The following is a 72,089-nucleotide window of genomic DNA, read 5'->3' as shown; positions in this document are numbered from 1 at the left end:
TCTTCCTTTTCTAGATCTCCTTGGCATCGATGAGGAACAAAATTCTTTAAGAAGTCATAACTTATATCTTATGTATTCTCACCCCCACTGATTCAGCTGACCTGGCAGTCACCTTTAATTTTCCCTAAAGAAGTTTCAGCTAAGCATTAGCAGTGAAAAGCAGAGCGGTTGAACTCATAGGTTCTCGAGTCCAAATCCCATATTTTACTATCCATGTGACAGTGCACAAGTTATTTAAAGTTTCTTCATTTTTCCATCTGCCCTACCTATAAAATAAGGCTAATAATACCCACCTTAGAATTCTCGTGATGACTAAATGAGACATGGATGTAAGGTGCCTGAAACAATAAATGGCAGCTACTGTTGTTAACAAGATGGCAGCTACTGTTGTTAACAAGGGAGAATTTTATTATTTTTCTTTAAAGTGTTACAAGCACTTTAACAATATTGTTTGCATATCAAATGAATATGTCAGTTACACATAGCTGTTGACCATTCTTTAAAGACGACAAGGTGCACTAATATCTAGTTGGCTAATTTTGCTGTAGAGGCAACTTGGCTTGGTAGAAATATCGAGCTGGATTCAAATACTAGCTCTGTTGTTTACTAATTTTGAGCCTTGAAAAAGTTGTTTAACCTCATCTGTTTCTTTAAAAACAGGAAGAAAAATACCTCATTTTCAAGACTTTTGTGAGAATTAAATGAGATAATGCAAATATAGTTATCTGCAGTAAATAATGACAAGACTACACATATATATTTTACAGTAATATAACTGCTCTCCAATTTTAATGTTCTCTAGCGTTTTCACTGATTCATAACAGCTTTTCTCCAAATTAGTTTGAATTTGTTATGTTTTGTCCTATTGTTTTCATGTAAAGCCAGATGACAAGTGACCATGTTAGAATGGTTTTGGGGAGAGTGTCATCTAAAACAGATTAATGTCAATGCAACTCTTTTAAAAATATCCCAGGGTGGGGATATCTAAAACCTCTTTTAGTCACACCTCAAATGCTTAGAGAGAGAAAGCTTTTACATTTCTCTAAGGCAAGCAATTGGGTTTAGAGTAATTGAAATCGAAGAGGGAAAAAAAGAATATAGATATATGTAAAACAGAGTTATGAAAAGTGTTTTCAAACATGTGGTTAGGAAAATTGGCACATTAAATATCTCTGGCTCGTCTGGTTTCTAAAAAGCCAAGGAAATTAAATTAGGTTGATTTATTTTTCAAAGTGGTCATTTGGATTATGCTGCCAATAATGGGACTTCGGTATCTTTGAAAGCAAAAGACTTGAAATACATAAAGATATTTTTATTGTCTGTCATGCTTATTTCTAAAATACTATAAATCTGATATTGCCTTAAGCTAGGTTCCCTGGACGCAGACACTGAGACGAAGATTCATGTGCAAGTGGTTTATTAAGGAAGTATTTCCAGTGAAAGAACTGGTAAGGGAGAGAGGAAGCAGGACAGAGAAGGAAGAGAAGGCAAGCAAGTCTTTTCCCATGGAGCGTAGCTTGCAGAGAACTCTGGAGGGTTATTTCACCTCCAAGTGGTCCTCACCCCATTTGAAGTAAGGAAGTTGGAGCTTTCTTACAGCTACATTTTTGATCATTGGCCTGGGCCATCCTGAGAAATGAGACGTAACCTTCCAGGCATTTCCTGCTCTCTACAGCAAACCATCAAGAAAATTCACAAGTGTTGTACTTGGAAATAAAAGTGCTAGGACACTGGGGTAAGTAAAATCACGAGGACAAACTGAAACAGGGAAAGGAAACTTTTCATGGAGCAGAGTATGAGAAAAAAATCAGAAATGGTTAGCTTTCCTCTTAATTATTTCAAAGCAATTTTTTTTCTTTCATTATACTCCAGTTTTTCTATTATGAATGTTATGAACATAAAATACAGAAACAGTTGGGATATACATTATCTTCTGTAAGTCGTGTTGCATCGGTCTGATAAATTTAGCAAGAAGTAAGCAAAAAGCTAGTGTATTCACATCAAAAATTTTTTATATTACATACAAAATGTGCATATAGGTAGCTTGATATGATAGAATTGCTATTTAGTTATGGTTGCAAGACAACAAAAGTTTACAAATATAATAGCGATTCTTTATAGTAATTCCCTATACTTTCGAGAATAACCATATGGTTTTTATAAATCTTTTTCTAATTTTTTTGTTTAATTATGTTCATTAAAATGCAATTTATGCCTATTGAAACTAAAAGTAATAAAATTTGGCTTGTACATTGTATGTCTTTTTTATTTTATTCTTTTTGTTATTCATTTTTATATTGTTGGATCATGTTGTCAGCCAATGACAGACTGGAAATTTTAACAAACTTGATCCGGCAGGCAGCACAACTAGTTTGAGAATCATTGAGAATCATCAGGCCGCCCACGATGCCTAGGGAGGGAGGTCAGCCTCAGAGGCAGAAGCAGAGCTGGAAGAAAAGGGGGAGAAAGAGGCACACCTACATTAATAATAATGCTACCGCAATAAACACAGCTCTGCCTGAAACACAGTAACACATGATTCGAGATAGGCTATGAAGTCAGTTTCATAAATTATGAAACCTAAGTTAAGATTGTATTTGTTCTGCCATGATGTGAACAAGTTTTTCCTCAGTGCTGAAACCAAAAACAAAGACTAAAAAGTAGGGGTGCCATCTTGTGGAGAAATCAACCAATACCAGGTCCAGCTGTGCCCTCATTCCTCAGCACCTCCTAAAGTAAGCCCTTCTCCACTCAGGACCTCAGGGTATTATTCAGAACTCCAACACTCTTTCTTCAAAAACAGGACTCAAGAATAACACCCCTGCCTGCCCCATTTTCCTTCCCAGCAGAGCTGCATGTGGTGACATGCCTTTAAGTCGGCCTCTTTAATCATGGGACATAAAGATTCCACCTGCTCATGGCTAGAGGGAGCTCCTCTATGGAGCAGAGCCCTTTTGTCACCCCCACCCAGCTGTTTTTCTCCATCTTTCACCTGTCACAGAAAGCCGATGAAGCAGTAAGAAACCTGGGGGCCAGCCCAGGATTAGCTTCACTGTGTGCAACAAATAGATGGTGTGCAGGGAGGCCTTTTAAGTCAAGTGCTGCCACAAACAGTACTGCTTTGAGGAAATGATGGTTGTGAGGGATTTAGGAAGTCATCTGTCACTTATTTTCAAGCAGTTCCACAAAAAGCAGGCTACACATAAGAATGGAAATCCCATTTTCAATGCCTTTTTTCCAACCATTCTCAGAGACTTTGTTTAATATATAATAAACATTCATATTCAGAAACATGTCCTTATATTGAACATATGTCTCGACCTCTGCCTTCTATATTCAGTGGATGTGAGGAGAAAAATATATAAAAGAGGTAATCTTTTCAGGTTTGAATGATCATTTTACTTACTTTTTCCTGGATTTTTAATTTTTCTAAAATTTTAGTCATAATTTAAGACCATTTACAGAGCACCCTTTAAGAATTTGGGTTGCATATGATAAAAATACAACACAAATACCCTGAGAACAGGGAAAAAAGAAATGGGTTGACTCACACAACTTAAATTCTAGATAGGCTTCAGGCAGAGTGAGATCCAGGTGCTTAAATAATGCCATTTGGTATTCATTTTTCTCTCTACCTCTCAGCTACACTTCCTTTAATATGTACCTTTAGTTCGAAAACAGACTTTTAAAACAGTAAATTAGATCTTATTGTCTCTCTGCTTAGAAGTTCCCAAGAGTTCCTTCCCATGACACAGAGGGTGAAATCCAAACTCCTTCCTAAGACATGTAAATCCATGCAAGTATTTCCCTGGACTCTTCTCCAGACTCCTCACCTTCCCCTTTCACCTCCCAACCACACTTTTTCCTCAGAGTGTTATACCAGCTGTCACCTTGTGCCTGAACACTTCTCTCCACGGCCTAATCCTGTACCACATTCAGGACACTTCTCAGATGTCGCCTCCTTAGAAAGACCTCCAGGATCACCCTTTTTAAAATAGCTCCCCCATTTCTCCCATCACTGCACCCCATTACCTGACTTTATATTTATAGCACTTATCAATAGTTTAATCAATTTGCTTCTTTTGTTTAATTTCTGTCCCACTAGAACATAAACTCCTACATGAGTAGAACTTGGCACATTTTATCTACTGCTAAATTTCAAGTGCTCAGAAAAATACCTGGCACATAGGAGGAAATACAGAAATCTTTAGGGAAAGAGGGAAGGAAAGAAGGAAGGAAGGAAGGAAAGAAGGAAGGAAGGAAGGAAGGAAGGGAAGGAAGGAAGGGAAGGAAGGAAGTAGGCTAGTGGGAAGGAAGAGAGAAAAAAAAGGGGAAGAAGGGGAATGCTACTTTTCCCAAGATACACCTATCTATTCGATCCCTAACTGGAAACTGCCTGTCAATTTTTTTTTAGGTATTGTTCCTTTATTACTATCTTCTTCAGAGCAATATATATATATATAGATATAATATATAAATATATATATATATATATATATATCTATATATATATATATTTAGCATGACAAATACTTTTGGATGATGACAGATGGATGGATGGATGGATGATGGATGGATGGATGGATGGATGGATGGATGGATGGATGCATGGATTTTGGTCTCAATCTGTGATATATCAGAACCATTACCAGAATTCAATCATTTTTGTTTAAGTAAATAAGTACTCAGAAACAACTACAATTCCTTTCATTCTGTTGCTCCAGTAAATAAGTACATTTTATTTGTATCAAGTGAGCTTTCTAATTTCATCTCCCAAGAGTAAAATTGCCCACCTTCTGCACGGTATCTAGTCCTTGGCAGTTCTAGAGAACAGTCCTTACTTCGACCCCCTTCTTCTTGTCATATATGACTCTTTACTCTCCCCCTAACTGGCACCCTCCCACCCCTTATGCACAGCCCCCACCATCTGGCCCTTCCCTTGTCTCAGCTGTCATTTTTCCTCATGAGCACATAATAAATGCCAAGTCTTCATCTCCTCTCATCAGGTTTCATCTGCTTCGGAGGTTGCATCAGCAACATCACAAGTGATCAGAGAGCCCTGCTCACCTTCATTCATCAAAAGCCTATCCACACATCTCAGCTCTGTGAAATGATTTGCAGTCATTTTGGTTTTACAGGAAAACTAACCATTTAGAGTATTTGAGGTGAAATGAAAGAAGAAAGAAAAATGGTTGCAAACTCAGTCCTGAAATCTAATCAGGAGAAGTAAGGAACTCTTGCCAGAGAGGATTTGACTTTGTTCAGTGACTTTCTAGATGGAAGACACTGCTCAAGGTTGACACTCTTTATCCAAGAGATAGTCAATAGTGGCTCAGAACTCAGGGTTGTACTTGAACTGTGGCTTCTGTGCTATCCTCTCAGTGCATGTCAGTCATGCCCCTGCTATATACACACCCACGGGGGGCACACACTCATGAGTACATGTGCACACACACACACACACAGACACACACACACACATTTTGCTCACTTTCTAGCTCTTCTAGCCCTGAGCATAATATCTGGTCCATCATAATAGTAACCAAGGCTTATTATCTATCAGACCCTGTGCTAGCATTTTACAAAAAGGATTCTATTTCACCCTTCCAATCACACTATAAGTACAACTATTATTATCTCCTTTTTAGGGAAGAGAATGCTTTTATGTATTTATCTCTTATTTGTTTCTCTTATTGAGCCAGCATCTATAAAAAAAAAAAAGCCATTATTGATCACACATTTAGACAAGAAAACTATGGAACAAAGAAATTAAATCGCTCAAATAATCAAGGCCACCCATCTGTTAAGTGTTATAGGATGGATTCAGACCAGCACTCTTAAACTCTGCCACCCAGGCTTTCTCTTTCATAAGCTGCCTGCTTCTCAAAAGCAGCCTGTCATAAAAAATACAAACCATACAATTTAATGATTCAAAAATACATTTTAAAGAAAAAAGAAGTAGATGTACACAAATAGCTAGGATGAATTAAGTGCTGCAATTGAGTAGTAATTTAATTGTGAGTTTCTGCAGGCAACTACAGTAAAAATCATTAGTACAGGCCTGGTCCCATGGGTGAGCCAGCATACCACTACATTGAAGGGTAACTTTCTGTATCTGGCAGATTCTGTTTTTAGATACCTAAGAATAAATTCTTAATGCCCTGTCCTGATATATTAGGAGCGATGTATTTACTTTACATATAGGTATCCATGTAATATTGTTGGAACTAATATACACATAGACTATAGGGGTGAATTACAAGAACTCCCCCTTATCACAGAATGCCTCCCTCCTGCAGAGCATGCACAGTGTAGAATAGTGGATAAAGGGTAACAATGGAAGGAAACTACCGGACAAGAATGGATGTTTGCTAAGGCAGTCCGCCTTCTCCTCTCTTTTACTCAATGGCTCCGCGAAGAAGGTATTAACAGTCACCATTTTACAGATGAGAATGCTGAAGGCAAAATAATAATTAGAAGAATATGATTTGAGCCCAGATCTGTCACTCTCGTTTCTTAAGAGTGAAAAGACAGATGTCTTGTCCCAGTTCCACCTTTTGTTGGTTGTGTGACCTGGGGCAAGTCACAAAAGCTCTCTTGACACCTCAGTCATCATCTATCATCCGGTAAAAGGACTCATTGGGTTGGTGGGAAGTGAAAATGAAATATGGTTAGAAAACCTCTTTGAAAAAGGATAGAGCACTTGATAAATTGTAGCCTCGCTACTTCCTCTTTATCTTTCATAGCTTAGCTCAAAGTCACTTCCTCAAGGAAGCCCACCCTAACCTTCTTGACAAGATCGAATCCCCGTAGTATACCTTCCCCTTTACATGCTTTATTAGAGTTAAAATTTTACATTTCTTAGGTGGTCTGCCTGCCTCTTCATTCCATAGCTCTGTGAAGGTATAATCCATCTGTTTTTGTTCAGCATTATTTTAACTCCAATCCTTAGCACCATGTGCAGCACTTAGTAAGTATGGAATAGATACTTGTGGATTAAATGTATCAACATATTAGTATTAACACGAAATCATACATTTAGATAATCATAAAGTATACAAATATAACTTATAAAATTTAGAATTATAAAAAACTTGACACCTTATTTATTACTCACAAGCCACACTTCTAGTCATCCTGACCATCTAGAACTTAGAGGTAAAAAACTATTTCTTCTGTGTGGAAAATGACTGCCATAAAGTCCATGCACTTGACTCCTGAGGAGAGGTGGAGCCACCCTCGAGCTATTATTTTGACAATCGGGTATAAAATAAGGCAGGGGATGACAGTGGCCTGGACACGTGACAACTGGTGAAGTGACAGCAGACAACAACAGAAGGAAGCAAAGTGTAAAAGTGCAGGCCGGCTCTCCAGCACAGCAGTCCAGGGGCATTTAATGTGAGGGTCACTGGCCAACACAGCTCCAGTATCCCCTGGAGACACCCTATCACCACAAAGTGCAATGGCTGATGTTCAAGGAAGGACACTGAATCTTCAATAAAGGGAATAATCTTCAATAAAGACACTCAGTGTATAAACAAAGGGATCTGGTCAGAGGTCCCAGCAATGTTTGTGTCTGCTAAAGTGAAAATGAAAACTGTTTCAGCTGTAAATAAACTTCCCTAAAATAGAAAATATATATGTCACCCTATGGCTGCTCTAGATGAGGTGTTGGTGAGTACCTGCTTTTCATCAAGCATAGGTTAAGACCAATTATTTGTGTTTATACCTCCGCTCTCAGAAGTCTTCACACATCCTACTAAGGACTTATAAGTGAATCCCCAAAACAAACCTCAGAGCATCACAATATTTTCTCATATAAGTGACCTAAGTAAGATATAATTCTGTCCCCATCTCTCCTCACAAACTGAGAAAACATAAAACTTAATGCCAACGTACAATGCAGCAAAGCAGGAGGGGGTGTGCAGGGGACAGGATAGGGGGCAGAGGAGAGGAGCAAGGCCATAAAGATGAAATTATCATCATTTGCAGATTCAAATAGGGAAAATTTTCTAATTGGTACAAGAGCAAGAAAGTCTCAGTGAAAACCAAAGCAGAAGAGAAACCTGCTGTGATGGTTGAAATTCATATATTCATTCATATATTCAGTTTACTACTTGTCTAACCTTAGTCGACTCTTTTAATTACTCTGCATCTCAGGTTCTATGTCTGTTATATGGGGAAATGACAGTACCCACCTCATAGGGTTTTGAGAAGGATTAAACAGCTCATATATGTAAAGACGAGTAGTGGGCAATAGAAAGAGCTTTTGTTATTGTTAATATCATTATTATTGTTATTAAGTACTTATGCTGTGTTGTATGTTAAGCTATCCATGGTAGAGCAGAAAAGAAGACAGATGATGAACAATCAAAAACAATAGTTATAGCTCTAGATAAGAGAGAAAAGAAAATGTTTCCATGGTATAGAAAATGGTGGTAAGGGGGCTAACTTAGCTAGAATTATCAGAAAATGTCTCTCTGAGCAGTTAATATTTAAGATGAGAAGTCAACTGTCAATTATTCTCAGGTTAGAAGGAAACTTGATCCAGGCATAAGAAACAGTAGGTACAAAGACCTGAGAGCAGAAAGGATGGAAGACATGTTCAAGAACTACTAGGAAACGTAATGTGACTGGAGTTGAGTAAGCCAAAGGAAGAATGAAGTCCAGAAAGGTTGGAAAAGTAGGTCAAAGAGAATGGAATGGTGGTCTGAAGCTAAAGCCTTCATCCCAACACCCCAGTTAAGTCACATGCCCTTAGGCGTGTAACTCAGAGGAGGAACAGAGTGCTAGCTCACTCTCTCTCCCTTCTTCCCTCACTCTCCTTCCCCCTTCCTCTCTCTCTCTCTTTACCTGTCTCTTTCAGTTTCCACATTTTGCATATCTATGAATGTGACAGCAAGACCCACAATACAAGACCATATACAGCAGTAAATATCACAGTATTAACTTTCTAAGTTTCTTTAATAAATAATGCACTCCTAAAGGTAAATAGATACTTATGATGATTTTGTGAATGTCATATTAAATTCTAATGAGAAAAGATTAGGGAAAAGAACCAACATTTGTCCAGTTCTTTCTACGCATCGGACACTGTTCCAGACACCAGATATGTTAAATTATTTTATTCTCACAGCAGTTACATGAGGGAACTATCTCCATTTTGCAAGAAAAGATATCGAGCTGAACATCAGAGATGTTAAGTAACTTGCCCAAGGCGACCCAGCTAATAAGGCAGAACTTGAATTTGAACCTAGATCTCTCTGGTTCTACCATTCATTCCAGAAACCACTATTCATCCATGATTAAGCACTTCTCATGAGTTAGATTTCATTTAGTTCATGTCCATTTCCCTTTGACAATCAACATTTTACCTTTCTTGTGACCACAAGCACAGCAGCTAAGGACCAAGACATTGGCAGACAAAGGCTGATGGTAAATTCAATTTTTGTAAATAATAAAAGACATCATGAAGGAGATCCATAGGAGCTTATCCACTGGGGACTCCTTTAAAAATAAGTGTTTTACTATGAAAAGAGAAGTTTAAAGCTCTTGAGGATCTTGCAAATAGAAAACTAATTTGCCTTATCAATTTTGCCTACTGTGCTTGGTCTGCAGGATAATTTGTGAGCCTCTGTATCGGCCTCACTTATATTGTAGTCTTTTATCATATGGATGCAAGATATATTTCTTGCTGTCAAAACTAATCAACACATCTAAAGAAACCAAAGCAACCTTATTTACTTCCTCAAAGATCACAGCAAATGTCATCCTGGTAGTTTTTTTAATATGTAAGTTGATTTGAGGGGCGGGGAGCTGCACATCAAGGCACTTAGATTAAGAACAATATATCTTCATTTCAAATGTCGGTTGATAACCCTTAAATGTTTGCTTTTTAAAAAATGAATTCACGTCTAAAATTGGCAATAATGGGCACTGTATTATTAACGATTTAAATCAAAGTTTAATGCTTTTGACATCACAAAGACATGGATCCCACATTATAATAACCTTTGGCAAATGAATAGTAAACTAAACGTAGGCTTCCGAGACAGCTAATCCTAAAAGGTATGTTACAGATGAGAGTAGTTAAATATAGCGATTATTGATATATGCTCTCATTCTAATACAGGAGAGGGATAGAGGTCGTTTAATTTTAATGTCCCCAGAGGCTGACTTTGCTAGTAACATTTATAAAATATTGAAAGACAAGAAATGGTACAGATGTGAATTCCGCAGTTGGTACTTTTTTTTTTTTTTTCAGTTGCCCTTGAAAGCAGCTGCCATAAATCTTGGATGAAGCAAAATAAGGCTGATGATTTTGAATCTTCAATTCATTCTTTTCTATCCCTCAAAAGGTAAATGATCCTGATGGAATTAGAGCTAAGCAGAATGGCTTTCTTCTGTGATCTGCATAGCCAATGATGCGCGGTACCATCATTAGCAGAGTGGAGCCAGTTCCCTTGTGCTGCGGTGCATGTGCACTCGGCTTGAACGGAGTTGAAGTTGCGAGTCAGACGCTTAAACACTGAGCTCAGAAATCTTCCATTTCCCTTGCCTTCCCCTCCTTCCTTTTCCGTCTCCCTTTTGTGCCGGCTCAGCAGAAAGCCAAAGTGTGTGAACTGAATGTATGAGAATCAAACACAAGCTTTGCCACCAGTTCCTGAGTTGGTATTTGAAAAAAGTCTCAGCGAAAGATTTTTTTTTCATTCTGAATCTAAAAAGAGTACTACAAAAAGTTGTAAGAGAAGCAGGATTTAAGGCAGTCTCGGGCTTCCCTTAGAGAAAACACTGAGGCCTTTCCCACTGAAACATGTAAATTGGATGAATCCTTTTCCTTCCCTATGTTAAAACACAATGTCACTTTCCTGAGTCCCACTCAGTCAAATGGAAGACATTGTATCCTGTCATTAGGTATGGCAATAAATGTTTTTGTGTGGGTTTGCAACTCTACATCAGACCACAAGGCAAACCCAGTTTAAACAACCACAGAGAGAATCATCTGTCTTCATAAATTCAGTTGCAAAGAAAAATTCATCATGTTTACTGTCTTTAAGAAGGAGCGAGTCTTGTAATAAAATGTTCTCTGGTCCAGATTCTTTGTAGTTATAGGATCTTTTTCTTTCTGCCTTTCACAGAACACGGCACGTTCTAAACCACAGGCCGTACCTTCATTAACATAACATAACAAATAAGTTATGTGTCTTGAAATGAAGAACGTGCTTAGAGAGGGTGAGGAAGGGGTGTCCCTTCCCTGGTAAGTGACATCCTTGAAAATCTTCATTTATAAACTATTGCAGAGCTGAGCATTTTGAACCAAAATGCAAGAAAGACAACGGGCTTACATGACGCTACACCACACCCTTTCTTATTTACAACTCTAAAATTGCAGAGAATTATTGTGAGGATGGATTCATTCACTCAACAAACAATTATTGAGCACTGCTATGTGCCAAGCATTGCAAAAATAAGAATATAAAAATAATGAAATGAATCAGGAACAATTTTTTTCTTACTTTGAAACATTCTGCTATTACATACATGCACACTCATACACTTCCACAATATGAAACTGATCACTCTCCTAAGAGAAATGCCCCTGGACTTTTAGGCCCATTGTGGTCTTTTCCTCCCTCCCTCCCTCCCTGGGCCACAGGAAAGTGATAGCAAATGTTGTGAGCCAATCTAAGAGCCAAAGACATTCAAGGGCTGGAAGAAGGTCTCTGAGCTGTAGTGGTCTTTGAGCACTTTTATGGCCCATTTGTCAGAAGGTTTGCGAGGTGTCCCTTAGCTTTATCCTTTAAATTGTGTAATTCCATCAATTCCTGGTAGTGCCCTAGAAAATTTATATTTCTTTCACTTTATTGCCTAGCTTTAAATGATTTTCTAGGAGAGTGTTTTTGAACTCAGCTTCTTTCATTTCTTTTCTTTTCTTTTTTTTGCGGGGTGGGGGGAAGGGGGTTATAGATTTCAAATGGGGAAAAGACTAAATTTTAGAAATTAGTGGGATAGAGTAAAGACTTTGGAGTCTGATTGCCTAGGTTTGAATTCTGTCTCTATCTTTTATGAGCTCTGAGACCTTGGGAAAGTTACTTAACCTGTGATAGCTTACCTTCTTTACCTGTAAATTAGTGTCAATCCGTACCTCAAAGAATTATGATGAGAATTAAATGAGATAAAACTTGTAAAACACTTGGATGAATGCCTAGCATATAGTAAGTACACAATAAACAAAAATTATAATTATAGACTGATAAATTTAAATTTAGTTCCCAATAGGGAAAGAAATAAAACAGATTATTTGAAAACATTTAGAAAAAACATATGAATACTAGGAACAATGAATTTTTTTTTTAAATTGGCAAAGAAATCTCATTTCATTGTATGATAAGGCTAGTAAACTGGAGGGTCTGAACTACCCTGTAAACATCACATTTCTAGAGTTCCTCAAGTGATTTGGTGTGGTCTCTGACAATTAGTGGAACCATAACACTTCAACCAAACCAAAATACTTTTCAGAGTGAAAGGATGCACTATTTAATTAGTGTTAAACAACAAGTATAAACCCGAATTTAACCAAGTAAACCAGGACACTCCTGGGCAAACCAATCCAGGTGGTCATCCCATGTATAACACCTTTTGGATAACAAGGCAATGAGCTTGGGTGGTTAGGTTGACTTGTGTCTAGTTAAACAATCATAACCCAAAGGATATGATTTGTAAAATTCCCTAGAGCTCTGTCTTCCCACTATCTTTTTAGCATTTTTATCAAGGACCTGGATAAAGATATAGACAGCATATTAATCAAGTTTATAGATAGCATAGACTGGGACAGAATAGCTAATATGAGAGCTGTCAGAACACAGGTTTAAAATGATCTTTAAACTGGAACAGTAAAGCAAAGCTAGATCAATAAAATTTTAAAGGAATAAATGCAAAGTCCTACTTTTAGATTCAAAACAATCAATTCCACAAATGGAAAGCAGAAAAGGTTTGCAACCCTTTGTATGAATAAAAAAGAAAAAATGCCTAGGGGATTGGTTGACCACAAGCTTAATACGAACATTTAAAAAGCTGTCAGGTTAGCTAGAGTATGTTTGCCTTGTTTCATATCAGAGAGCTGTAATAGAACCAATAGACTAAAAAAATATACAATGCAAGTCAAGACCATTGTCAAGGTGGCTGTAGAAGGGATTCTTATATTGAGGACTGGATCAGATGGTCCCTAGGGTCTCCTCCAATAGAAAGTTCCTATGAATTTCTACATCTCATTCACATTACATCCTCGCTGTCAGGCATTCAAAATATGCAGATCCACTAACACTGGCTGCATTTTAGGAGTTCATGGAAACCAAGCACTAACATCTTTTCTCTCCGTTTTAAGGATGTACCCTCTTTTCTGGGTGGTTTCTCACTCCCTCCTCTTTGTTCCCAAGGCAAATTGTACTTTTCTCACAGGAAATAGTAAAGCTTCATTCCTAATCTCTTATCTTTCACCAGAATAAGAGCACCCCAAAAGGCAGAGCCTGCTTTCTGCAAGTGCTTAATTTTTAAAGAATAGTTGGATTCTAAATAAATACATACATACATAAACAAACATAAATCTATAATAGTGTGTCCTTTTAGAGGATATTTTTACTATTACTGTTAGAAAAAGCCTTTTTTTCAGAAAAAGAAGAAAAATGTTAGAGGGGACTCAGGCAGCTTTCTGCTTAAAATGTCCCCTGAACCTGATATAATTCAATCTAAGTGTTCGTCTCGGTGGAATCAAAAGTTCAATTCTCTCACAAATTACAAACCAGTGCAACGATTTCCCCTCTATGTAGAGTCTTTTACCAAGTGAAAGAAATGCATGGCAATAGGAAAGCTAATGTTTCTGTTGTATTGCTTTTTAGAATTTAAAGCAATGATGGCCAAACACACACTTCCCTTGGAATATCAGGAAAGGGTCACACATGCACTTCCCCAGTGAGTTAGTTATTGTAGTTGTAAAAACCAAACCCTCTGCAGCCTACAGTAACACTGATTTAAGGCCTAATTCTCTGAGCACAAAATATAAATCTTTCCAGCCAAATGTCCACTGATCTGGAACTCGAATCCACAAGACAATCATCTTCGAAGAATCTTATAGTGCAACTAATGTAATGCAATAAATTTAAAAGACCAGCTTGCTTTTCCTATCTTCTGCCACAGTAGAAAAAAAAAGAACTGCAGAAAGACATGAACTGAGAATATTGTAAAAACAGAGCTGGATCAGTAATATATATATTTTTTAAATCCCACTAATTTGGATATCCGAATTTTATTTTTTCTCCAGTTGTTTTTTGAATGTTGTAAAATTATAGAAGTTGCCAAGACACTCATATCCATGGTCTTATAATGTACAGAACAATATTGATGTCCGATAATATCAATTATCTATCACAGCACAATTTCTTGGGTTTGGTTATCATTAAGCAACTGTTAAACTTTTCATACGTCTCACTGACAAGTGATTGATTTGATTCCAGTTGCTTAATTTTAACTGAGCAACAGTGCAGTTATTTTTCTAGCGAATTTTTGTCTTTTCTTCTTTCTTTCTTTTTTCCTTCCTTCCTTCCTTTCTTTCTTTCTCTCTTTCCTTCTTTCTTTTTTTTTTTTTAATTCTGGCCAAGAAGAAAGGGAAGTGTTTTAATCCTTCACTTAACTTTAGATAAAATGTTCAGTGATTTCAGGCAAACAATAAGTCATAAAGTAGACACAATGATTCAGGCAGTAATCTATGGGCACATAGATCATTTTGCAATGGAACATTAATCATTACACTTAAAGACAGGATGAGAGAGATGACTTTTTTCAATTCTGTCTTTGCAACTCAGCGACATTCACATATTTTTAATCTGGGCCATTTCTGAAAACAGAAGTAACTGTATTTTAATCTAAAAATATTTTCTACCACAGCCTGTGCAGGATGAAAGTAGAACCATAATAGCAGAGCTGATCCCGCATACACAAAAGGTTTTCTTTTTAAATAGTTAAAAAACTGATAAGAATCTTGTTCCTTTCCAAAGAGATTTAATACTAAAAATAAAAATGCCTCATGATAAAACCCAAGGTTGATCATTTGCAAACAATATGATCTTGACCAAGTTACTTATGTCTCTAGCCCTCAATCTATTTATCTCTTAATTGTGAATAAGTGGGTCAACCCCATAGCATGTAAGAGGTACTGATTATAAATGCAAAGTCTCTAGTAATGTGCATGGCCCATGTTAGGCACTCAAAATATAGTCCCGATTATTGTTGTTTCAAAGGTTTTTATCTTAGATGTCCCTTGTGCTTTTGATATGCTTACAGAGGTCTCTGATTCAGCAATGGACACCATATAAAAAGATAGCAGTAGAAGATCAGAAATTCCTTCATATCTGGGTGATGCTAGGTAACAGCCCCTACTTCCACCCACCTCCCCACTAGAGCACCTTTGTCCTCTTCACAGTGGAATCTAAAACCGAATGCCAGTACCTGGTACTTGCTATTATCTGACCAACAGCCACAAGGCTTCTAGTAACCAAAGAGTAACTCCTCCCCCAGAAAGTTTGGAAACCCCTGATCTACACTATGCCAAACACATTATTTGTTGCATATAACAAGATGTTGGGAATTATGCAGCTCTAGTATATCAATAAATGACCAACCTCTTTGCATCATATGGAGAAATCATACAATTGTGTAGATGCAGCTTATTGTAAACATTCTATCAAAGATAATGAGATTCATTTAAATAGTTCTTTTCATGTTGCAAAATTCTTAGTCACTGTCTTCTAATGTCATCTTAGATTCTAATGTTATATTTTTAAAAGTCAGTGAATTCATAAACTGCAGAGATTCACCACCATTCTGGTTAGAATTCCAGCTTTTGGGTCAATCCTCAAATCTTCGGTGGAGCCAGAAAACTCTGTCATTCTTAATTATATGGATCATATTTATATCTCCTAAGTCTGACCTGGAACACGTTCGAGTCATCCAAGACTGAAAACTGGCCAGTCTTTGACTTGTTGAAGCATAGGCCATATCATTTCTTAGTTTCAAAGCATAGACGGGGTGTAAAGCACAGCTATACCCAGGCTTTGGAGAACTCTAGGGCTCCATACACTTAGTGGTTAACCAAGAGAAGGTCCTGCAGATACCGATAATAATTGCCATTGGGAGAAATGAGAACTGATAGGCAGGGCTAAAGAGAGCAAATAAAATCTTGCAGCACTGGGATAAAAGTATGAGTGATTCTATGAAAAAAAAAAAGATTCTATTATGAAGTGACAGGAAACAAAATAATGTATGCAAAATGATTACCACAATGCCTGACACAAAGTACCTGTTCGACAAAAAACAGTGATGATGATAATGACACTATAATCGATAGACTATTAGGTGCCAAGGACTTCCAAGTATAGGGATCATATTTTATTTAATTCTATGTCCCTAGTATCTAGCTCAGTGGCTAAGAGGTAGAAGATGCTTAATTATTACTAATAAAGTGGTTTGACTAGAACCAAACAGAGAATTGCCACTGATAAGGAATGTTTAAAAAGAAGAGGACAGAAGAAAAATCAAAAAGTTCATGGTGAAAATCAGGGTGTGTAAAAAGGAAGTGGAAGAGGCCACTGTTGAGGAATGTTCTAAGTAAACACTGCCACAGGTGACTAAGCATTTTCTTCTTTGACTTCTATAGTCTGCAGTCGCCTCAAGTCAACGTGAAATAAATTACTGTTAAAACAAACAAACGAACAAACAAACATGGACCTCTTTGCTTTTCAAAGTCTAAAACTAAATTTTCTCAAGTGTGATGAGACTTAGTAGCTAAGTAGAAGAAGTTTTAAAGTGGAGAGGGTGGATATTCAGGAATGCCCAACAGAGTTTGTTTGCCTGAGGATGGCAAAGGAAACTGACAAGCAGGGGAAGAAAGGATTCACTACTGTGATTAATTCAGAATAACACTCTCCATTATTAACAATAATGACAACCGCTAATATTTGAGGCAGGGGCTGATTATGTCCCAAGCTATGTACATATCTCAGCAACCCACTGAGGTAGTAGATGTTATTACCCTCTTTTTAATGAGGAAACTGGAGCTTAGATAAGTTAAATAATTGCTCACACAGCTAGGAAGTAAAAGAGTTCTGTTTAGACTTAGGTCTACCTAACTCAAGACTAAATCTTAGTCATTACCATAAACCAGCAGCTTCTTATTATTCTGTAACATAATGTGCTCATAGATCTTACTGCATGTTTTAATTTCTCCATTGTTTCACACACACTGCATTTGACCAACAGATTTAAATCAACTCCAGAAAGCAATCGTTTTACAGTGTCTGCGAATTCCCTAAAATCAAAAGTAAGATGGCATGAGTGTATTGGTATGAACATTTTTATGGGAAGAGGAAGGTTTATTGTGACAGCAATTCTTAAAGGGGTTTGTGCCCCGCAAACATGTTAAGAACCACTGCATTAGACTATGCATTCAAGAACAGAGAAGGCTTAATCTCTATCACTCTGTTATGATAATGCCGCTCTGGAAGTAAGTAAGGTTAAATAAACAATATGTAGGTACAGATGGTGGATCTGAATAAATTTAAGTCTATTACCACTGTCTTTGTATCCCTGAATTTCAAAGTACAGGTGAGGATGAGCAGAGAAAGAGAGAAAGAGAAGAAAAGGTTAAAATATTTTTTCAAAGAAAAATAGATACTATTCAGGAAAGCCAACTTTATTAGCTATTCTTAAATTATTGTGAATATTCTGAGAAAGAGAAAAGAACAGTTCTAAGTGTTCATTTCAAGGTCCATCTCCATTTGCTCAAAGACATGTTTAACCACGAGGCAAAGATAAAAATGGGGAGCTCTCTGGTCCTGCACTGATCACTTGAATCACTTCTCTCGCCACAGAGCCAAAAAGCACCTGGCTCACAGTAACTGGTAGACAGAACTGCAGTTATGTCGCATAGACCTGTGCCGGTTCTCTGCAAATGGCATAGACTGTGAACTGTGACCAGTGATGACGACAATCCTCTTTAACACCTGCTCTCTTCCCCACTGCCCAACTCACTCTCCCCAAAGGTTGCCTAGTATAAGTCATTGTAAACACTTTTATTCTCCCTGGACTTACTGCCACATAGATGATACCTTCCACATCTTTTTTGCGGGTCCTTTTCAACTTTGCATTTCTCTTTGGTGGAAAAGTATTTCTGTGTACAACACACGCACACACACATACACACACACACACACACACACATACATTAGCAATCACACACAAAGAAACGCATATCCACACATGCACATACCCACAGCACAACTGGACACTCTGTGAATAGGGAGGATATTCATCTGTGACTTAAACTGCTGCCCAATCAAGCATCCTACAGGTACCATGCCTCTAACTTTCTCTAACACATTTGCCTCTGTAGAAAAATTATTTCCCTTTAAAGGAATCAGGAGTTTTCTCTGGAGACATGGAGTCCATTATATCTTTTTTTTTTTTTTTTTAGTTAAAAAAAAAGGGTTAGGCATAGCATTTTAGTTTTTATTTTATTTGGGACAAAGAATTTCTTTTCTTATTCCCATTGAAAAAATAAGATAAAGTGATTTTCAACCTTATACCAACCCTTAGGTCCTGAGTTCAACCTTTCTCCAAAAAGAAAAATGTCAGGGCTGAAATACACCCAATTTCACCTAATTTTCTGTGCTTCACTCATCAAGAAGATGGATTGAGATGGCTTGCCTTACAAAATGGGCGCAAGTTACTTGAGAAGATAAGAAATGTAAGCCTGTTGTTTAAGTCACTGCACAATTCTGGGGCAGGTTTTAGGCCCTCTGTGCAATTCTCATTTTATAGCTTACCAAGGCCAATTGTGTAATTATACAGGGCACTCCTTCTATTGGCAAGATTCATTGATCCTTAAGTGTACATTTTCTGGCATCCAATAAACTAGGGTGATGAGTGAGCAGTGTTTTTTGCTCCCAGAACAGTGAAGGGCTAATTAGTTGCATTTGCAGATTAATGACTTTCAACGAGAAAGGGCAAATGCAAAGGGATAAGCCACAGCCACAATGACAGAATGCAAATAAAAGTATTTATAAGGGCAGGAAGAGGGGTGTGGGACAGGAAGGGCCATCGATTGCTTTTACCCTCTGCACTGTGACACATTCCAGTGAAGGAGGGCATTCTGCCAGCCCGACAGCCTTCAACAAAGCTACCGCATAAACAGAATCTGTTGATAGATCCAAGCAATGCCAGGAGGAGAGACAGAGAAAAAAATTCTCTGCAGAAAGAGCAACAGGGATCAAGAAATCTCTCCCTCTTCTCACCCCAGCCAGCCTTTGCCTTCTCAGAGCAGCCTTCAATTTCAACTCACTCTCCTTCTGCCCTGTCTCTCACCCTCACCTATATAAAGGTTGACTTGATCTCTTGCTAGGAAACGTCCTAGCAAGAACACAAAATAACATGTGTAAATTTTCTGTTTATTCTCACTTCCTGAAATAACATTATGCTTCTGAGTTTGTCTCGTTATATCAATCCTATTTTCCAAGTAAGTACAAAGGCACGTACCATCTTATTCCTGTGACTTACTAGATTAGTCAAAGCAAAGGTCTTTCCTCTACTCATAACATAAAAAGGAAGGGTGAGACTGGGGGTTGCTGCAGGATATAGATCATTGGTTCCTAGACTTTAGGATTTCACTGGTTAAAAATATTTTAAATAAAATGTAATGTAGATATTATAGGGAGATAATGTAGAAATTAAAAATTTTTATAGCCCAAATAATTCACTGAAAAAAATTTATTTACCATAACAACCATTGTATAAAAGAAAGTGTGTCTTAAAACCATAAATAAGGAAAGACAATCTCAGAAAATAGGACAGACCTTTAAATTAAACACATTTTGCTTGATGAAAAACATCATCTCATTATTTTTCTCATTTCTTTACATATTGCTAGGACAAGCTTTCTAACCAGAGTATAAAGCCGTTATCATTGAACCCTAGTTAAACTAGGAACCAAGACACTGGTCTCTGAACATAAGTGTCACTTCCATGGGTCAGACTTTCCTGACCCAAACCCCATCTCCAAGCAAGGTTATGACCCTCTTCCAAATTCTCATCACAATCTGCACTTTTCTTGCATTTGCACCTATCAAAACTGTCATAAACTTATTTATGTTTGCTGTCCATTCTACTCTTTTTCCACACTCTGTCTCCAAGCTCTACTACAGTGCTTAGCCATAATAGACACACTGTAGATTTTTTTTAAAAACTAGAAGAAATAAAAATCTTATTCTAGTTTCTGTTCTGCCATTTACCAGCCAGATGACCTTTGGTAAATTGTTTAATCACACATTTCTTGCCTCGTAGAGCTTGTTTTGGAGATCAAATCGAATGATGCATGTGAAAGATCTATGTCAACTGTAAAACACTATGTAGCTCAACTGACCAACAATCAATGAGCAAGAGTCTCCTCTTTCTTCAAGTTATATATCTGCACCTAAATAATTCTGCTAATTGTCTTTTGTGTAAGTCTAATCAGTTAAGTTTCTCCTTTTAATTAAAATGTTACACCAGACTAGACTTCAAATTTCTAGAAGAGATAAAAAGAACACAAGACTACATAGACATAATGTATCCTGGTTTCCATCTACTCTTCCAGCAAATAGCCAAAGCAGCCTCTTTGGTTGTTTCCTGATCGACAAAATGGAGGACAAAGATCAGCCCCAAAGTTCTAGTTCATAGGCATGGTTTCTTTGGGATGATTATAAAGAAAATAAGCACCACTAGCAAAGACCCTACTCCTTGACACTTACAAAACATTCCTGAGCCGTTCTCCCACAGAGGAGGCCCGTAGGGAGCAGCCGTGGTGCCCAGCCGAAATGGCATGATCCTGAAGCCCCACTTCCACAAGGACTAGCAGGGGCGTGTGGCCACGTGGTTTAACCAGCCGGTGCGGAAGATCTGCAGACGCAAGGCCCAGCAAGCCAAAGCAGGCAGCATCACCCCGCGCCCAGCGTCCAGACCCATCCGGCCTATTGTGAGATGCCCCACAGTGAGGTATCATATTCAGGTGCGAGCCGGCAGGGGCTTCAGCCTGGAGGAATTAAGGGTGGCGGGCATCCACAAGAAGGAGGCCCGGACTATTGGGATCTCGGTGGATCCAAGAAGACGGAACAAGTCCACCGAGTCCCTGCAGGCTAACGTGCAGCGCCTGAAGGAGTACCGCTCCAAGCCCGTCCTCTTCCCCAGGAAGCCCTCAGCTACCAAGAAGGGAGACAGCTCTGCTGCAACTTTTCTAAAGCACATGCCTTAAGAAAAGGAAGGTCGGGGGCTGTAATCAGGAAGAAGCCTGTCTAAAGTTTAGTCAAGCTGAGGGGAGGCTAAGGCTACCCTGGTCTTAGTGCTAGATAAGGTACCTCATAAGGCAGACAAGGTCCACTGCCTTTGTGAAATTTACCGTCTTTGAGGGGAGGGGAGTTGGAATTCTTTACTACTCACACCTGAAATATTCATTATAGGATTTGAGTAACTGTTCTTCCATACAGATAAGTAAACTTATATGATCACTCATCTGTACGGTCCAAATTCCAAAATTGTCTAGTGAGCCAAACAGCTCCCTACTTCAGTCAGTCAATGGTCTACCTTTGGGTTATTCATCTCTCTAACAATGCATTTTTTTCTTTTTCATGATTGTCTCAAACTAACAGTTCGATAATAAGACTGGAGACAGGATCTCAGACTTGGGTTCAACCAAATTTTTAATCAATAATGATATTTTATTTTCTTCCCCAAATACAGTTATAAACTATGTAACTGTTTTACAGTAGTGTATTCTGACTTGAGAGTTTTTTCCATTCTGCTGAAATCTCTCTGCACCTATAACTAATCTTCATCCTTTGAAATGTTTGCCCACTAATATTCCATCAAATTTATGAATAGCATACTGTTTTAAGTGTCAGCTTCCTTGGGCATTTTTATTTCTGGCACTCGCAAATCCACTTCTTCCTGCTCTCAGAACTCCTTGAGCCCTCATCTTGTACCAAAGCCCTCTTAGCTGCACTTTAAATGTCCCCACCATCTCCCTTTCATTACATTTAATCACATGGTAAATTTAAAAGAAGAGTCCGGATAAAGAAGGCTCGTTAACTTTAATGGGTCACTTTTTATATTTGGGTGAAAGGCCTTAAACCCTCATAAATTAGGCTAAGATTTATAAACCATAACAAACGTGATGACAAATACTGATTTCCTAGTAAATTCCTTCAACACACTATATCCCCATGCGTGATGAATGGGTTGTGCTACTTTCTGTTATTATTTACACAAATGACTTTGACATTGTCCTGATACGTGGGCAATATACTTAAATTCATGACAGATCTCACAGACTAGGGTAGAGCTATATATTTTCCTTTTTTGACTTCTACTTAAAAAAATCTGACTGTAATACATATATTCATCCATGCACACAGAATTAAAAACATACTTTACATGCTATTAAAAAAAAATAAAAGCAGACTAATTTGAGACAGATTCAGAGTTCCCCCACATAACTGCTCAAATTACTGAGATTGTATGGTTCTGTTTCACAAATTATACCTCTGCAGTAAGACTCCTCTTCAAGAGAACTATAGAAATCAATCAACTCCAGCCATAACGCCCTCAATCCCACTGTTAGACTTCTATAATTTTCTGCTACCAGTGAGTTATTGCTTGACAAGTGTTTAAATATTATACATTGTGAAGTTTAAATAAAGAAATTATTTATACAGGAATATAAAAAAGTATATTATCAATTACATAGTTCCCTGAGCACTTAATCGTGCAGCCAAGTAGAAAACCTTTCAGGAAATCTGTCCTCTCTACCTTTTCACCATAATGAAGGGTGCCTCCAGAAATACTCATTTAATCTCTGCAGCCACATTTCAAGCACCTAATCTCACTTTGCAGTGCACTCTGCCATTTCTTGTCACCCAAACAAAATGCAGGTAAATGATGGAGAAGCTTAGCTTATACCCTTTAAATATTTACTGACTAGTCTACTCTTGGTAATACACGCTGTAGTGTTAGACCCAATTTCATCCTCGAGTGGTTGGCAGACAATTTGGACAGGCTTACTGAGAAGTGGAGGATCTTTTCTTGCTTTGCTTTTGAGGAGAAGCCATTCCCTTATCTTAAGTGAATTAGCTTAAGAACTTTCTTCTCACTAGTCCAGCCTATCAACAAATCAGTCAGGCCTGCTGCTTTGACGGCTCACTTAACCCAGCTTTGTGAGCTAATAGGAGAAAAGTCTGACGAGGCTGCCTCTGTGGAACAAGGGTCCCCTGCGCCCACCAAGGCCTGACAGATGTGAATCCCAGTCACACAGGGTTTCCTCATTTCCCATAGTGAAGTTGTTGCAATTTGCTGGACAGAAAACCAACTTGATCAAATTGTCATTTTCCTTCACAATGGGGGTCTATCTGCATGAAAAAGAGACTTGCTCCTTAACCATGACTCGAGGCTGCCTTTAGAAACAGAACCATTTCCAAGGTCAGGTGGGTCAGAGGCAGAGGGCTCTGACAGCAGTGCTGGCGAAAGCCTAACCCCACTGCTAGTTGTCGGGGTTTTTATTAAAAGTCAGAAATGTCCCCTTGAAATGTAATTCTCATTCTTTAAAAATGAAGTAAATCTATATATACTACCATAAAAAGATATCAAAAATATAAAGTAAAAAGAACATTACATTTATATTTTTTAAATATACATATAAATGTGAGTATGTATGTGTGTATTTTTATATATTTATATATGCATGTGAGTGTGTGTTATTGTGTGTGTATTTGCCTGTACAAAGAAAAACTCTGGACGGACCTACTTTAACTATTATCAGTGGTTACCTTGAGGAAAGAGACTTAGGGAATAAGAGAGAAAACCAGGAAATTTTGCACCATTAGAATTTTTACAAGCATATATTGCCATTATCATTTTTAAGTGTTAATAAAGAAGTAATTTTGCCCTGTTAGCTGAATTTGCTATCACACTAGTGAACTCAAGCATTAGAGTTCAATGTCAGACTGCAAATGGAAAAGCAGAACCTAATCTCCTTCCTGGCTTAAAAACAGAAGATAATCTGACCAAAGTAGCTACAGAACAGATTGTAGACATTAACATGAGTCTCCGCATGGGATTTTTGAGATCTCATTCTGACTCTTTCCCTGAATGTTTTGATATCATTACAAACCCAGCTCTGCATGCTTCATGGCTAATGAATCAAACGCATTTAGAGCTTGATCTTATCCCTCTCTTTCAAAACACCTTTTCTCAAATACACCCCATGCTTTACTTGATATTAGCCTATTTATGATGGCTTTGTGAAAATATTTAAATGGTGTTTCACTGGCATTTTTTTAATGTCTTATGAATAAGAAAAGGAAATTAAATTCCCCAGTCTCAATTCTGCCTCTAACACACAAACCAGACATCAGAAATACCTGCCCATTGCTTTTCTGAAAGCAAAGGAAAGCCCATCATTCCATAATTACTCTCTTGTGCAGATTGGCACAATATCAGAGCTAACACAACAGAGTACATAAAAGACCAGGTTATAACATCTCTGCTGCTGTAAATTGAAATAATAAACTTTGGCAAACACAGAGGACAGCAAATTCAATTTGACAGTCCTCTCAAAGCAGGCTAAGAACAACAGAGGGAAGCTGACTAAATAGGATTAGGACCTATTTTATTTGATTATTACCTCATTGGATGAGGCAACATGTAATGCAATTCCCCCAAATCGTTAATTCTATGTTCACAAAATAATGGTAGAAATCAAATTATCATTATGTTCTACATCCAAAAATCACTGATTTTCAAGCTGGGAGAGAATTTTTAACTTCCTTCAGTTTCAAGAACTCTTTCTTTAAGCAAACACTCAGGCAAAAGTCCAATATGTAAAACAGATAAATGGGAGTTTGCTTTCTTCCATGGGAGGGAGAGGGCCATAGCTGTGCCCACCGCACTAGTTCCCAGGCCCTCTGGCAGAGTCTCCAGGGAATCCCTAGGTCTCTACTGTGAAGTATCATTTAGAAAATAATGGATCTAGGCCATTGCCTTCATTTAAAAAAATGCAGATCTTAACTCTTAAGATTTCCAGCTAAAGATAGTGTTGGGGAAGAAGGAAGAAAGGGAAACCACATTCAGACAAAGATGCCTATTAGGAAATCAATAATAAATTCATCTTTTAAAGGGAGTAAGTGATAATAGTTAAATTTTATTGACCATTTGCTACATCCAGAAATAGTGCTAAGTGCTTTTTGAACAAGCATTAACACATTTGATTTTCACAAATTCTCCATGAGGCAGATCCTGTTATTATCACGATTAAACAGATAAACATGCTTAGGGTCAGAAAAGTTTAATGAACAGTCTAGGGTCACATAGCTAAGAAGTGGCAGAGCTAATTCAAACCCCAGGCAAACTGGCTTGAATGGCAATGTGCTGACAATTGCACTCTTCTAACTGTACTGTCCACCTCCCTTGCCATCACCACTTATTTTTTTGCCCCATTGCTTTACCCATAAAATGGTAGAAAGGTGACATTTTACTGGTTTTACCACACTCTGTGGACATAGCCATGCACATCTCCTGCTGGAATAATGCCCTACTCAATACATCTATATAGATGGACAAGCCTACAGTTCCTGTTCTAATCAATCCAGCCAACAGACTACTTCTATTAGTGATAATCACCTCACACCTGTTAAAATGGCTATCAACAACAAATCAGGATGTGGAGAAAAGAAAATCCTCATGCACTGTTGGTGGGATTGCAAATTGGTGCAGCCACTATGGAAAATAGTTTGGAGTGTCCTCAAAAAATTAAAAATAGAACTACATTATAACCCAGCAATTCCACTTCTGGGTATTTATATGAAAAAAAGAAAAGAAAACACCGATTTGAGAGGATATTTGTACCCCTATGTTCACTACGGCACTATTTACAATAACCAAGATATGGAAGCCACCTGAGTCCTCATCAATAGATGATTGGATAAAGAAGATGTCGGGCATATACACAATGGAATATTACTTAGCCACAAAAAATAAAATCTTACCAATTGCAACAACATGGATGGACCTAGAGGGTATTATGTTAAGTGAAATAAATCAGACAGAGTAATACAAATACCATATTATTTCACTTATATGTGGAATCTAAAAAGCAAAATAAATTAAAAAACAAAACAGAAACAGACTCAATGATACCGAGAACTGGTGATTGCCATATGGGAGGAGGATTGGAAGGCTGAGTGAAAAAGTTGAAGGGATTAAGAAGCACAAATTGGTAGTTACAAAATAGTTATAGGGAAGTAAAGTATAGCATAGGGAATATAGTCAATAACATTGTAATAACTATATATAGTGCCAGATAGATACTAAATGAATTGGGGGAATCACTTTGTAAATTATATAAATTACTAACCACTATGCTGTACACCTGAAACTAATATAAAAATAATATTGAATGTCAACTCTAATTGAAAAATAAAATTTAAAAGAAAAGTTAAACATAGAGTTAAAAAAAGAATAAGTTCCTCAGATTCAAAGATGTGACCAAGTGAGTCAGGCTTATAGACACTCTGAAAGACAAGAATAAAAGCAAAGGTGGGCTTGACACCTTCTTAGAGCAGGGGGGGAAAAAAAAAAAACAGGCCAGATCAAGCTGGGGCATTTCGGGACAAAACCAGACATGGATAAATACAGGATGAGGATGGGAAGAAACAATCAAGGACTAAGTCACAAATAAGAGTCATAGTAGACAAATTGAGTGTGAGTCAGCAATGAAGTACTGTCATCAGGAAAGAAAGGGAAATAATCGTGGAATGCCCTGTGTGACTTGCAAGGACTCCAAAATAAGCCTTCCAATGTTCCATTCCTTGATGTATACTTTAAATGTGTTCTATGTCCAGAACAGGCCATTACATATTTTGAATAGTGGGAGGAAAATAGATAAAGGCAAAAAAGGCATAGCAAAGTTGACTAGAAAGAGAAAAACTTATTTGGAGAAAGATAAAAGATGCAAGGTTATATAATCTCCATGAGATAATACTGAGAAGATTTTTTTTCAGAAATGCAAAGAGAAGAAGAACATTTCAGGCAGAGAGAACAGTATGCGCAAAAGCACAAAAATGGGAAATCATCGAGCATATTTAGGAAATTGCAATTAGTATGCCAAAGCTGGAGATTGGAGAATAAGAGAAGAAAAGAGATAAGCCAGAGACACAGGCTGGGGGTAAATAATGGAGACACTTTTATGTTAGCTAATAAACTGGGTTTATATCTAACTAGTTACAACATCTTGTTACAAAATCAAAATACTTCTATATGATGAGAGTGGACTCACTGGTTACTATCCTCCACTCCATTGTTCCTGCATAGGGACTTTCAGACCTCCTCACAATCCGGCAACTAAAGGGTAATGCCTAGGACCGGGACCTCCAATCTTCTTCCCAGTTCTACACTAGTGTCCATTTTGATTCCATTATGGTTGTTAAAAATGTTCATTATCACCCTGACTAACACTGTGGGACTTTATCCCAAAGGAGAATCACTGAAGAATTTCAAGCAAAGGTGTCACATGATCAGAATGACATAGATTTTTTTTCAGATTCTTGAATGTCAAAGTAACCAAAAAAGAATAAAGCTTCCCTCCATGGGGATATTTAAGACACACAATGTTCTCGGTCTGGTAGGTTGAACAATTTCAGTGCTGCTGGTCCTGTGGATGACTGGTTAAGATGACCAAAGGGTTTTCACTTTATTTATGAAACTATTCCATTGTCAAAAACAGTAGAAACGCTGCCTGGCCAAGTCTTCCAGTCACATCTCTGAGGGAGATGAGGAAAGTGGGAGAGCTGGCTTAGGACTGGTCTCTTTAAGTGACAACCTCTATCTCACAGCTATCTCACAGCTGTTTTTTGTTGAAATTCTTTTCACATTCGTATGGTGGGTAACCCCTGGAAGCAGCCTCTCCCGCCAGAGGTGTCCACACTGTTGCCCTCTCTTCACCAGAGACAGCTGAAGAACTGAAGCATGGTGCCTCACTTAACATTTCAGAAGCCACCAACGGGGAGGAAAGAACTCTAAGGTCACCCGGCAAAATGGGGAACTAACTACAGGGGATCAGAATCCACATTTCAGCTCTTAATCTCACCGCTTAAGCTGTATCTTTCCAAATGTACTCTATTTCACCTATATTCAAACATTTCCAAATGATATTGTAAAAAAATAAAAACAGTTTTTTCTTATTAAAAAAAAAAAAATCGCCTTTCTTGGTCAAAATTATGTGAGTCCTGAATTTTCTCCTTCTCATTTTTTCTCATCTTTCAATTATCTGCTGATCTACTACTGTGCAAGCATTTTTCTCCTCATTTACTGAGGATACCACTTTCTTTTTTTCTCCTAATGCTCACTTAATTAACAGTCAAGCAGCTTTTCATTAAAAATCTCCAAGTTTTAACTTTTTCCTTCTGATTAGAAGTTTAAAGAAAGAGCTACTCAGTTTCATTTTTTTTTTTTCTAAGAGTTTTCTCTGATCAATCATCAGACCATCCATCCTGAACTAGGCCAGTATGAGCAGCAGCAGCCTCTAAACCAGAGGCGGAGAGATCTGTGCTCCCTGAGATGATCACAGGAGTGTTTCAAGAATGGGGTCTGAGCTTGATCACAGTTAACAAATTAGAACCATCTTCAGAAAAACCCCTATTCATTTAATCTTTTTATTGTGCTGTCCACAAGACTGAAAACAAGAAGGTATGTTTTCAAACTTTTATTAGTTCAATAATCATTTATTGAGCATTTACTAGATGCCAGATAGTGAACTAGGTGCTAGAACATTATGGTAAGCATAATATGGTATACTCCACCTAATGGAGTTTATAGTCTATAACAGCAATTCTTAACTTTAGTTACGCATTGGAATCACCTAGGGAGCTTTGACAGTGCACAGACCAATTAAATCAAAATCTCCTGGGGCAAAGCCCATACACACATATTGTTAAAGGTCCCCAAGAGATTCCAAAATGTAGCCAAGGTTGAGAACTAAGCATCAATCAAATAATCATGCAAATAGATGTAAAATTATAACATTAATAAAGAATTAGTCACACTTTGACAAGGCTTCAATGCTATTTGTATATTATATATGCAACCAAGATTTGCCAAGCACCTGCTGCTTGTCAGAAGCTACCAGGGTAACGACATAACTATGGGCCATAACCTGAATAAACATTGCCCATCTGGCCATCCTTCATGGTAACAGTTCAAAACTGAGCACTGAGTTGTGGGGGATTTCTGTTCATTCCCACCTGTTCCAGTGAGTGAACCCACACCACTCACACTAGGCGGGCATGGTAACCACAGGGCACAAGCAAAACTGAGAGAGAGCCTGACCCCCCTTAAACACTAGCAGGATAGCTGAGCTATGCCCCTTGATTGAAATTCAGTGCTTAGGGGACCAACTGGAGTAGAGGGAGGTGATATGATAATCGGAACTGAAAATAGATGTCCTGGAGGAGGAAACAGGAAATTTGATCCCCTAGGTCTGTTTGCAGATTTAAAAAGGAAAATAAATTCTCTAAGGCTCTAAGCAAGATTGTCTTGGATTTGCTAAGGGATATGTGTAGAATCCTTATATAATGAGCTTCTTTAAATAAATAAACAGCATTCTGGCTTTACAAAAGCTTCTTGATACTGAAGAGATTATTAAAAAATAAGAGAGGTGGTGATCCAGCCTCACCATTGCTGCCCAGACAGGCCTCCTAGATTTGAATGTCCTCCTGCTTCTACTTGTTTAAAGCACCGTCCCTCAAGAGGATGCAATTTTTTTCTTGTTTCGTTTTGTGATTTATTTTCACTGTATCAGATGGAACTATACCTATGAAAGTTCTTATTTGTTCATTATAGTCTTCTCTCTATTTTTTAATCTTTAGTCTGACTTTAAGTTGCAAATCTGACTTTATACAGGTCAGTACAGTGGTCATCTAATTGTCATAAAGCAGATAATGCTCAATATTAAGGATCAATGATACATGGATATATACATATCTTTATGATAAATTATTTTTAAAAATCCTTCATCATCCAACTTTTAATAACGGGATGACGATATCATATTTGTTTTTTAAAAACATACTCTCAAATGCTTTAAGCAGTAAATGGGCTGAGAATGTGATATGCTTTCTAAGATCCTAAGAAGAGAGTAGCTAAGACTGTGTTTGATTCCAAAGGGGAAAAAAGCTTCAATTTTAATAAGTACAGAAGATTTAGGTTTAATTGAAACACAGCACGAAATTCATACTGCGAACTTACCAGCTTTATTCTGATGCAGTATCATTTGTCTGTCCTATGAAAAGATTAGACTCTAAGTCTGATTTTTCTGAGGACTGGCACAAAATAGAACCCAGGAGCTTTGCATGATTATATTGCTAGGCAAGACTCACTACTCATACAAATCATCTCTGAATATAAAATTTAATAAATAAATGTTGAGACTGGAGAAAAAGGAAAATAAGATGAATCTATAAGGTTAGTACCCAAAGCTTATGCTACAAGTTTCTACACTAAAGGCAGAACCTTTGCTGCAGAGCTTCCTAGGAATTAGCCAAGTCTATATGGTTATAACTGGCATTTTTTCTCAGGCCATTGAAGCTCTATCTATTCTGCTAAAAAAGCTCAAAGAATTCTCCTGCCATGTCACTTAAAATGTCCCTATCATCACAAGTTCAGTGCTCAGTTATCTTAAGATAGAAACAACCCAACCCAGTGCTATCCATTACAACATGTATTCAGCTAGACTGTGAGCCAATTTATATCTTCCAAAATAGAATTCTATGAATGATATGCAGTGTGGTTAATATTTATCACAAATACAAGCCAATTTCCTATGTTATGATTTTAGGACCATCATAAAAAGTATTTGTTCCTCAAGTCATCTTTTGTAAAGTAATACCTAACCAATGTACATAGAATTTTTAAAACTCAGGTTAGGATTTCACAAAGCACTATATCTCCAAAGTGGAAATAAACTATAATAAAGCAAATCATTTCGATACAACAAAATAGAGCTATTAAAAGTCAAATTTGCAAAAATATTATACATAAAAATTTTCTCAGTCTTTTCTTCCATTTTGTTCTGAGGACATGATTTTCATTATTTAGTCATGCGTGGCCATGTCATCTAAACTTAAATCTAAAGTTTTCCTTCCTTTGTAGGTATCACAACTTCATTCAAAATTTCTAAAATCAATTTTTTTTTCAAAGAACAAGGAGCTCATCAGTCAGTCCAAGCGTCCACAATCCTTAAAAATATGTCATTAAAATGAGATTGGGTAAGTTTAAAATACGGTGCCTGCAAAACCAAACATGCCTTTAGCTTTTCCTATTTCCAGGTGTCTTAATATTTCATTTGCAAGAAAACAAACTAAAACCAAAAACTTTTAGTGGACTTAATTTTCCACTACATGGAAAATTCTGACTCAATGACAATTTCATAAATTCAGACTAAAATTAAAACAAAAAGTATGCATTAAGATAGAGTTTCTTTAGTTAAATTTTATAATAAATAAAAACAAAAAAGAAAGAATTAGACTTTTATGGAAGTTTAGAGTCAAGTATTCCAAGCCTATTTATCTCAAGATATATTTGAAAAGTCTTAACACTAAAAGACTCAGTGAATTCCAGTCCGCATTTTTCAGGCAGGAGTGGTACACATAGCAGAAGTGATAACTCTCATCTCTCAAGATGGCTGAGAATACTCTCTTCCTCCAAGTAAATTCCACTTTACCAAACCCTAGGAGGGTCTTATACAGCAATAGGAACCTACCTTGAGGTGATTTTTCACTAAGACAGCTACTTTAGAAAGATGCTCTAACTCTGACCCTCTGGAAGGGAAGTCATTGAGTAGAGAAGGGGAAGCGTAAAACTTTCCTTTTTAGAATACAGTCAAGGTCTAGATAACTGAATGTCTTAAGATAATAATCAACACATATAACTATGCTGAACACTCTGGACTTTTGATAAATAATAACCAAAAAGGGATGGGGGAATGTGCTTAGAATTTTGCACACAAAAACATAAGAGTGAACGAAGGGTCTAAAGAAGAATAGTTTCTGCAAGCCAGCCATTTTGTTCAATATGCTAGACATCTTCTGTTTGCCTCTCTAGGTTCATTATTCATTCTTTTTCAGCCTGCTTAGTGACCTGTGTGGCTAACCCACATGGACCGTATCAATGGGCACCCTTACCCTCTGGCTTCCAGCTGTGTTACGTCAATAGAAATTAAGGTTAGAAAATCAGGAGCAGAAAGAGAGTGGAGATAGGAAGTTGGGGAAAGAATATGAAATAATAAAGTGAGTAGGAATCAAACCAGAAAGATGGAAAGAACTGAGAAAGAAGGAGACACTAAATCAGATAGAGAAATTAAAAATGATGCTAAGAGCCTAAAGAAGTCAATAAAACAAAAGATGAGAAACTCAGGAGGTGGGCTTAGGTCTGGTGGGAAGGCAAGGCCTAGGCAGATAGAAGAACTGCTCAGTCTTGTTGCACAGGAGGGAGGGCTCTGCATGTGGATTTGTGTGTCTGAATGCCATCTGATGCTTATAGTCTCAAAAGAATTTGGTTGAGGCATCTCTGATTTCAATGCAAGGTCTTTTTCAGCCTCTGAGAGCTACTTTAGACATGGCTTAAGAAGCCTTGTTATAGTCCATAGTTGAAGAGAAGGGTTTCTCTTTTTCTATTTCCAGATGCAAAGAGAGAATGAGAATAAATGATTCATGAATTCACTGCAACACAACACTTTAAGTATTTCATTTTAATACAATCTATTTAGAGAAGAGATGAAGGAATTGGTAGGTCATTATGTCCAGAAATATCTAAATGTTTTAATATGACTGGAGATATAAATCTGTACTGTACTCTCTGATTTTTTCCAATCATCCAAAACCATTCTTAGTATTCAAAAGCACCCACCAAATTCTGCTTCCTGAAGGAAAACATCTAGTGCAAAGGACTATTACATATTCCCAACATAATCCCCCACACTTGAATGATAAGCAATTGTGTTCCCCCCGGATGTGCATATAAAGTCTAGCAAATAAGAACATAAAATAATGACAGGAAGAAAACAAACCAAAAGCTAAAATTATCAGTGGAACTGATTAGCATATGTATAAGAGACACTTGTACAGATGCGGGAGGCTTTCTTTAGAATGTAAGTTCTCAGAGCAGTGCTTCTTAATCATTTTTGGAGTTGTGACATCTTATCATTTATTTGCCTTTTATGATCATCACCAACCTCCTCCCAACAGCATATTTTTAAATGAGAGAGAATAATTTTGTTCCCAAGCATTTGCTTTTATTTTTAATCTCCTTGAGAATCACCCTAGATCATACCAGTTGACGCATTTATCAGTAGTTAAGAATCCAGCGGCTTCTGCTCTCTGTCTTTTTTCTTTTATATTTAAAAATAGCACTGGCCACAGCAAAAAGTGTAGACAGAAGGAAGAAAAGCTGGAGTGAGAGCTGTTACTACAAGAAACCTTCGAAGTCTGGATAGGATATTTAGAAATAGACCTAGAAGAGGGGACAGATGTTGACACGCTTTTTCCACATCCCACATATACATGTATAACATTCCATTTAGGCAAATGTTATGAACGCTTAAAATCAATCTCCAAAGAGGTTACTTTAGTGATTTACCTCATTATAAACTCCATTGTGCTAAGCTATTTTCATAGAACTTGATTATTTTTGTGAATGTGAAAGAGGCAGCTAGATGTAGAACCTTTGGTTTTGCAATTTATTTTAAGGTAAAGTTTAGTTCTTCCTATAAAAATTTATTACCAGCTCTCTGTATGAACAGAAATGCAAGACATGATGCAGAGTAACTCAGTTCCTCTGGGGAAAGCAGGTAATTTTAAACGGGTTTCTTAGAATCAGAGTTGGAAGGGACCTTTTCTACTGCATAGAAATAAGTCACCCATAAATGTAACTCGAAACTACATACTATGCTGTATTTCTTCCAGTGAATTTTAACTTTTCAGTAATCTTCATGACCCTTTTGCCAGGTGTGTACCCACCAGATGTTAATTGCAGTTACCTAACAAAGGTGCTGAAAGAAGAAATATCAAGTCCCAGATCATGAAACAAGCAAAACACCCATCACCCTGAAGGTCTCTATCCATGCTTTCCAGTGATTCTTTTTTCTCAGCAGTAGATGTATAGGTCTCCAAAGCGCCAGGCCTAATTTTATCAGGAAAATGAAGTCTCAAGGAGAAGGTGTCAGTGTACAACATGGATAAAACCAACTGTGAGATTTACCTTAAAGCTACGGAAGGAATACAAGAGGCTTATCCACACACCAACCCTCAGATTGGCATATTGCAACCCAAAGATTGAGAAACAAACACTTGTCTACCCATTGTCAAAAGAAGGGATCTGTTTGGCCCATTTACGAGGGGGAAAATTCATTGGGAAGAAAAGGCCTTTTGATTTGCCTGGTTGTTTACACAAACTGGCTACCCAATCTGGGCCAAATCATTGACTTTTGTAATTCCAAATACATTTAGATCAATTCTACTTTTTGTCTACAGAATTATTTATACAACCAACACTTCTGCTTCTCTCCTAAGGAATAAAAATAAATCTTCAAATCCTTTAAAAATAAACTTAGAATTTTAGTCATAGCAAAATACAAAAACAAACAAACAAAAAAAAAAAAACAGACAAGGCATTTTAATATCATTACAGAGCAAATGCTTAAATTCTGTTTAGAGGAAATGTCATCACCATATATTATATTTCTGGTTGAAAGCTACATCAGTCTAGTCCAAATGATACCAGCAAGACAAAGAGCAATGAGAAAGGCGAGCTGAAAGATGAGGAAGGACTCTCAGCCAAATATAATGAAAAAAGGGAATAACCTTATAGCTAAACAGTTTACTTTTCAAAGGCAGCACAAGGGCAAAATGTTTTGTGCAAAGAGAAAATTAGTTTCCAAAGTATATGCATTCTACAAAGAGCCAAGTTAATTATTCAAAGCAGAGGCCCATGAATTCCCACAATTTAGTCATTCTATTCTGACATATTCAGGCCCAGCGAGCTGCTTCTTATCACTAAGACTTTGATAATTGGCTTAGACATATCAAATAAACTTTCTGGAGAATTCAGTCGTAAGCAGGTATGACATCCTAATAGGGGTTTTATTAGGCCTTTCTCTGTGCAGTAATGTATTAGCAATCACTGTGACATTTTCTGCTCTGGGGGGTTTTGGCCTTGCTCATTTTTTACACTTGCTAGAAAATAAATTTATTCACAGTAGAGATCTAATCCCATACACTACTCTGTTTACTCTGGTTTCTAAAGGAACAGGCCTCTTAGAGTTAATGAAAAGTGACATATACATCATAGAAGAAAATGCACTGTCTTCAGTCAGGCATAACTGAATAGCAAGAATCCTTCTGATTCTACAAACTTGGGAATTCATTCAGTACAGCTTTGGTGTCTCTTTTCCTGATTACACTTTTGCCTTCCATTCCATCTCGGTGGAAAAAAAAAAAAAAGCCAATAGCATGTATGGATTAGATTTCTCCTCTTTAGCAGTAATTGTAGTTAAAAAAATTATTTTCCAAGAAAATGTCTAATAGATATTACCTGGTACATTGCAATTTGCTCCTTTGCATTTAATACTCCTGATAACCAAAAAAAAGTTGAAGTCTTGTTACTTATATTTACATATTGAAAGTAGAGTTATTATTTGAATGGAGGCTACCTGCCAGCAAGAGACAGAAGGGCAGAATGGATGATGGAAATCAGCATCTTCCTACATTCTTTCATTCTCTTCATTGGTGTAAGAACATTACTGATGGGATGACACATAAAGTACCATCAAAATATGACTAGTTTGGTCAGAGTGAAGAACATGTTGAGATAATATTAATGTACACACTTACCACATAACAAAGGAGCATCAACAGAGGCCATCTCTGTAATTTAACGCTAGATATTTTGCCACCAACTTCCCACTTTCCACATTAGTGAGGACAATGTTAATATGGAAAAATATACAGGAAATCTAAATAATTCATTTTAATCATCAGTTTTTTTTCTCTCCCTTACCTAAAGTCTTTCTGGCCTTATAAATATTTCAATTAAAAAATATTGGCAAGGGCTAGTAGCCCTTCAAAATACCTCTTTTACCTTCTAAATAATACCTAAAATTTCCTAGTTAAACCTTTAACATGATGTTTGTTCACTGTTAAAATTCAAGTATTCCTGTGAAAGATACTAGGATAAAGTTTGATCAGTCATTTATGTCTTTGTGGAGACTACCCAGACCTCCTCCCCATCCCCAAATCCTGACTTAGTAGACCTGGAGTAGGACCCAAGAAATTGTATTTTAAACAAACTTTCTAGATGATGCTGATGTACAGCCACTTCCCTGGTGTGAATGAGTTGTGAAGCTCTCATGAGAACAAACTTTGAGGAAAGAAGTGAACTAAATTAAATTGATGACATATCAGAAATTGTGCTAAACAATAAATACATTCTATTTCATTTCATCTTCACCTCTCCTATGAAGAGAGTTTTATTATTTCCATTTTACAGATGAGAAAACTTAATCTCAGAAAAATTTAATAACCAGCCAACGATTATAAGGTTAGGAAGTCTAGCATTGGAATCTATACCTCTAGTGATAGAAGCAATCATTATACAATACTCATAGGCTTTCAGAGATTAAAGAAATGGTGATGATTCCATCTTATTGAATACATATTCTGACCTAGACAATGTGTTAGGCATTGTTCATATAGAGCCTTACTAAGTTCTTACAACTACCCTTTAAGATAAATATTAATTTCATGTATACATGAAGAAAATAAATCTTAGAGAAGTTATGTAACTTGTCAAAGTACACATAGCTGTACTATGTAAGTAAAGGAGCTGAAATTCAAGTCCACAGACACAGCCATGAGAGCCTTTAGCATCTCCAGGATGAAAATGATATCTAAGGCAGAATAATGGCCTTTCAAAGATGTCTACATACCTAATCTTCAGAACCTGTAAATATGTTTGTTAGGATTTATGGCAAAGGAGAATTAAAGTGGCAGGTAGAATTAAGGTTGCTAATCAGTTGACCTTGAAATGGGAGGTTATCCTAGATCATCCATCAGGACCAATGTAATCACAAGGGTCCTTAGCAGAAAAGGGAGACAGAAGAGAGAACCAGAGAGATGACAGTTAGAAAAGTCAAGAAATCCTCCTCTAGAGCCTCCAGAAGGAATGTAGTCCTACTGACACCTTGATTTGGCAGTGAATTTATTTCCGTTTTCTGACTTCCAGAACTATAAGATAATAAATTTGTATTGTTTAAAATCACTAAATGTGTTAATTTGTTATAGCAGGAATAGGAAACCAATACAGAATTCCTCCAACTTAGAGAAACTAGAGACTTGCTTAACAATTGTGTTAGGGTTAGCCCTTCCAAATTTAACTGAGTGACTGATACATATATCAGGGTCATCATTTGTGGCAGACAACCTTGATTACTCACTGAACAGCTATTCCCTCCCTTCTCCCTCGTTTTACAGAAACGTAATACATTTGGCTCTCAGGCAGCCAGGTGCTTCAGAGAGGTGGCCACTCCTAAGGCTTGGTGGATGTCTCTGTTAATCTTAGGTAACTGTGTTAGTTCTGTTCCTCTTACCAGGGAGTGGCTCAGAAGAGGAAAAACAACACGATGCTGGACATGAGGCAGAGAAAGTCTGAAGGGTGTCTTTTCGGAAAAAATTTCCTTACTCCTCAAAAGGTCCATGAAGAAGTATTATTTTCTTTTCTGTCTTTTGATAATGTTCTGTGCTTGAAGCTGTACAAAGCTGGCACACATTATGAGACAAGCTTGAAAGCAAAAGTCAATACACTAAGAATGACAGTAGAAAAATAGAAAGAATCTAGGTCTTTGATGATATAACTGAACCACTGAATTAACCAACCCCAGAACTTGCCTAATTCTAAACTCTTTTTTTATGAGATAGTAAATGGCTCAGTTGAGCTGGGATTCTCTACTATTTGCAGAAGCATCCCAAATGATAGAATGGGGAGTAAATTGGTCATCTTTGTGTAACATTTACTATGCGTGGTTTAGTCCCCTTTCTTGTCCTGGCCAACTATAACTCCAAGCTATTCCTAGGAGACAAGTACCATCCTTACAACTGACCTCCTTAAAAGATGATGCATCAGAGGGAAAAAAAAATGAAGTAGATGATAAAGGCTCTATTCATCCCTCTGGCGACCAAATCAAAGTTATGATGGAAACAAGGAGCAACAGCAAGGAAAAATGGCCTGGGATCAAGAGGAACAACCCATACAACTAGAGAGAAATTCAAGAAAGCGCCCTGCAATGGCAGAAGGTAGGACAGGGCAAGGATGTGGGGCTGCTGCGTCTGGAGTGGCTGAGCGGGATGGAGGCTGCAGCAGCAGCAGTTGCAGAAACCACTTAAAGGGGCTGTGTCCATGAGCAGATTTTCTGGTAACAGACCTGCTCGCTCTAAGCACCAGTGCCAATTGGGCTGCACACAGGGGGCACCAGGAACTTACAAGGAGACATTGTCGGAATGAGGGCTGAGCTGAGACTCACTCTGTACAGAAGCGCTGGAGGTATCCATCGTTCCCTGTGGAGTTCTCCCTGCTACCAGTGAGTGGACAGAGCACTGCCATAGCCATGAAGTCATCAAACTGGATAAAGAGGTTGCTCCACCCAGAGGATTCTCTGAAACCCCACCTCCCCCAACTCGTGGCCTCATCCAAGCCACATCCAGGTATATCCTCAGCGAGTCAGGTGCTCCTTGCTGAGCAGCGCCTAGACTCACGCTGAAGGCAGCTGGCCTCGGTTTCTGGTGCAACCTTTTGAGGCATAGCATCTGTGGATTGCTTGCTGAATCTTAACAGGTGGCCCCAGAAGGGCAGAGGCTTGGGCTAAATTTGGTCTGCAGTTGAACCCCTCTCAGGACTGTGCCACTACTTAACAAATCCACACTAATAAGACCAGGAGACTTAGGAGCTTTGCTTAGTACATAGAAACAGACACAGAAAGGCAGCCAAAATGGGAAGACAAAGAAGCAGAAACCATATAAGAGAACAAACAGAGATCTAGATATAATGGAGTCAAGTAATCTAAAAGATGCAGAGTTCAAAACACTAATTATAAAGATGCTTATTTTGGGGAAGTGTAGATAAATTCAGTGAGAACTTCAATAAAGAGATAAAAACATGAAAATAGAAATGGAAATTATAAAAGGGAACCAGTCTAAAATGAAGAACACATTATCTGAGATGAGAAGTATATTAAATGGAATAAACAAAGGAATAAACAAAGTGAATAAAGAAAAGGATCAAATGTCCTATCTATAGGACAGGAAAGCCAAGGACACACAATCAGAATAGCAAGAGATGAGATACCAAGTCTATAAAAATTTAAGGAGCATATGGGAAACTATTAAGGGTCCAAATATCCATCTGATCGACATAACTGAAGAAAATCAAGATGTTGAACAGCTGTTTGAAGAAATAATGATGGAAAACTTCTCTAACCTGGTGAAGGAAATGGACATAAAACCCAAGGAAGCTCAGAGAATTCCAAAAATCAGAGATCCAAAGAGGCCCACACCAAGACACATCATAATTAAAATGCCAAAGGTTAAATACAAAGAAAAAATATTAAAAGTGGCAAGAGAAAAACATATATTTACTTTAAAGGAAAACCCATAAGACTGGCAGCTGACTTCTCAAAAGAAACTATGCAGGATAGAAGGGCTTGGCAAAAAATATTCAACATGATGAAGATCTAGGATCTACAACCAAGAATAATTTATCCAGCAAAACTATCATTTAGAGTTGAAGGACAGATAAAGAGCTTCCCAGACAAAAATAAGCTAAAGGAATTTATTACCACCAAGCCAGTAGTACAGGAAATTTTGGAGGGACTTCTTTGAGAAGAAAAAACATGTATCAAAAACAGGAATAAAGAATGGTAACAACTACATTCCTATCAACAAGTACCTCAAATGGAAAAGAATGAAGTGCTCCAACTAAAAGATAGAGTGGATTAATGGAAAGGAAAACAAGACCCCTACAGGTTGCCTATAAGAGAATCACTTCAGATTAAAAGACTCAAACAGACTAAAAGGGAGGGGATAGAAAAAGATATTGCTTTGTTGGACCTAGAGGTATTTAAGTCAGACAGAGAAAGATAAACACTATATGATTTCACTTATATGCGGAATCTAAGGAATAAAAAGAACAAACTAATCGAAAACAGATTCACAAATATAGTGGACAATTTGGTGATGGACAAAGGAGAGTGGGGATTGGGGATGGGAAGAACTTCTTTAAAGGTTTAAAGAAGTACAAATTAGTAGCTGATGGATGGTCACAGGGATGGGGAGCACGGCATAGGGAATGCAGTTAGTATTAATACATTGGCTAGGTGGAGGGGTAGGGGAATGAGGGAGCAGCTGGGGGGATCATTTTACGAACTATATAGATGTCTAACCAATGTACTGTATACTTGAAAATAATTAAAATAAATAAATTTAAAAAATAAAAATAAAAAAAGTTAGGTCATAAAAATATATATATTAGCTAAGAAAGCTGTAATACATTTTCCTCCTTTGCTCTTTAAAAAAAAAAATAGATGATGCATCAGTGGTGTTAGAACTATTCAATTCTTGAGATAAAACTTCCTCCCTAAGATTTCTCATCTTCATGGGTTCGAATTCATTCAGGAATTATGGAAGCAAAACTCCACTGCAATTGATGCCTATTAGAGGTAAGAATGAAATTTGGTTGCCATTAAATAACATTTAATCTAGGAAACAAGAATATCCAACCCTTAGCCCCCTATCTATTAGGTTCTAAGGTTATGTATGCTCAAGCATTAATGACAAAGGAATACAAAGTTATATTCCTTTGTTCATTAAGCTTGGGCCCTAACCCCCAATATAAAATTCCTTGGGAAACTCAACAGAAACCTTTTGGTTGGGGTACAGGGGCCTAAGAGGAATCTCCAAAGTTGAATTTCACCTCTGCCTTCCATTATTGAAGAAAACAGCTCAGTGCTCCCAGGTACACACAGTGGGAGAGAAGAGGTGGCCAGCAGGAGGCAGCCTATGTATCTTGCCCTGAAGCCACTTAGGAGATGAAAACAGAAGAGAGTTATACCTGTGTGTGTGGTTTTTTAATGTAGAGAGACCCACTAGCCTAATCAATATTATGAAATGGAACAATATGATTAGCAATTCTTCTTCCAAAGGAAGAGACAAGCAAATGCAGAGTAGGGTCTGGGAGAGGTGTATAAAAAAAGTTCCTTCTCGGAAGCCCTCTGTATCTAATCTTTGACCATCTAAGGCTTTCTTTTTATAAGACTGGCAATATTGCACTATTCTTAAAACTTAAAAATATGAGCTTTATTCATTACTGATATTCATTACTTTTGTCTATGGCTTGGGTCTTCTCTTACAGATTATTATATTTATATGCACTTATTTCCCATGGTTCTGAGAAGAAGTAAAAAATCACAATCACAACCAAGTCCAGACAACATATAAAATAATAATGTAGTTTAATAACCTTACTAGAGTGCTACCTCATTATAAACAGATGGTGTCTACATGGTAGTTAGCATATTCATGGGATACAGCAGTTGGTCTTATCGATTTTTCAGCAAAACATCCCTTTGGGGGATTTGGTGGGAACTTTTTGTCCTCCACAAATTCACGTACCCCAGAGTTTACCAGCGTGTAGTTTGAGCTCTATTCTAAACCACGAAACCAAGAAGACTATATGCTCCAGCAGACATCCAAATTCATACCCTCAGATCTCACCAGGCATGCCCGGTTTCTACCAATGTCCATGAAAGCTCATTTTCTCATTTCTTGTATTCTTTTCATTGCAGTCCCTTCATAGGTGAACAGCTAAAATTAATATTCGCCACGTTGGCATGCAAGTCCTTCCTCAATCTTGTTCTAATGTATCTTTCTAGAATTAGATCTTATTCCTAAAGTCTCTACTCCACCCAAACAATTTTTCTTAACATATCTTATTGTATTCCATAAACAGCTTCTGTGTTCTCATCTCTCTGCTTTTGCTCACTCTGTTCGTAGTAATGCCTAGCTTAGTAGCAATGAAGACATCCTTGCAGATGACCCAGTCCAAATTATTTTCATCTGAGGAAATGTTGTTCCAGAATCATTAAAATTAAAGAACATAGTGTATTAGTTAGCCTTTGCTCTATAACAAACCACCCAAAATTTTGTGACTTAAAAACAATGACATATTTATTTTTGTGTGGGTTGGTGGTGCAATTTAATTGATGATTTTTGCCTAGGTCTCCCAGGCAGCTACAGAGTTAGCTGGACTAGAAGGTCTAAGAGGACCTCACACATATGTATAAGCTGGTATTGTTGTTGTGGGAACGGGTGTCTGGGTATCCTACAGTGGATCATCTTCCAGCAGCCTTCTTTATATGGTGAACCAGGAGCAGTGGCCCACAAAGATGAAAAGTGGAAGCTACAAGGCCTCTGTGGCCTAAACTCTGTAATTTACACACTATCACTCTCACTACATTCTACTGGTCAAAGCAAATAACAAAGCCAGCCAGGTTTAAGGGTATGGAGAAGTAGACTTTGGATGAGAAGAGCAGCTGAGCCAAATTGCAAAGTGGAATGTATACCAAGATGGGTGAGATTTTGGCCGTGAAACACTCTTTCACGCAAAACAAGTGGGGAAAAACAATCGGTTTGTACTGATTCAAAATCTATGGAATCTTGGACAAAAGCTCCTCAGAATGCTTCTACATAAGAACAGAATGGGATCCAGGGTCCAGTACAGATGAGTATATCAAGAAGCAGTCGAACAGATCATTCCAAAGCTGCCGTGTCATTGCTGAATACAGTTCTGGTGTACTTAGACAGGCAAAACCACTATTAGTAAGATACACTATTACTGAGGGAAAGGCAGGGAGTTAGTTACACAGACAGTTCCACCGATGTTGGCAGTAAGAAAGAGCACTCCCCATTTTTCTGAGTCTGGTCATCTGCTTTTTAAGCCACCAAACTCAATTGTCAATATGCCAAAAGATGATTAGTGTCCTGGAGACTGGACCATGCTAATCAAACCCATGAGTGGCTCTTGTGTAAGAGATTGCCCTAATTTGCAAAGATAAATAGTCCATTAGAGGGTTTGGCTGCTTGAGTTCCTGCTGTAAAGCAACATGAAGATCCAACCTGTATTCAAAAAACCACTTAGTTAAAATAAGATTTTAGTCATGGGAGCCATGTGGCAGAATAAAAGCCTGAGTCTAAATCCTGACCCTGCAGACTACTAGCTCTGGGACCTTTGGCAACCTCTCTCTTTAAAGAAAAGTTCTCTTTCTCCAATTCTCAATTTTCTCACTTGTAAAATGAGCATAGTTATATTTACCTGGAAGAATTGCTATAAGAATTAGAAAAGGTCCTAGAACATAGTAGTATACTATTTATAGTAATATAAAAATAATGATAAAGTGCTTAAGACTATTGTAAGTTATTATTAAATATGCATATTCCAGATAAAACCAAGATCTAATAGCTGGGCCAGAAAGTGAGGACACTTGTCCCCTGGACTCTGATGGGACACTGTTAACATGTTTAGAGAAATCCAGATGAACATTTAAAACTTTGCATCAGTGCCACCTTCTCTGTCAGACCTTCCCAGATATCTCCTAAGTTTCCATTCTCATATTACCATACGTTTGTTTGTAAAGGACTAAGAAGCAGAGGGGGAATGCACTGGAAGTGCAAATCAGTCTCATAATTTGCTATGACCTGGATAGAATGTATTCACCGAGATGTGAGAAACAATTCAGCTGATCTCCCAAGGATGAAGATGTCATTAATGAGGCTTTATTGTATAAAGCTACAATGGCAGTCTTAATAACAACCATATCAAAGGCAATTTGCCCATCTTAACACTAACACACTGCAATTAAGAATTTAGATTAATTTCCCACCATGATTCCAGAGAAGGAGGATCGATGCTCTGTTGAATAAAATGGCAGTATAAGGCTAGGTTGAAGTGAAAACTACATCATTTTTTTTAAATTAAAAAAAAGTTTAAAATAGTAATTGTTCAACTATAGTTACTTTACTTTCCCCATTTTTTCCAAAATAATTAGATAATGTGTTATTCCTTCTTTTATTCTCTTTCAACAGTTCCCCTCACTCATATTCTTGTTGAAACCATGCCAATTATTTTGATGATCACTTCACATATTATTATTCCATTAACAAGCAGTAAAAAAAAATGGCCTTTTCCAGTTGGACTTATCCACCCAAAAAGATACCTTCAACAAGGAGAGGGCATCTACATCTTCACATCTTACTTTCAGAGAAATTTCCCATAAATCTCTAAACACTGAATGAGCCCTGCTCTGAAACATACTGGAAATGTCTCTGTGAAAAAGAGATTAGCCAAGATCAGGTGACACTGAGACTGAAGAAAAACTCACCAGCAACACAAGTCACAGAATCAAAAATGAAGAGCTTTTTGCTCTCTTCAAACCAACATCCCTAATAGTAGGCGCTTGTCTTAGTCTACACAGGCTATCGTAACGAAATACCACAGACTGACTGGGTGACTCTGATACAAGAATTGATTTTCTCAGAGTACTGAAGGCTGGAACTCCAAGATCAGGGTGCCAGCAGGGGCAGGTTCTGGTGAGAGCTCTTTTTCTGGCTTGCAGACAGCCTTCTTGCTGTGTCCTCTCATGGCAGAGAGAGAGAAGGAGAGCTCTCTTCCTTTTCTTACAAAGGCATCAGCCCTATTAGATTATTGTCCCACCTTTAGAACCTCATTTAACCATGATTACTTTTTTAAAGGCCCTATCTCCAAATGCAGTTACATTACGGATTAGGGCTACAACATGAATCCAGAGGTTGGCAAGGGAGACGGGGTACATAATTCATTCCGTAGCAATACACAAGATACTTAAGTAATGAAGAAGCAATTCAAGGCTTGGCATGAAGGCAAGGAATAAAGGAACAACAAATAATTCTGTTTAACTGGCATATAGGTTACTTAAAGGGGAATGGTGAAGGATATAACTAGAAGGCTAGGCTGAGACGAGATGGAGAAGGATCCTGAAAACAGCATAAGAACTTTTACTTTACCCTATAGGTGATGGTTAGATAAAAAATGTTTTGGGGCCAAGAGACATGGTTAATGCTGTACTTTAGAAAAAGAATTATGGCAAACGTATGGAGAATGGCTTTGCAAGGTGGAGATCAGAGAAAGGGAGACCGATCGAGACTTGACTACAGAGATAAATTTTACCTTATCAGAAATCTGATAGGGAACATATCATAATGGTTAAGAGTATGAGTTCCAGCAGGCAGCTGAGTCCAAATCCTGGCTAAGCCATGTACTGGCGTGACTCTTTAAATCTCATTTTTCTTATCCGTAAGATAGAGAGAATTAGAACATACCATGAGATAATCCATGAAAAGTGCCTAGCAAACTGCATAGCAAATATTCAATAAATCTAAACCATGGTAATCGAATGCATTTTTCTCTGTACCTGATAGTCTTAAATATTTCAGATAGAAAGAGATTTCAATTGTTCAAGCAGCACAAACTTGTTGAGCAAAGTTTGTGCTGGTCTGCAGAATCAAATGTGGCCTCGTAACTGAAAGAATGAGTCACCTGTTGCCAGAGAGAGGGAAGGAGGCTTACCTTAAGCAATGAAAAGAAAAAAATCCCTCTGAGCATTTTTGTTTAATTTCAAATATGTAGTCAGAAAGGCAAAGAAAATTCTATCAAAAAATTATATATTTACTAGAAGGTCAAGCTTGTTGATTCAGACTTACAATGGTATATATTTATGCTAATTTATGAAGGTACATTCTGTTGATTACAAATTAAATGATTTTCCTTGGCAGTAAAGTGCAGAAAGACAAATATCAAATCTCAGTAGCTACACTTCCAGCTGTTTTGCAAACAGATAAAAGATAATCCCTGACTAAGTAACATCACTTTCAAGATAAAAGTCAACTTTCAAGAGCACTGTATTGAATAGGGGAAGCCAAGTTTACTCTAAAAGTTTCCAATAATTTGGGTTGAATAATATTTATTAGAACTTGTGCACTGTGTTGAAATTGACAGGAGTGGTGCTTTTTGGCACAGCATGATGCTAATATCTGTAATTAAGGAAAAGCTTAGAGAGCATCTGCAAAGTGAGTGCTTAGTTTGACAAATTTTCCTGCAAGTAAATTTACTGAGCTTTGTTATTTGTTTCCAACCAAAGACACATTAAAAAAAAATTTAAAGGTCATGTGGCGTCACCTCACTTCACAGAGATTCATAACTTCTAAGCCCTACCATCACTTTGGAATCATTGACTATCCTTACTATCATTTTCCCAATCCCCATTACGATTCTCACTTCCAAAACTAGCTCTACTCCCAACTCATTATCTTCATTTCTATTGCTACAACCTCTATTGCTACTTCCATAACTACAAACACCATCAACTCTACCACCAATGATACCAGTTCAACCATTTATGTTGCCAAGTTCACCAACACCATCGTCAGCATCCGCATATCCATCTTCACATTTTCTTCGCCATCATTGTCAACATTATTCACCAATCATCACATCTATGTCCACCATCCTCTCATCATTCTCTGCTCTAGCACTCCATCATTCCAGGCTTGTCATCACCCCCAGCACTATGATAGTCACAACCATAGTTTTTTGCAGACCTCTAGTTATATCAAATGCTAGACTCTTGTAGTTTCCCCTTCCTTCAAACTAGATTGTCTACCTGGCACAAGTGGCAATGTTTCAATTTAGTCATTTAGCAGTTAATCAATTTATATTCACATGGTAATCCCAAAGTCAATTTCTGCTGAACTGCTCATGATTTAGGACAGAGAATAATGTGCAAAGAAGCAGGATATTTTTATTTTTTTATCAGTTCAGCACTGCCATTTCAATGTCATAATTTTTTTATACAGCCACTGGTTTTTTGAAACTCACCTATTGCCCATTCCATCCCTCACCTTCACTTTACAATATATTTCTGAGAGTTTATACATTTAATAATATTGTAATAAAAGTATAAAGTTTAATATACTTCAATCAAAAGAGCCACATCAGAATCGCAATATCAAGAAATCTGTGGAATCAGAAGTCTTACATTGAAATGCTCAGTTTGAAAAACTTTCATTCACATGTAGACAATTGACAATAAAAATATGTTAAATACTATGATAATAATAATGCATTTTCCTGCAAAATATGTTATCCAAATATTTTTTCTGATGACAAAGAATACAAACTCACATACAAAATGTTCTCATGTCATTTAGAATTTTCCTAACTCGAGTTTGGTAATGTGAAGAAAGATTTGACCAACTAATATTTCTCAATCACCATACTTATGCTTTACAGCCTAAAAATATTTTAACTTAAAGAATCAATAATAAGTCAAAATGTTGCATAGTAAAAAAAGGTATTATCTGGCGAGAAGCAGATGAAAAATTTTTTTAAATGGGGATAAAAATCTTTGGTTGATACAAAAGAACAATTATACTAAATATCCTTTGTCTTTCGCTATCCCCCATCTATTCTTTATCTTTTTTTGTCTGTGTCCCAGGAGGTCGAACCTTGCTGACTGCATCATCTGGACTTTCTTGTCACCTGGATTCTATTTGGATACAGCCAATGGGAGACGATGGAAAGGGAAGCTGAAGTCTCTTTTCCTGTGCTTTGACAGTGTCAGTCTCCTCCTATGTTCTTCTACTACCACAGCTTTAGCCAGTCAGCCTCACTTCATGGCTCTCATTGTGACTAAACTACCACGACACCATTTCCTTCCCTTGTTCTTTTGGTCCTTTGAGTGAAAACAATTCCCTATTATTGCTAGTGTCTAGGTGCCTCCACTTTTCTAAACCTGCCAACACATCTGAAAGTAATCTCTCCATTTGGGTTCCTTAATTTGAGCCATCAGGGATGAATTCTATCTCCTGCTGCTCTTTTAGATACCTTGAGAAGAGGTCGTCACCAAAATCTGGTGCAGGTGTACTTCGTTTTATCGTGCTTCCCTTTATTGTGCTTCACAGATGTTACTCTCTTTCCAAATTGAAAACAAGACCTGACACCAACAAAAAGATTAGGATTTTCTTTATTGTGACACACCTCTCTGCTTTATTGCGGTGGTCTGGAACCGAACCTGCAATATCTCCAACATATGTCTATATATAGATAAAACAGTTCAGTAGTCTGCTTCAAACTAGCATTAAAGAAAAGACTCAGGCAAGATGTTTTTCCCCAGATGTATCTATCTCTCCACATTCAGCTCACCCTCTGGCCCCGAATTTACAGAAGACAGATAAAGGGAAACTTAACATTACATTCTGATTTGCTCACCTAAAGCTACAGGGTAGGAAGTACCATTCCATCTAGGCAGAGGATAGTGTAAAATTAGAATATCCTTCATGCCAAACCTCTTGAGAATCTAGGCATGGCACAGAAGGTACAGAAGAGAAAGGAGTACTATAGTTTATAGTTTAGTACTATAGCTTCCAACATTCTTTTTTATCATTCATAGTATTTAATTTAAATATTGCATAACTAGGAAATCAAATCTTAGCCATATGAATGGAGAAGACAAACCTAGGAGGATAAAGAAACACTGAAAAAAATAGCTCTATCATAAAAAGTAAATAACATTTGGAGAGTAGGTATAGAGAGCAATCTTGTTCTAATGCAATTATTCCAAATTTTGTCTAAAAAATTCCTATAAAGCAATTTTCTTTTAACCAAAACCTATTTTTTCATTGACTTATATTACAAAACCAAAGATATGTTCCCCACAGGAAATATTTTAGCCCTGAGTCTAAATAAAACTCACATTTAACAATGCAACAAACCCCTCTAAAGTCAATTATCTAAAGTAAAATTTTAGTTTTCTGACAAAACAATAATCACACTCAAAATAATTCAAAAAATATAAATAAAGTCTCCAGAACAACACTCCCCTAAGTATAGATCCACATAAAAGCAAAATTACCTAGAGGGACTTCAATATAAGGCAGCCTCTTATCTTGAGATTTATAGGAAGAAATATATATTTGGGCTTCTCCCATTCTTCGTACAGATTGGAGAGCTGGACCCAGACAACCAGAGGCTCCTCACCCCCTCCCCATTCTTGGAATGTAAGTTCAGCCCACTGTTCGCACAGTGGGGACCATTTTCAAGGATGCAATTTTGAGAGCAATATGTTGTTGAGATAGTCTGGACTATGTAGGTGACCGAATCCTGTTAAGGTCTCTACATAAATAAGGTTCTGGCGGGCAGAGGCTGAGATCTACCTATATTGCCATACCCAAGACAACCCTTGAAGGTAGGTTACTTCCCTTGCTTTTTAAACCTGCCACCTACCAATCTGGAGTGGTCCATCACTTTGCTTTATTCAGTCTCTCCTTGTATATGGAGGCCAGTTTGCAACAATTCCCTAAAGATTATGAGCAATAAAGATGAAAGGGAGCATTTGTGGTTATTCAGAACGAGCCCTTCCTATCACAACTAAGTTTATGTTTGAAGCAATTTTGGGAAAGCTCCCTAAGCACTGGGGGCTTGCTGTCAGAGGAACCAAACACGTGATTTAAAAGTTAGAAATTTCAGCCCCACTCCTCACAGTCTCCCCCATCCATCACACCCTCCTCCTCATGTGGGGTATAGTTTGAAGGGCCCTAGAAAGGTGCCACTCTAAACTTGCCTACACTGCTGTCGGCATTTCATTCCTGGTGACTGATTTCCTCTGAGTTAAATGCCTCCTTCTCCCAGAGTCTTCTTTTAAACTAGAAATATCCTTCAAAAGGATAATTTGTTTTACTTTAGGAGCTATGTTCTCCAAATTATAATCTTCGGGCCATCTACATTAGAATCACCAGGGAACCTTAAAAAAAATTGTACATTCTTACCTCCACCCTAAACTTTCTGAATCAGTATCCCAGAGATTTGCCTGGGATCTGAATCTTAACAAGCTCCCAGGGGCACATTAACATTTAAAAACCACTGCTTGGTGTGTATGAGATTATCGAATCTATCTTTTCCCTCACCACTGTTCCAGAAAGTGGAAGGATATGACCCAATCCTGTGTATATTTTGTGTTTTGGGTACATAAAGTTCTTTACGTCCCAAGATGCTAGAGCCCTACGAGGATACAATCACAATATCCTCCAGCTACAGGAGACTCACAGTTTGTAAAGCATGTTTTTATTCACTCCCTTTTTAAATCTGCACAGCAGTCCCATTAAGATTATTTTTATACCAATTTTCTACATGGAAAAAAATGGATTTTCAGAGAAATTAAATATCTTTCTCAGGGTTACACAGAATTGAGATTCAAAGCCACATCTTCTAATGCTAATTCTCATGGTGAGTCTGGAAAAGTTAAATAGTCCTTAAAACGGGAAGAAAAAAAAAAAGTGAGTAAATGGGACTTAAACTGAAATCTCAAATAATCAAAAGATGAGAGCACAGAATAGGATAGAAAAATTCTTATGTTGGACACTAACAATTCAAAGTAAAGTGTCCTCATTCTCCATAGCACAGTCAGATTGTAGTACCACAAAAACACTTGACTTTAATCAAAGGCCAACAGAACACTGGTTGCTCTCAGTCATTTGATTTTACACTAAGCTCTAAGGATCTGTTTTCAGTCTAATGTGGAATTTTATATGTTCTGCAGTGGACAGAGCACAATGAAACAGGATATATTTTGGCTCTAAAAAAGTAATCTTTCCAATCTAATTTTTATTAAGCAAAATTTTCAGCATTCACAGAGAGAGTAATATAATGATCCCACATGTATCTATCACCAGCTCCAAATTATCAAGATTCTGTCATTCTTGGAAAAAAAAAGTTTTAACAAAACCACCATTGTACATCGTATAACAATGTATAAATTCAGAATTCTCCAATGCAAATCTCAAAATATTTCCTAAATCAAGAAGCAAATATATATATTAACAAATAAATTTATACACACACTTACATACACATTTTTAAGGGGAATGAATTGTTTCCCTGGTGGTGATGCATGCAAAATGCCTGCTTATGGCTCAGAAATGTGTGCGTTTTCACAATCTGTTTGATGGCAGGCACTAATGGTCAGAAAAAAAATAAAATTTAGTCCTTACAGTCTGTCCTGTCTTTAAGCAAAATGTGTGCCATTTACTTGGGAGCTATATAACAGATGTGGATTTAAAAGGAAGAGACCAGTTATAAAGCACTAGGGTAAGCTGTGCAGATGTCCTTGTTTTTAATGTGTTACTATACGGGTCCAATTTATCTCACTGCAAGTGATCTAGGACTTCATGGAACAGCTCCAGATTATAGATTGCCAACACCCTTTAAAGTCTTTATGTTATATAAAGAAAAAGCATTCTTAACCTGATCATTACGGCACACAGGGTGGTGTCCTGGACACATTAAACCTGATATATAAGATGGAAGGAGGAAAATGTTTGAGGGGACCTCTATGCAAGAAAATATAATACAAAGGCATATGTGGACAGGCCTTAGCCCTTTATGGGAAGGCAATTTCTAAGATCTTGTGGAAAAGAACATTAGGTAGTTCATCATGCCAGAAGCCTGAAACAGCTTCATTATCACGAGGATGAAAGAGTATTCTTTTTGCTTTCCCAGAGTTGTAGCTTTCTATAGACCTCGTCACTAGCCCATATTAAGTGATTGGTTTGTGCCAAGCACTCTACTAGATCCTTTACAATTAATTTTATTTTACTTAATTTATACAACCCTTTGAGATAAGTATTTTAGCAATGATGAAGCTAAGATTCAGATGTAAGCAACTTACGTTAGAAAGTGGCCGATCCAGGATCTGCACTTGGTTCTTTCTGATTCCAAAGTCTTTTCTGGAACTCTCATAAAAAAATGGAAGTCAGTGTCATTGATGTAACTCTTTTTAGGACAATCTAGCAATATGTATCCCCTGGCTCAATCCCTGTTTTAGAAATTTAAGCTGTGAGAACAACTGAACAAGTTTCTAAACAGTACCCACGAAAAGATTCGTAGCAGTGTTGTTTACAATATGAAAAGCTAGCAACCAACGTGTCCACTGAAACTGAAAAATTAATTTTGATAAATCTATATACTGAAATATTATATTGCTCTTTAAAAAATTCAAGATAAGGTACATAACAATACATAATCTCTATTCATTTTGAGGTAAAAAGCACATTATAGAAGAATTAGAATTATGCATGTGTATGTGTATATGTGTGTGGTGTGTGTGTGTTTGGATGTATACAGGTATTGAAAGATCAGGGAAGATACACAGCAAACTAACTAACAGTTCCAGTCTCTTCAAATTACTGAAATTGTTAAACAACTATAGTATCAGATAAAAAGGATACAATTTTCATTTGAAATGCTAAGTCCCTGCTCTTTTCCCCTCAAAAGTTAAAGTCCTGATGCAATCCTGCTCAGCTTTTGACAATGATATCAGAGATATTTTGTGGGACAGGAAGAGTTTCTCTTTATTCGGATGTCATCTAATTTGCAAAATTTCCCCTGACCACTGGAGGCAGAAATAGATGGTCCCTCTCTGGGCAACCAGGACATTCTGAGTACATTCTTTATTATAATAGTTAGTTATCTCACTACTGTAAACATTTGGGTTACACATCAGTCATCCTCACTTAACTCTGAGATCCTCAAGAGCAGGAATCACACTTTTTTTATCTGGTACATGGCATATATTTAATATATATTCAATGAATAAATGAATGAGTGAATGAATGGAAAGAAGAAAGGAAGGGAGGGAGGGACGGAGGAAGAGAGAAATGGATAGTAGATGATGCTTAACTTCAAAAAGCTGGTGATATATTCAAAGCCCATACCACTGAATCATAGTAGCCCATTATGAATCAATTAATCAAAGCCAGATCTAAAGGTGCTGCTGGGTCATGAAAAGAACATGGGCTTTGGGGTTAAACATTAGATAGAGATCCTGGATTTTTCATTTTGAAGTTTTGTGAGAAAGTCTTTTTACCTCTGAGACTTAGATTCACCATCTACAAAATGGCAAGGATAATATCGATACTTTAGGTTTGCTGTAAAGACAAAATTAGATAAAATACGAATAATGCCAACACATTGTAGATATTCAATAAATATTTGCTGTCATTATTATTACACAGCATGTTAAGTGAAGAATATTTGTGCTAAGAGCGGCTCATAAAAGCACGAGGGTATAAAATTAAGGACTGTGCTTAACCTGCTGATGTTCACTTCAGATCTAACATTGATCAGTTTCTGTAACAGTAATGTCCCCAAATCCTTCAGATGGCCACATAGATCTCCTAGGTAATCTATCCTGTGGGGTATCTACTAGACTACTTCGACTCTTGGGCAAGGAAGAATGGCATGATTGTAAAGTGTCTTCCAAAACTGAAAGTTGAAGTTTTTGGTGACCTCTTGGTTTCATGTATTAAAAAAAAATTCTAATTTATACACAAAGAAAGCAACAAATGAAGACATTAGGGGCTCAGATCCATTGTTAGTGGGAGTAGAACCCTGAACAGGCTTTCCTGGGCAAGAGAAGGGGACAAATTGACAATATCTATCAATGTGTATGTAAAGTGTGCATTATCTTTTGCTTCAGCAGTTGTTCATGTAAAAATTTATTCTATAAAAATACCTGCAAAAATGTGCAACTCTATGTGAACAGTATGAAACACTGTTTGCAGAAGTGGAAAATCAGCAACAACCCAAATCAATAAGGAAATGGTTAAATAAATTATGATACATCCCTCCAGTGGTATATACTGCAGCTGTTAAAATGAAATTGATCTATGTATACTTTCATGACAAAAATATGTCAGATGTATGAATAAGTGAAAAAAGAAAATTGCAGGACAATATGAGCCCAATTTTATAAAAAATAGTAATAGTAATTTTTGTATATCCATAGAAAAAAACCTGAGAAAATGTATTCAAAATTATCCTATCTTAGGATGACATAGAGACTTTCACTTTCTACTATATTCAGTACCTTGTCATTTACATATTATAAATGAACAAATGTTATTTTGGTAATTAAAAACAAAAACTGTTATATTTTTAAATCTACGTTATTTTTTGGGAAGGAAGGTAAAATATGGGATAATGCATGACTTTGTTAAGGTCTTAAACTATCTTTTTTGATGATTCTAGTCCCTAAGGCCTTTTGACCTTTAGCCAAAGAATTGGTTGTGCCCTATAACTCTGTAAGCTCACCAGATAGGTCTGACCAGTGGTAAATGGGATAGGGAAATACCTGAAATGGTCTGTCTTTCTTTTTTTTTCCAAAATGAACAAAAGCTTAGTATACAACCTGGCTGTGAAATATGTAACTGGAAAAAGTATTGCCCCTTGGTTAAAGAAGTGACCTCCAATGGGCAATAATTCCTCTAGATTGAACGTTTTGTTAAAATTGGCCAAAGAAACTTAAAGAGGTTATTTCCTTGATCTTCAGGCCATTCATTTTCTACTGTAAGCATCCCACAGTGTAATGTGTATACCCTACATATAGAAGATTAATAACATTTCTCCAGTGCTTTTCCCCTGAACTTCTCTATACAAGTGGTATTTGTAGAAATGGTTTGATCAGAATCATTTTTGAACCTCAGCATTTAAGCATTCCTAGCTGTTCTTCCCTCTTATTTCCACCACTGTTGCATATTCTTTCTTTTAAAATAATCACCCTTACTTATAATTAAAAAAAATGTAAATAAAAAATATTTCCCACCTACCAAGTTGGCAAAGATTGCAGAAAAGGACAAAATCCAGGGTTAGTGGGGGCATGCTCAGGCACTGTTTGGTGATGTAAATTAGTATACTTCTTCCAAGAGATAGTTTGACCTTGTGCATCAAAATGGAAAGTGTGAATCTCTTTGACCCAGCCATCTCACATAGAATTGAAAAGATGTATGCTTAGTGAAAAACTAGATACAACTTGTCCTGTCATTATTAAAGAATAGTTTTACGAACTGCAATATTTAGACAATAGATTTTAGTTTTGAGATATTTAACAGATAAAAGGATACTGTATTGGGTGAAATGGTGTCCCCCACAAATCCATGTCTACCTGAAACCTCACAATGTGACCTTATTTGGGAAAAGGGTATATGCAGATGTAATTAAAAGTCTCAAGATGAAATCATCCTGGGTTTAGGGTGGTCTCTCAATCCAATGATTGATATTCTTTTAGAAAAGGAGAGGACAGTGAGACTCACAGACACGCACAGGAAAGAAGGCCATGTGGCCGCAGAGGTAAGAATTTGAGTGATGCAGTTCTAAGCCAAAGAACTCCAAGGATTGCCAGCAACCATGAGATGCTAAAAAGGAGGCATGAAATAGATTCTCCCTCAAAGCCTCCAGGAGAAACTAGCTTTGTTCACACCTTGATTTCAGACTTCTTGTCTCTTAAACGAAAAAAATAAATTTATATTATTTTAAGTCACTTCATTTGTGATAATTTGTTATGACAGTCATAGGAAACTAGTACAAATATGTCTGGGATTTGCTTTAACATGAACCAGTGTTAAGGGGGAATGGGGAACAGTCAGAGGAGGTATAGATAAGACAAAATTAGATAATAGTGGTACATGGAGAATGTTATACAACATTTTGAATGCTTTTCTATATATTTGAAATTTTCCATAACAAAAAGTGAAAAAGAAATACTATGTAGATTTAAATTTATTGACATGGAAAACTATCCATGAGCATCTTATTGGAGAGCATAAAACAGATTACTAAACTTGTTGGTATCTTATGACATCCTAAAGAGAGATTCCTGAAGGATGTTCATCAAAATGCAATGCCTAGTCATTTCTGGATAGTGTGATTTGAGTTTATTTCTTCTCCCTGTGGTTTATATTGTTGGAATTTTTTACAAGAAACATGATTGATTTTCATTTTAAAAATTAAGCTGTTTTCAACAATAGTAATAATAATAATTAATAATATCTCCTTCAAATTACACCATAATGAAATTTCCTTCTTTACTCCCAATGTGCTTGTGATAAGTCTAACATTCCCATTCCCAGAATTTTGGATCAGAATTCCAAATTAAGCCCAAGGTTTGCCAAAAGTAAAAGTGGTATCATTGTCAGCAGTCACCTTCGACATTTCCTTCTCGCTATTAGCAAGAAACTTTAGGAAATTCGATCCCCACTCTAACATCATCAGATACTGATATGATGGGTAGGACATATGCCCAGCCTCTGGCTATGACAGGGATATCTCAAGACCAGTGTTCTCTCCCCGTGTATCAAGAGGGTCATCCTTTAATATAGTGACATTCAAGTTATGCTAGAGGAAGGAATAAAATTCAGGAGTTGGTTATTACCCTCTAAGCTCTCTCTACTTCAGCCAGCTTTTGGAATGCAAAGGAACAACCAAAGAGCGTTCATATTCCAATGGGTAAAAGAGATAACTCTAGCATAGGGAGCAAATGTACAACATACTTGCTCCCCACTCCCAGGTCTGTGACAGCCATCCCTAACTGACCATGGCACTCTTTCAAACTGGAGACTGGACGACAATCCAATAGGGATCTGTACCCTATAGAGTTGGTTCACAAAATGAAAATTGTTTGCTGTCCCTAAGTCCTATTCAAGAACAAATTCTGACCAAAGCCAGAAGGAGCAGTTTGTTGGAAAAATAGCAAAGTAGAAGTGAAGGGAATCTTAGAAAAAGAATGATAATAGGCATATGTTTTATTTAGCATCTACTAAGCATCTACTATGTGCCAGCCAGCTCTGGAATCATAGAGAAAACTAAGACATGGCCTCTGCCTTTGAGGAGTTTATAAGAAGAAAAAGCAAATTGCTGTAGAAATTAGTAAAGCAGATTTCAGAAAGACCAGAAAACAAGATACACAAGATTCTGTTAAGGGCTCCTTCTCCTCAGCACTGCTATACCCAACAAAGGTAGATTCAGAGTTTAGATATCCCAGAGCCACAAACCACGGGCTGCACCAAATAAACAAGCAAGTTCTTTGCTGTACCCAGAAAATGCAAGAAATGCAAGGAATCTTTCATCACAAGGAAAAAAATGTAACTATGTATGGTGGTGGATATTAACTAGACTTACTGTGGCGATCATTTTGCAATGTATACAAATACAGAATCATTATGTCATATACCTAAAACTAATATAACGTTGTATGTAAATTATATTTAAATTAAAAAGTACTTTCCTTTGAAAATTAAAAAAAATTACAGAAACGCAGGGAATTCAAAACTGCTGACTATACTGATTATAGAAATATTCAGTGCTATCATTTGTTGAGCAAATATTAAGTACTATTTATGACCACTCCGCAAGGTAAATATTATTATCCTTATTTTACTCGTGAAGAAATTAAAGTTCTGAGAGCTGAAATAACATAACCAGGAAATAGCCTTTAAGGGGTGAAAAAGAGATATTAACTTAGATCTCTCTGAATCCATGTGCTTTACACCATGCCACAACCTCTCTGAAAAAGGAAAAAATATGTCTGTGAGTTTATGTGAACAGGTACGTGTGTGTGTGTGTGTGTGTGTGTGTGTGTGTGTGTGTGTGTGTGTATGCATGGGAATATACTCAGCAAAGGCCAAAAACCATACAATTACTGGAGAGGATAGCTGCATCTGTATGAATGGCCAGAATTAAACAGTAACATACGCCATTATCACACTGACTGCAGACATATAAATTGAAGAAAGTGACTTCTAATCATAGGCAATACTCTCCAAAGCATTTGAGTCAATGGACTCAAAGCATAAAATTTCTCATCGTATACCTTCGCCAGTGCTTACACAGCAACCAAGAACCCACTCCTACTATTTGAAGATGCCAGTTTCTAAAGAAAGAAAGCAGGCGGTATGTAAAATCATTTCAACAGAATGGCAGCAGGAATATTTTTACCACCTTGGTCTTGGTTTTGCCACCAATTTTTTCTGTTATTGTCGGGCTGAGGAACTGGAAGTCAAAGTAGAAAAGACAGAAAATCAAAAACAGAAACAAAAACCAAGAGGAATAAAACAGAACTGGCAGACTTTGGAGTAAGGTGAGAAGAGAGGCAAAAGACTCCCTTTATCAGTCCAAAGGTCTCTAATGGGGGGTGGGAGGGAACTAGGAAAACAGACCACTTTGATTCAAAGACACTGCAAAATGAAAAAGAAAAATTCTTTGCATCAAATAAGAGCTTTCTTCCCAGAATAAATTCCTCAGATTAGTTAATCACCCAAAATGAAAATGCATGGTTTTATATTCCGGTTTTTTGTATTGCCAAGATGTTTCATGTCGAAGCCAAAGATTAAACATCCTTATATTTTTGTTGTGATTTTACTGCCAAATGCAAATATCTAAGTGTAAGTAAGTCATTACTCTCCCGCTGTTGTGGTCTGATTAATTCTCACAATATTAGCTAGCAATTCATTTTATCCCTTGGCGTCACAAGTCCAGTTGAAAGAGATAAGTGGCTGATAAAAGATCTCTGAGAACAGTTATAAATGATTCACTTTAAAAGAATAATAAAGCAGCCACTGGATAAGCGCAGCTGAGTAAACCTTTCATACATTGCACAAAACTAATTTAGTTTAAAAAACTTCAGCAAATTATAGTCAATAATCTTCACTGTCACCCTGCTGCTCACAAAACTTTTGAGAAGAAACTTACTGCTGAAATGCAAATATTTAATTAGATTTTAATGGTGAGGTTTATTTTTCCTAAATCTGGTCATCTGTCTCAATTACATTCTCCATTTTTTACAGTTAACCAGGAATTGTCATCCCCATGGGCTTTGGGGGATGTTTTCTCTTTCCTAATTCCTATTTAGCATTGCTTTTTCACAAGTGCAATTCTTGTGGAAAAAGGTTGGTTTGTTCTCTTCTCTTTTGGAATGGGCAAAAAAGAAAAAAGTGCATGTTCTGAGTAATGCTTTTAAAGCTAATTGTCCTTCTGTCCAGTAACAGGGAAGCTTCAGTAGATAAACAATAGCTTTTTCCTACCTCACCGTCCAAGGCAATTAATATACACTTTTATTTAATAAGGCCCAATTAAAGCAGTTCTGTATATACTTGAAAATTCTAAAGCTATTTTTCTTCCATAAGTATTCTGTAGTTTAGATTTTACATTAATTTGCAGAAATTAGTGAAATGTGGCTGTTCAACCTCCTTCTAACAAAACCAATATTAAAACGGGTTATAAAATTCTTAAGATTTGGTCCAGTATGTGGGGTGAGGAGGGGGGCGTGAAGGATGAACTATGTTTCTGAGCTTCTCTTCTCTGTTCCAACTATCAAGCTAGTTATCCTGCTTCAGACCCGCACTTGGACACTGGACTTTGTGACACTGGTTCTGGAACTTTGACCACCTTTCTCCTTTGTCAGCTGCTGTTAGACTCCGCCAGCAGGGGGCACTAAAAAACTGGAGGTCTGGAGGAGAAAGGGTCTCGTTTGCAGTTTCTGTGAGCCTCACCCCAGCAGTGCTTCTTCACCCAGCAGCAGCAGTTGATTCCAGTCTGCGTTTTCTCCAATACTGACAGAAACAACCTCATCTCGTGCTCAGAGATACCAGCACCAGCCAGCAGCAGCACATCTTCCTCTAAAATCAGGTTCCAGCCTCAGGAGGCCCTTCAAAGTCTCTAGATTTGATAATTCCATTATTTTTCCTTTGTTCCCTTAACCCAATGGTGGGTAACTGCATCCTGCAGTTGCTACCTCTGTAATACCTTAATGTTCACTTTTTGCATTTTCAGTTTATACAGTTTTTCATATTGAATTCTGCAAATTAATTTGTGTCATTTCAGCCTCCTGACTGGACCATGGCTGATAAACCATATTTGTTTTCAAATCAGCTAGACCTGGGTTGAAATTCCAGCCCTACCACTTACCAGCTATGTAACCTTGGCAAATCTCTTAAAATTGTTGAGCTTTCCTTTCTCTTTATACAAAATGTGTATAATATCCTAGAGTTGTCAGGATTAATGAGACAATCTGTGTCAAGTAACTCATACATGATAAGGGCTAAAAGAGCCCTTAATGAATTCCTTTCCCCTTCACCTTCTATAGGTTTGAGTTCTCTCATTTATAGCAGAGTTTTATGCTCTCTCCTTACTGAGAATAAATTCATCCTTTATTCTTCTTGACAACTTAAATTATGCCAATTGTAGTTCTAAAATCAGCCCTGTTAGCTCCTCCATGATGCCTTAATTCCAGGTGCAGTCATCACAATAATTCCTTCCATCTGTCAATATGTTTTTATGTTAACTGTATTCTTTTCAGGCATCTTATCTTTACTTCTAGTTATTTTGCCAATGCTCATGACATTTTTCTTTAAGACATTCCCGTAACTCTTATTCTCTCCCTGTGGTTTCTGGAGCTGTCCTTTTCCCTCTGTCTCACTCTCCCACACAGCCTCACCTTCACCCCTTACTCCCCACATTCTTACTCTTGCTCCTTGGAAATTTCACATATTGGTAAAATAATTGCATATCAGACCATACACATCTTTTATATACATGAAATTTCTCTTTGCCCATTCACTTTTTCTTTGTGAAGCTTTTAGAATATGATTCATAATAGGCTCCTGATAAATATCCACTGAGTGGAAACATTAATGAAATCTCCATTTATTCCGATCATCAGTCTTTTATGTTCCACCCTTTCCAAATGCCTTGGCTTTTACCTTTTGAAAGCTGCTATTTCCTCACTCTGAACAAGGAAGAATGAAGTTGGGTCATATTCCCCTTTCTGTTCTACTCTCTCCATTAATATTATAATACAAAAACAAAACTTCAAAGACACAAAGAGATATAAGATATTCAAAGATCTAAGGCAGTATGCTTATGTCTAATCTTCTTTCACTTGAAAAACACTCTACTTTCAATTTTTTTTGTATGATCTATTGTTTGATAAGTCACTTAGGCATAGTCTCTGCATGAACAAGCCATATTAGGTTATTGATATCCAATTAGAGCTTCTGTAGCTGTGTGCATGAGTGTGCACCTATAAAATATTTGGTGAATTATACTCATTTTTTTAAAAAAAAAGCACAATTTATTTATTTATATCTACCTTATTACCACCAAGGTTATAAGGTAGGCAGACACTGTTACAAATGGTCACTCTTTCTATATGAATATTTTTTTAATTGCTCAGTGTGACTGGTCTCTTTTCCTTTGGTTAGGTCATAGTTTCACAGTTTAATATGTCTACATTAATATTCTTACAAAAATGTTATGGCATCTTTATTTTCTAGAGTTTCAGTCTCAGTCTCTCTTTCTAAAATGGAATCCTCATATCATGGATTTATCACTTGTTTTTTTCCACAGAACTGTTTTTAAACCTCTGGCAATGAATTCACCCAGACACTTAATGAATTAAGTGTTGACCTTAATTGTTTCAATACTTGACTGAGACATGTGTAATCGTCTTCCTTCTCCACCATTTTTACAGAAGATAGAACTAAGGCTCAATTTATAAAGTAAGGATGGCAAAACTGGGAAGTTTAGATTCCTTGAATCTTAAGCCAATGTCTTTCTCTTCATTTTCATAGTGTTACTTTTTTGGAAGCCCCTGTGGCTTCTTTCAAATCTTGAATATCTGGAGGGGACTATTTTATTATTTCTAACCTCTTTTCATTCCACTTTGATGTATAATTGTTCTGTTTTTCCTTCTACCTGATGTATACATAAAATCTGACTGTATCCATGACTCCTCAGCACCACGCTGCCCTACCACCACTGCTACAAGTAGCCTTGAGAGGCAACTCAAGTGAAAGGAAGAAAACTAAAATGTTAAAAACATTTCCAAGTGTTGGGCTTTCGGTTTCAAGACAGTGGACTGAACACATTTCCCCTTACGAATCAAGAGAATAAATGCTTTAAAAATAAACATAGTATGAGTGTATAAAAGATGCTTGAAAACAAGAAAGGAAACTTACAATGGACCAGGAAAATGTAGGAAATCTCTGAAATATATAAAGCATCTGGGAAGCTACAGAGAAATTCTGTATACCCATTACGATACTTCATTAAATACCTCACGACTAAGTCACAGCACACTCCTTCATATTACTTGAGAAAGAACTTAATATTTCTATATTGTTTTATTTAATGCTCAAAATAACTCTAGAAATTTGACGTTATCATCTCTACTTTTCAAATAAAAAACATGAATTCCAGAAAAGTAACCTAAGACCTCATAGTTAATAAGTGACAGACGAAAGATGGGAACGAATGTTTCTGGTTCTGAAGCCTTAGCAATTTACATTACACCAAGATGTCTCCTCACATAATAGAAAAAGCACTTATTACATACTACCATATGACAGGCATGGGACCAGATACAAAATTATTAATAACACTGCATTGTGTAGATAGTTTGTTTTTCCAAAAAATTTTTAAGGAAGAATTTGAGTAAGACAAAATAGCTAGTCCCATTTACAAGGATGTAAAAGGCACATCATTTGCTGAGGGTCACAGAAGCCACAAGCTCCATTCAAGAAAGGAAATCATCTCATCACCAGTTGATGGTCACTGTCCACAGTTTCTCTTCTAGTCCCAACTGGGACCCAGAGTTTACATTTGTGAGATGACCAGTCAGAGATTAGAATGGCAGGCTATGGCTCTGAGCTGAAAATAGATCAAATCTGTGGCTTCATTCTTATTAGCACATGCCCTAACACTCTGGGTGGCCTTAGACATAAGCTACATTTTATTTCATTGAAGGCTTAAAATCACCAGTGAAGGAACTGTGACAAGTTCCACAGGAAAAGGAAACCAAGAGGCACAAATGCCAGTCATTCTCCCACCCCATGGAATCTTAGCAACCTCCACAGAGGTTGGCTGTATGTGCATCAGTCACCAGTTTAGAGCTCAGAAATCTCACAGATGGATCTTGAAGAGCTCCTGGGAGATTTCAATCAGCAATTTTTGATCCCTACTGTGATTCATCCCGTGGGCTTGACTTTCTGCGATAGCAACAGATTCTTATTTTAAGGTACTCTCCACAGAGAGAGAGAGCTTAACAACATGGAGAAAAGAAGAAATGAACTAATATTTATTAAGGGCCTACTATGTACTGGACCCAGTGTGAAGTGCTTTAACTACGTTATCTCATATAATTTGCACAAAAACTCTATAAGGTAAAATGTCTCATTTTGACAGGGGTTAAAACTGAAGATGTGCGAGATTAAGAAACCTGCTTGAGTTCATGCAGTTAGGAAGGTAATGGACTTAATATTCAAACTTGGGTCTATATGACAATGAAATTAATGCTCTTCTTATTAAGTTACCTTCTATAAAATAAGAAAGCCGTGGAAGTCTTCTATACAACAGCCCATCCTGTATCTCCAAGGACTTCTATGTAAAAGAAAATACCATTAAGTAACTATCCTTATTGTTATGCTAACTTATGCTTGGAAGTAATTGGATATAAAATATTATTTGCCCTTTTTTGGGAAAGTCTGTCTAAATACAGAAAATATTGTACCATTACCTAGTAAATTGTTTTTTACAGACCATAGTTTATCATCCGCAGATACTGTCAGGGCCTGATGTTTGAGTCATTATGCTTATGGGATTTAATTTTTAATGATGCAAAAATTATGCACAATATACCATCATTTCTCTCCCAAACCCAGAATCTGATAGCTAATAATCGCTCCTTACTTAGTTTGCTAACGCTCCGTGATATTAATTAGAATGCAACTGAAATCAGAAAAGTGACTCTCTGGAAATGGCCTTTATGGGTTCTGTGCTCATTTTCTTCTAATAACTTCAAGATTAAAGTATTTGGGTATACACATCAACAATTTTTTTTCCCAGACGAACTCTTCTACACTTAAAATATACGATCTGGAAAGGCTAGTTGGTGACCTTTCCACTTCATACAATGCAAAGGACTCTGTAGTTATGTTAGTTAGAGTAATACTAGCTAGTTTAATTTTGTAACAAACCACAAAACTAAAATATTTTTAATATTGAAGAATTGTACAATAAAAATATATAAAATTTTATTTTAATATTAGAGAATATTTGTCCTGAAACAAATTGCAACTCCCATCTCCCACTTGCAGGTGGCTCTTCTCTTCCATGTATTGTGGACAACAGTGCCACCCTTGGACCCAGCAAGTGTGGCTTGACCTGGGTCTCAAGCTTACAAAGCACAGCTCGACAATCCTTCTCCAGCCATACCTCATCCCATGTGCTAAGATGTTCGTATGGCGAAAAAGACCTGCCCACCGGAGACCTGCCCACCGCAGCTTTTCTAGACTACCTCTGGATTCCAGAGGTCCTAAGAACCCCCTGCCTAAATTCCCACCAGACTGCTACTAGAACCAGTATTGTTTTCTTCTCTCGATCTGTTCTACAGAGTACAGACTGCACTGCACTGCCAGGATGCATAGTCCTAAGCCTGAGGGGTGAATAGAGAAAAAGGGTAACTATTTGTGGAGCTTGAAGGTGGAGCTTGGACATATAGCCTGGGATGTATTCTGTATTCATGGGTGCTTCTGAGGCCTCTTACAATGCAGGCATACATGAGGCTCGGAAGAGAAGAGGATGGGCTGCGGTCTAGAGACTGGGCTTGCTCTTCCTGTGTTCACACATTCTAAAATGGAGTTCCACAGAGTCCAAGAAGTTTAAATGTGAGCCCAGTCTTCCATATCATTATAAAGGCATATTTATAAAATAAGATGATAGGACATATTTAATAGTTTGCTAGCTTGATTTACAATTTTAAATATTTAGACATACGGTATCTCGGCTTCTATTTGTACCTATTTGTCCTGAGCTTCATAAATACTTGAGAAAGCCTGCCAGACCAGAGAGAGGGACAAGAATAGAGGGGGTAATTTATTCTCTCATAGCTCATCATCACTTTTTCTGTTCATAAATCACCAAAGAAAAAAATTCCATTCCTTAAATGTCTCCAACAAATGAATGACTTCTGAAAGGTAAAAATAATTTCATTTGCTGACTACATTTCAATATTCTCTTAGTGCAAGTAAACATTAAATTACCCACCACACATCCTCCACACAGAGTACGGGAAGAGGGCTGATGAAGCACACAGAAGAGCCTCCTAGAGCCCCTTTGTACTTGTGCATTCCATCGTGTTCTGTTCTAGGAGCATGGAACACCCATCTGGTCAGCAGTTGCTTCCGTGATAAACAGCTATGGTAGCTGCATTATCTCTGTGGCCTCAGAGCCCAGGTGATTAAGGGAGTGAATCTACGGATCTGAAATTATGTTTCCAAAGTTCATTTCTAAGGGTGCACTTTTGAGTAAAATTTTGAAAGGCAGCTTGGAGATGGGGAAGGCCATGAATTTTCAAATCAGGTGTAGAGTTGATGTTTAGCTCTGAGTCACATGGTATCGAAGCCTCTATTTGACTTGTGTCCTTACTCATGTACACTAACCTTTCTGAATCCCAAATTCCTCACCTGTAAAATAATACAACCTAGTTCACCAGGCTATTATCTAGGTCAAATAAGAAAAATGGGTATCAAATCTACCGGAATTTCTGGCTCCCAGCAAGTATACAACAAATGTTGGTGCTCGCTTTTTCTTTTTCCTTTTTCTCTTCTGAGGCTGACTCTTTGATTCTTACCCAGATTCTCTATCTTTGGCAAACAAATGGACTTTAATTTTTCAATCTGCATCTAATATCTGGTTCCTGAATATTTCCGTCCTCTGACTTCTTTCAGATTTCATCACTTTTTCCTTATTCTCTCTGTGAGAATTTCATATCCACTCTCCCATAAACAGTTGGCAAAGCAAAGGAGGAAGAATAAGAAATGGGAAGCAGGGTCACTCATCCTTCATCACTGCCATGTCGAATTGCCATCACAAGTTCCTAATGATCCCTCAGACCAATACAAATATCCACCCTCCTCAAATCTGGTACATGCTTGCTAATTCACATATGATAGGAGTGCTGTAAATTTTAGTCTTCCTATAATCAAGATAATTTGCATAACAATTACAGCTACCAGGAGACATTTGAGTCTGCAACATGCACCATTTGCAAATCCCTGCAATGGAGAATCACTTTTGCAGTTGATGGGAAGGAAAGGGTGGGGGAGTTGGTCATTTACCATAATGACTTTTTCATGATAAGCAGCGGGCATCTGTGATTATTTCCAAAGGCAGTGAATAGGTTCAAAGTCTTACATTATTGGACTCTAATTAGGAGTCTAGTTTGCATACATTTTAAATGTTAATCACTGTTCAGCTGGTGAACTCAGATAGGTCACCTACAACCTATTCTCTCTCCGGAAAGAACATAGCTTCTCTTCCTTTTTGTTGTGATGTAAAGTACTGTGGGACAGTGGAATAAGATCCTGTTTCTCAAGAGAAAATGGCAAAGAACAGGCGGAATTCAAAATGATAACTCAGAATCTTGGGATTTGCAAATCTCTCTATTCTTAGCTAAATTCTTTTAACACTCCTTCTTAGTCCCCAAAATGTGGAATCATATAGAATGCCTACAAATTCTATTGATTTTTAAGACTATTTGGGAAACCCTGCACATAATTCGAGGCACAGTGAGTGGCAAATACAGAAGCATAATCAAACATTTTGAGCCTAAAATTAGTCAGAGATGGATTTGATCAGGTCGCTGAGCAGGGAAGTCTAAACCTGATCCATCACCTTCTAGCAAAGCGAGAAAACCAGACTAATATAACAGCTGTAGTTTCTTGAATAAAATTTTCTATTATTATAAAATTATGTCCTTTCTATTTTTCTGATTCTAAATGCCTTTTCTTTTATAAAATTGGTTCTTAGTAGATGGTAGTCATGTGTTGTTTGTTTTTCAATACATTCTTAGTAAAATTTAAAAGTTGGTGAGTGTCCTAAATGTTGGGAAAAAAAGAAATCCCTAGTAGTTGGGTGAAATTCTCAAAACTAGGAAATGCTGAATTAGTGCACATCTTGTCCTGGTATTCATCAGTCATGAAACCATGCTGGCACAGGTCAGCTAAAGACCAGCATTCTGGCTTTGACTCTACTGTTCTGTGATCTTCCTTTTCTATCCAAGACAATGTTTAAAAGTCAGTATTTCTCCATTTCCTGCCTCTCTTTTTAATGAGAAAGGACAAACACTTGAAAACAAAAGTGTACACAAGGTACTTAAAGACAGAAATTATTTCCTCAAAGTGCTTTAATCATGCTGTTCAAAACCACTTCCTCTAGTGGACTAATCACATAAATCACAGTAAAAGGTTAAAAACAAAGTTCAATTGTACCAAATTGCCTGCAATGGTTTCTCAGAAATGGATTACTTTCTATTAAAAGATGAAGTCATTCTGATACCCACTGCTTTGATCAGGTGGTCTCTGGATTGTAATTTCACATCTCTTATCCAGAACATGTGCACGAATGTTTGGTTTGGAGGACTGCTTGATTAATTTCTGTCAACATTTGACTCAGACATGGGCAGAATTTCCATGAAATGTAATTATATACCATCAACACCAGGGGGCAGCAGCCAGGTTTTGTAAGAGGATAATGATGGTCACATGATCTAATTCCATTACTTCTGCCTTGATTGACTTTTAAATTATCATCTAAAAGGAGTTCATTTCTTTATTATTCAGGGTACTCAGACACTAAGCATTGTGAATGGAAAAATTCTTCAGAAATGTGATTTATTTTTTTAAATAAATAAGTTGATTAAGGAATATATTTCAATGAGTCTTAATAACTTCAGAATAATGGTGAAATAGAAAGAGTCCTGGACCTGGGAATCAGGAGACCAAAGGCTTATTTTTCCTTGGGTGTGGCAGCTCAGACAGGTTACCTAATTCCCCTGAGCCTCATTTTCTTTATCTGTAAAGTATATGTTTGGTCTGAAAAGATCCTTTTATCTCTGTTAAGCATTTGTTTTGTGCCAAATATTGTGCATAGTGTATCACAATTATCATCTCATTAATTTCTACAATAATTCTCTGAGATAAATACTGTCATTAGCCCCACTCCTGTCCAGACTCTTTTAGATGGTATCACTCTATTTTTCCCCAAACAAAATACACTTAAGCTACTTTGGATAAACACAATTATTCTTTTCCCAAAGCGCATCTACAGACGTAAGTTAAATAGTTTTGTTTTTCTGGTTTTCTTCTATTCTTGTGTTCCTTGTTGGTTAATCGATTGGTTTCCCCTCTCAGTGGCATTACAATTTGCCCTTTAGCTTCTCATAATTATGAGGAAAATTAGCTAGTACCTATTAAGCACCAATTAAGTGGCATATGCTTTCCAATTTTTTCTTTTATCCTAACAATAACCCACTGCCCCATTTTACAAGTAAGAATATAGTCTCAGAGATGTTAAATAAGTTGCCCAAGACCACAAAACTATGCTCTTTCTCTCTTGAGACTGGTCTAGCTTTCTTTCCCACTAAGCCCTATAGCCTGTGACTCAGCAATTCGAGAAAGCATGTTAACTTCTACATCCTTTCCTTCTATATAAGGATCACTCATTTCAGGGAAAGAAAATGTAAATTAGTTTACACAAATATTAAAATCAAAGCTGTTTAGATTTGATAAGAAGAAAGTTGATGTTTAAAAAAAAGAAAAGAGGTTAATGTTTTCTCACTCTGTCCCTTAGATTGTATATGACCAATAATCTGTTGTTTATCAAGAGGAAGACACGAAAGACAGTTGTTATTCTGTGAATAGCACAGCTAAGTTATCAAAATATGTTTTCAAAATCTTATTTAATCTGAATTGAAAAATAAGAAGTGTGTTTACAAAAATTTTCAGTTAGTGAACTATATACCATACTTGCGTGATTTTAAATAATGATTTCTTTCATTCTTTGTGGCTTTGAGCAATGAGCTTTTTCATCTATGATATATTTCAAATAGTACCCCAAATTTCAGCTAATTTATTACATTTTTATTACAAGTCAGGACATGGAGTTAAAACTATATAAATCAATCTATCCATTTGTCTTACATTCATCGTACAAATTCAAATCTGAATATGTTTCACATAGCTTAGTTTCACAACTGACTCTACTGGCAGAATTTCCTTATCTCTTTTGTATTTTTATTCCTTATATATCCCACAGACTCCTCTGTGACCAAGTATTCACCAATTCGCCAGGCTCTGAGTATCCTTTCCACTTCAGAATCTTTACTTATATTTCTAAAACTTGTTTCAGTGTTCCCATTTTGGAAAGAAAGTACATAAAGCAGAGTTTATTTAATTTCCTCTAAGCTCTCTCACTCAACAGGCAGGTAATATTCATACCATATGATTTAACAATCCTACTTCTGGGTATATATCAAAAGGAAGTGAAGACAGGATATCAAAAAGATAGCTGCATTCCCATGTTCATTGCAGCACAATAGCCACGATATGGAAACAACCTAAGTGTCCATCAACAGATGAATGGATAAAAGAAGACGTGATAATATGTAATGGGATACTATTCATATGAGAATGAAGGATATCTTACCATTTGCGACAACATGGATGGAACTTGAGGGCATTATGTTAAGTGAAATAAGCCAATAAAGTCAAATACTGCATAGTATCACTTATATATGGAATCTAAATAGAAAGTCAAACTCATAGAAAGAGAGTAGAAAACTGGTTGCCAGGTGTTGGGAGATGGAGATACGAAGAGAGGTTGATAAGATGTAAGGATCTAACGGATAACATGATAACTATAGTTAATGGCATTGTATGATATAATTGAAATTTGCTAAGAGAGTAGAACTTAAATGTTCTCACACGCACAAAAGATAAATATGTGAGGTGATGGATGCATTAATTAAGTAGACGAGAGAAATTTTTTCACAATGTTTATGTGTAGCAAATTATCACAAGGTACACTTCAAATATCTTACAATGTTATTTGTAAATTATACCTCAACAAAGCTGAAAAATGCCTACTATGTGCAAACCATCACATTAAGAATTGAAAATTATATTAAGATGTAACAGGAACAGAACATTGCCCTTATGGGGCTTAGACTCTACCAGCCAATAAAACCAGATGATCTGATTTCTAGCTGATTTTTAATTCTCCTACAAAGAGAAGAAATTAACCATATTATTCTAAAACAAAATTCTTCATTTTACAAAAAGATTTACTACACATTTCTAAGTGTACAGTAAAACATTTAAAATTTGAGTTGTGTATACAAGTTTTGGGGGGACGTAATTGTTACTTTCACAATATTGGAAACAGTTTGGTAGGGTTTTTTTTCTGTTTTCTAATGGTAGGAATTAATTTTTTATTACATAAATTCTTGAATGTTATTTGTTTTTAGGCACAAAGTGGCCCTGAAAACAGGTAATTTATCTTTTGTGAACTTTTGTTAGTGGTATCAAGAATGATATCCACTTTTTCTTTTCCCACAGCCTATCTCTTTTTAATATGCTTTTTAAATACATGTTAAAATGTGCATTTGTTTTATAGGCTATCAATTTAATGTGACCATTTCCATATAAGCTGTAAAACTACAAAACTATTATCACAATCAATATGATATCAAGAAACAAAAACGAGATCTAATTACACTTTACTATAGTCATATATCCCCTTAATAACATTCATAAGTTTCCAGTTATATAATTAAATGCCAGAGGTGTTATCAAAGATACATTTTAAGGTCTAATTAACTGATAATAATTATAGTTCAATGCTAAGTCTACGTGATAATTAGTGAGACATTAGTAGAGAAAGTGTGCTAATCTGAAAATTATGAAACTCTTTCTCACCTGTTGCAGCATAGATGAAGTTCTGCCTCCAAGAAAGGGCTTCAGGTTCTCAGGTTGGCCTGAGAAAGAAAAGATGTGATTTTATGTGGACCTGAAATAAAATAATAATCATAGCTCCTGGACATTTTTTAAAATTTTTTAATTTTAATTGTGGTAAAACACATATGACATTAAATTTACCATCTTAACCATTTTTTTAAGTGTAATAGTTCAGAAGTGTTACGTACGTTCACATTTTTGTGCAACCAATCTCCAGGATTTTTTCACCTTGCAAAACTGAAACTTTATACTTATTAAACAACTCTGCATTCCGCCTTCCCTAGCCCCTGGAAAACCATTCTACTTTCTGCTGCTATGAATTTGACTACTGTAGGTACATCATATAAATGAGATCAAACAGTATTTGTCTTTTGTGACTGGCTTATTCCAGTTAGCATAGTGTCCTCAAGGATCATCCATGTTGTAGCACATATAAGCATTTCCTTCTTTTTTTAAGGCTGAATAATATTTCATTGTGTGAATATGCTACATTTTACTTATCTATTTATTTGTTGATGAACACTTGAGTTGATTTCACCTTTTGGCTACTGTGAATGATCCTGCTATGAACATGAATATACCACTGGATACTTCTATTGATTTCATATAAACAGAGCCAATTTGGAGGCAAAAAGCTTGACCCTAACTTCAACTTCCAGTGGCCTCAGTTGCATCGATAATGCATCCCCCTGCAACTGGTGAACCAGCCTTCTCCTTTTGATTGGTGTGCTTCCTCCTAGGAGGGAGATTTGAGATGAGTGTCTGTGAAGTGTGCTTTACTTTCTATTTCTAATAATCCTTTGAAATAGACATTAATCTCTTCATTTTCACAGATGAGAAAACTGAGGCTAAGTGTTTAATCATTCATCCAAGATCTCAAAGTAGTGTCAGGAAGGAAAATTTTTTCCTTTATTCTGTTATGCAGAGTAAATGGGAATCTGCAAATTAAATTAACAATAGCTAGATTAACAGAAAAAAGACACAATTTTTATTATTTTTATTAATATTTGTATGCAAAAAGGTTCACAGGAAAGAAATCGAATTTAAAAAAGGGTTTAAACTCTGGGTCTTATAAACCATTTTAACAAAGAAAATGGGGTTTAGACTTTAAGGGACAATAAATCGTGGGGAATGTGATAGAAAACATATGGGGGA

The 72,089-nt window shown here is 36.9% G+C and overlaps 1 pseudogene; it reads left to right on the top strand.

The window, feature by feature from the left end:
• The first annotated feature begins 17,589 nt into the window (after positions 1 to 17,589).
• On the top strand, positions 17,590 to 21,334 carry LOC120617135 (60S ribosomal protein L13-like; annotated as a pseudogene).
• Positions 21,335 to 72,089: the final 50,755 nt, after the last annotated feature.

This window comes from Pteropus medius, unplaced genomic scaffold (genome assembly GCF_902729225.1).
Source record: "Pteropus medius unplaced genomic scaffold, Ma_sr-lr_union100, whole genome shotgun sequence".
NCBI classification, from domain to species: domain Eukaryota; kingdom Metazoa; phylum Chordata; class Mammalia; order Chiroptera; family Pteropodidae; genus Pteropus; species Pteropus medius.
The sequence above is the reverse complement of the archived record's forward strand: the minus strand, read 5'-3'. Positions and strand labels throughout refer to the sequence as shown.